The sequence below is a fragment of the Brachyhypopomus gauderio genome, chromosome 15 (genome assembly GCF_052324685.1).
Source record: "Brachyhypopomus gauderio isolate BG-103 chromosome 15, BGAUD_0.2, whole genome shotgun sequence".
NCBI classification, from domain to species: Eukaryota; Metazoa; Chordata; class Actinopteri; order Gymnotiformes; family Hypopomidae; genus Brachyhypopomus; species Brachyhypopomus gauderio.
The window spans coordinates 16021647-16093735 of NC_135225.1; the positions used below are offsets into that span (position 1 = coordinate 16021647).

Consider the following 72089-nt stretch of genomic DNA (forward strand, 5'->3'; position numbering starts at 1 on the left):
CTACAGATTAAGCCTTCTGTTTAATTTAGGCCCTATTTGTATATTGCCACAGTTCAAAGTTACATATAGTTATAAAAAGAGCTTAAATTCAGAGTTTGTTAGTTTTGTAAACTGAACACAATAGAGCAAATTTCACATCAGGTTTAATGCAGTTTGTTAATTAGTTTACTCATTTAGCAAAGTATCTGATTTTGGTGGAGTTTTCCAGTTATGCGTTTATTTTTGTCTGGGAGATTTGCAGCCGTAGGATTTCGTATATCGCTACCAATTCAAGACATAAAATGGCACTTCACATTTGATAAGTGTTGGAAAATAAAATGTGTGTATGTTTACAATAATTGTGATATCTGGTGGACCTGTGACTTCTGACAACTAAAATTTATTAATGACCCATTTTCAGAGTTTAACATGTCTTACACCAACTGCACTTCAAATATAGATTATAGTTTGATTGCTTTAAAATCCATGAAGGTAAAATGAGCAGTTACTATTGTTGGCTAATGATCAGTTATAATATCAGCCTAAGAAATTCAATACTGATGCATCCGTAGTTATTTTCAGATATATTTTTTAAAGAATTCACATTCCATCCTTGCTGGATCCTTGCTGGATGGAATGTTAAATTATAATTGTTTTTATTAAGTAAATATCATAGATCATGAGCATTGTTCCATGCTTTCATCCTGTGTGCCTTCAATGTTGTGAGATACTAGTCATTTATCTCAACCATTTATCTCTTTTGGACTCTGTCCATCTGCAGTAGTTTAGGCATATATTTATACATATATAGTTTATACACGTTGTGGACAGAGTTTAATGGAAAGGGGATCTTCACCTCACAGCGCCAGGAGAAGAGAAGAAGAAAGAGCTGAAAAAGAAAGGAGGGAGGTGGGCAGGTTTCTCTTACATGGGTCGCCGTGGTGCCCAGGGGCAGAGTTTAAGAGCATCATAGCTGTGGCAGCGTCAATATCAGACTCTGAAAGAGAAAGGAACACACATGGCATTGAGCAATCTGAGCTCTTTCTCACTCACTCTCATAATCTCATTCTCTCTCCCTCTCGATGTTTGTGTGTGTGTGTGTGTGTGTGTGTGTGTGTGTGTGTGTGTGTGTGTGTGTGTGTGTGTGTTCGGAGGGAGGGGGTGGAACAGGGGCTGGGGTTTCTCAGTTCCCATGCCACCCTTCAGGAAATCTGAATTATTCATTACCAGCCAGATAGGGGAGAGTGAGCTGCCTCCGTAGTCAAGGTTACAGAGAGGGGGGACAGACAGAAGGAGGTGTAAGACACTGTCATTTCAGTCTACATTGAATAGTCTTCATCAGCCTGCTCCATTTCTGCATGCGTGGGGCTCCCCAGACCCAGGCTTAAAGCAGACTCTGATTTGTTTAACAGAAAAACACTTGTATTCACAAAGGTGATTTCACAAGCATAGATTCAATGAAGTCCTAGTTGAAATCCAATTTATAAAGGACAATCCAGTCTGTTATTGTTAATTATTCCACAACGCAGCTTGGGAGTAGAGTGGGAATCCAGCACTGTGGGAGCCACTGTGGGTACGAACAGGAAGTACACAAGCTTTCAAAACTGACGGAAAAAGGTGGCGCGTTTTGTTCACATGGCTTTTTCCAGGTGGTACAGTGAGCCCAGAAGAAAGGGAAATCTCATCCTTATGAAGCAGTGTCCTAATGCCATAATGTTTCTAACAATGATTTTATTTGGTCTTGGCTGGCATATTATGGGTGTTGCCAAACAATATCTTGGCACTGATGTTTTGGGAATCAGTTTGCAACCAAAATATATCACCTGTATGCAAACCATCTTTTTTAGATATCTCAAATATATTTGTGCATAACTTGGCATTTTGACCAGGTTTTCACCGAAATAATCATTGCTGGCTAAAGTAATCACAGGGTACATTCTTAAAATGATTTCAGTCAAGTAGCATTTCCATGTTTTACTGAAATACTTTGGGCATTTATCTGATTATGACAATAAGACAATAAGAATGAATCAATATGCTTATTGATTTAATAAAATGGATAAAAACGGGACACATGAGACAGTAAAAGATAATACTAAGTGGTTACTCCTGTGTGGAAGAACCTTTGTTAGTCCTCCATCGTCACTTTGATTTCAGTCTGAAAATCAATGTGGCATAAGAGTTTCCTGAAAATATATAAGGGTGTCGGAGAATGAATAAAACGAGAAATGCCTCACCTTTGAGAGAGCAGTCCTGTAGAAAGAGATTACGGGAAGGTGAGAAGGCACTGCCAGAGAAACAGAGAAAGAGAGAGAGGGAATGAGAGGGGTGAGAGAGAGAGAGGGAGAGAGAGAGAGAGGGAGAGAGAGAGAAAGAGAGAGAGAGAGAGAGAGAGAGAGACAGTGAGGAACAGGGATAAGATCAGAGAGCAATTCACCGTCAGTGTGTGTGTGTGTGTGTGTGTGTGTGTGTGTGTGTGTGTGTGTGTGTGTGTGTGTGTGTGTGTGTGTGTGTGTGCGCGTGTATGCCCAGGAGTGTACATGTGCATCTCACCTAGGTGGGGAGTCAGGAGGTGTGCAGAAGCCATGGGGCACAGGGAAGTGCTGTTTCTTTAGGGCTTGGATCAGATTCGGCCTGTACTCAGGGTCCACACACCACAAAGAGCCTTTCCCATTTACCTGAAGCAGCCGCAAAGAAAGCAAATTTAAAAAACATCCTCCAGATCTTAGCAAACATCTTCACATTTAACTATCTGACAAAGGCCATTTGGGAGTGAAATTAGTTTGCTTTCAGTATAAAAGCGGATTTTTTAAATGGCAGTGAGCAAAGAGTGAGGAAACTAGTGTGAGAAAGAGCTTGAATGGATGAATGAACCGAGAAAGAGAAAATGTGTCAGGCTGAGGGATGATCTTACACCAGCACTAAAGGAGTCAGTGACTAGAAAGTGACAGTTCCGAGAGCCTGCACAAACCCTGTCCTTCACAGAGACAGAGACAGAGCTGGTTTCAAATGACATCACCAGGTTTCAATTGCCATGACAACATTTCCTCCTTCCTGTTTATGAGCTGGCTAGTAATCTGAGTCAAGGTTATCGTTCTCCTCCCACCTACTACACACTCTCATTCTGAGATCTAATGCTGAAGAACTGCCTTCATATAGACCACTGAGCATCGTAATCAGACTGCCTTCATATAGACCACTGAGCATCGTAATCAGACTGCCTTCATATAGACCACTGAGCATCGTAATCAGACTGCCTTCATATAGACCACTGAGCATCGTAATCAGACTGCTTTCATATAGGCCACTGCAGCTACCCATGTCACTATGTAGCACTTGTTTAATATCAGCAACACTGTGCAGCACCTATTTAGCATATGAAGTAACCTGAAAAAGCACCTACTTACTTACAATAAAACAGACTTGAAACAACGGTAAAATAAGATACATTATAAATATACCAGCAATAGAAAAACCTACTGACCTTTCTGCACTAACTCTCTAACACAAACAGCAGAGCACACACTGATACTCTGTCTGCATCTTTCTCTGCAGACTCTCCCTGGGAGGAGCTCTAACCTTGACTGGATTCAGACTCTCTCCTACCTGTCCTACGTCCCAGCAGTTACCATTTGCTTCATTTGCTACTATTATGCAAACAATCACTCAGTCATTAAATTAACCAATTTATACATTCTTTTTAGAGCTAGTATATAGGCCTAGTTAATACAAATAAAATAAACAACCAACAATTACACAAATAATTTAAATATCATAACACACAATTAGTTAATTGAAGCAAATTCAATCAGCTTTTGTAGATATGTTGGTGAGGGTGCAGGGTTAATTATTAGTATTTTGTTCAAGGTCATAATGTGCCATTATTATGTTTTTTCAAAACACAATTTTTGCCAAAATTGGTGAACCAGTGGTGAACACACAGAGCACTGCTACTCACTAGTGGTAAACAACTCAGAGTACTGCTACACCATAGAGTACTGCTCACCTGCGCATATTTACGAGGAAGGCTTTTGTCCCCAAGAGTCCACTTAATTTGTCCCTGTGCAACACCTTATTAAATACTGTTACCGTATTTTTTGTCCTGTATTTCTTTTAAGATATTGATAAATACTTAATCAATAGCTGAGAACTGAGAATCCATTACCTTTCTTTATGGGATTACCAGTTTTGGATGGGGACTAGACTGATTGAATAAGCCAGAAATAATGAAGAACACAGCAAGAATAAAGAACCCAGCCACAGTGACTAACCCAATAGTGAATAGCCAAGCCATACTGAGTAACACAATACTTTGGTGTTTTGCCAGCATGCTGGAATAGGAGGTATTTAGCCTAACTTGTCTCTGTGATAAGCCTCTGTCAAAAGCTGTAGATATGAAGATCAAATACATGTATGAAATTATGTATTTGGCAATGTGGATCAGGAAGAGAGAGGGAGAGAGAGAGGGAGAAGGAGTGAGAGAGAGAGAGAGAGAGAGAGAGAGAGAGAGAGAGAGAGAAAACAGGTCCTGAAAAGCACCTCAGCAGGGTCTCTGAGCTCACCTTCCCAAGGCTCTTTTCCACCTTACGGAAGCACTTGTTGAGAGACAGATTGTGGCGCACTGAGTTCTTCCAGCCAGTGGGGGCGCTGGAGAAATAAGGGAAGTGTTCCAAGATCCATCCGTAGATGTCCTTCACGGGAAGCGACTTGCTGGGCGACTGTTCGATAGCCATGTAGATGAGTAGGGAAAAGGAGAATGGCGGTTTGGCCTTCAAAGAGTCCCGCTCAGTGGCGCGAGAGGATGCGGAGGAGGCCGAGGAGCTGGGTAAACGCGCAGGCCTGCCCTCAATGTCGAAGAGTGGGCTGGGGCTAGCCTGGGCCTCAGGCCCGCCCAGTGTGAAGTTCTGCAGGAGATTCTCGTGGAGCCAGTTGAGGTTGGTGAGCTCCTCATCATCAGCGGACACACGATCCACGCTGGTGGCCAGGGGGCTGGACGCGCACTCAGCCTCAGGCAGAGCAGCTACCCTGCAAGGCGCCCGCGCACACACCTGATCCTCCAGCACACCTGGGGACTCTGCTTTCTTATCCGGTGACATACCGATGATTGGACCCATTAAACCAAGGAGGTCTGGGTAAGGGGAGGGGAAAAAACTGTGAGATACATATGACCGTTACATTAAACCAGAACCAGAAAGGTTATGTTTGAAGAGAAAATTATACCACATACTTAAATTATTTACTGAGCTATTGAAATGATTTAATCAGAGTGTGTGCCTCTCTACCCTCTCTGAACACCCTTGGAGAGGTTCTCCTTGATGAGGGCCCATGAGGAGCAGGCCTCAAGTGGCCAAGATGATGTTAGTGTCTCTCTTCTCCCCTCCCACCTCCTCTCACCCCCACACACAGTGATTCAGTCATCAATGGCAATGATAAACAGTCCAGGAAATTGGCCTTGTTGTGCTAGAAAACGCCAAAGGGACTCAAGAAGGAAAAACAGATCAGCCTTGAGAGGTATGTCTCCACCACCCAGACATCACCACAGACACGTGCGTGGCTGGGTTGCTTAGGCAACCTCTTAGCCAGGGCACATCTATAGCAATTACTTGCATCAGTGTGAAAGGTTCTGTCCATTGGAATTAAAGTGCTTCGGGAGCGTGGCTGTCTGTCCCTTCAGTTAAACTGAGGTCCAGCAATTTGGAATCACAGATTTTCATTCATCATTACAGAGAGCGAGTGTGTTTGGCAGTATTATCCCTGCAATACGAGTTTTTAACACTGTATTACTGATATGATTCAAATATGATTACTATTTTTGTCATTTCTGCCAACCGACATCGGATGACCTGCTGTTAAGTCCATCCACACAAATATTATGTCAAAGTGTGGTGGCATGACTCCAGATGTAGCATTAAGAGAAGAAATTAGGTCAGCAGCAGCAGCAATCAGCCAGTCCCTCCTATCTTCTCCAAGCTTAAATCTATACCCTTAACATCACCATGACAACCAGTATGTCGCTTCATTTAGGGGGAGGGGCATAGCAGTGGGGAACGTGAATGAGAGCAGAGTGCAGGAAAGGCCATCGAGGACAGCAATCTCCCTCATCATCATGCCCCCAGAACACAGAGCCCAGGATGGAGGGTACAGAATCTTGGGACGCTAGATGTCCCAGCATGCATTGGGCTGGAGAGGGATGCAGAGAGGACAAGTACACAGGAGAAGGTGGAGGCTTTGGTTCAAATCTGGGTCATACCATCTCCGTGTGTGTTAGAGCTGGGGGATATATTGCAAATATCGATAATTCGAAAATTAATATATTCGTTATATCGAGTATAACAAAGACACGCGGGTTTCTACCTGAGCACATTTAAAACATTGTACACACATCCTGTTCAATTATTTTTCTCGCGCGCGTCCCCAAGCTCGCACATACAAACAAACACACGCCACGTTGCCCTGCCATTTATGCGGCTGTAGCAGTTCTCAGCACGTTTATCAGTTTCACTCATTTCTACTAGGGGTGGGCGATACTCGGAATTTTGGTATCGATACCGATACCGATACTTCCAAAGCGTTGGGGGGGGGGGAGGGGGGGGGGGATACTTTTTACTTGAAATTATAATCCATTAATATAATAATTTATATTAAATTATATATATTTTTGCTGATGCTGGTCCGTGCCAGTGATTATGCCTCGTGCCAATGGTGGCACGCGTGCCATAGGTTGCCGACCCCTGCTGTAGACGGTCAACCAGTTTCATCTGTGGAAAATTCAATTAAAACAGGCGAATACATCACAATTAAGCCAACTACAGGAAAGTCTGATGTATGGAAGTCATATTCCATTGTAATTAATGGAGAGGGAAATCGGCTTGTTGTGATTGATATCAGAAAGTGTTGGTGTACGTCACCTGACGGCATGTGTTTGGACTGTGGTAAGAAATGGGACAGCGCGATCCATCGCTATATTACTGTTTTAATAAATACATAAGAAAATTTCAAGTACAAAATCTAATTATTTCAATTCATATTAGTATTGCGGGCGGGGGCGACAGAAATGTGTATGTGGCGGGCGGGTGCGGGATTAAAACAAGCGATTTTTTGGCTGGTGCGGGCGGGAGCGGGACTAAAACAAGCAGGTGCGGGCGGGAGCGGGATTAAAACAAGCGATTTTTTGGCGGGAGCGGGCGGGAGCGGGATTACAACAAGCAGGAGCGGGCAGGAGCGGGATTTAAAAAGCAGTCCTGCGCAGACCTCTAAACTGCAGCAAAAGAATCGATATTTTCGCCGTGGTATCGATCCGATACCGATCCTCACCTTTGTATCGATACTATCGATTTAAATATCGATCCGCCCACCCCTAATTTCTACCTCTTTAACTGAGTAGGTCAACAATGGACAAAAATGAAACCAGTGGCAAGCTTTAATTCCAGAAAAGAGCATGCACTGGTCGGTTGTATGGAAGTGGTTTGACTTTCGCAGGGATGATGCTGAACAGAGTAGCCTAAGGTTTTGTGCAAATTGTGCGTTAAAAACGTTGCAACTAAAGGTAGCAGCACAATAATTTATTTCATCATAAACTACACCATCCAGAGCAGTTTGCTGAGTCAGCGAAATATGAAGAGGAGCAAATTAAAGACGAGTAAAACCCACTCCTTTGTCAGAGGAAAGCAAATCACACTGGCAGGTTCTTTTTCAAAAGTTATGCCATATGAGAAGACAAGCAAATGGTGGCAAGAAATACCATGCTGTGCCAATCTATTTGGCTCGAGACATTGTGCCATTAAGCACAACGGAGAAAGAAGGATTCAGGTTACTTAAAATGATTGACCACATGTACGAACTTCCTGGTCGTAAATACTTCATGAAGCAGGCGCTGCCTAAATTCTACAATATCGTTCGAAATGAGATTTCACAAAAGTTATCAGAAACTAGGTACTTTGTGCCCGAGTAGAACATGTGAACCATGCATAAGTTTTACAATACATTTCGTTGAAGACTGGAAGCTAAAAGTTACTGCCTGCAAACCTACTTTCCAAATGACCACACAGCTGAAGTCATCGCACACAAGGACTACAAGATGCTCCAAAATCCTGGGGATTACATGAGCAAAAGCAAGTCTGTATCACAACGGACAACGCAAGAGACAAATGGACAAGGCTGCAGGGTTTTAGTCATCGCTTGCACTTAGCGATAGGTAAGTAATGTTAGTCTTTACAGTTTCAATGAGACTTAGCAACATTCTACAATACTGGAGAACATCTCCACGACTAAAGTAAACTTTGCCTTGACAACCTGCACTGAAAAAAATACTAATAATTCAACTGGTGAGATTGAATAATTAATCGTTTTTTTGTGCAAGTTGCCAAGGCAAAGTTTACTTAAACTGGTGAGATATCAATCATTTGATTTGAACTATAATTAAAACACATTATGGAACACAAGTTCCATAATGTGTGGAAGTTCCCCCTCTGAAAGGGTTTTTAGCACCAGCGATAATATTGTGACCTGTCACAAGGGCATCACTGAAACCAGACACTGTCGATATGCTTGTGTTCCTGTCCCAAAACTTGCACTAAAGGAGACAGGGAGACACACAGACACACACACACACACACACACACACACACACACAGAGTGTACACAGCTTTTCTTAAATTTAACTCGGTTTAAATAACAAACTTTTATTTGTTATTATTTATTTTATTTATGTGTTTTTTACTTGGATATGTCCTATATATGTTTTTATGTTTGGAGCTTGCTTTACAAGATGTACATAGTTACAACATGTCTGCAGAGTGTGCATCACATATTTCAGACATACAGATAATTACAGTTAGATAATGCAGCATGTTCTTTATGGTGGTACAAATAAACACTAATCCTTCAACATTATATTTTGTTATGGCTTTCATATCGTATCGTATATATATATATATAAATATATCGTATATATTTCTTTTAGGCATATCAAGATATGAGATTTTTGGCCATATCGCCCAGCCCTTGTGTGTGTGTAAGAGCAAGAAACATGTTAAAGTGGGTCCAGGTTCATTGGGAGGCTGCAGGTCAGTGGTCCACTGATTTCTCGTCACCTCCAGCAACAGGGCTGGAGAAGCAACAGCTGATTCCACTCACACAGAAGGCACAGATCCAAAGGGAGGAGGATGTCTAAAACATGAGCATCCAGGAGCCGTGGAGTAAAAGCTGGAGGAGACGATGAGTGGAGCGAGACAGCACGAGGTAGCACCATGGAAACAGTAGATATTAATAAATAAGTCATTCTGTCTATGATGAGTCTCAGGGAAGAGGAGCAATCACACGTCAGGCAGCAACAACAATGCTGCCCATTTGCGTTACAGCAAACCTTCCTCCACAACAGCAGAAACAAAATCCTCTTCGCTTGGGAGAGCATGTAGTGGTCAAGTGCAGCTCTGCACACAGTCTAACTGACATTGACAGTGACTGCACATCTTGCTACACTTGAACAGAAAGGCATCGAGCGCATGAGACGCTTACACCTCATCATTAACTGATGTGTAATGACTGAGGGCCACAATGTGCTCTGTTCAGAATACACAGGTAGTTGGATGTACTGCATTGCACAGGATAGTACTGCAGCTAATCAGAACTGCAGACATTTTCTGCTGTTGTCATAATGCAAGTATGCACTCAGCAATGCTTCTGTTAACCCATTAACATTCGCATGGCTCTACTCTTTAGCCTCTTGGTTAACCTTAAGCAGCAGAAATGCTCAACGTGACTTAGCGCAGCAGCTCTAATCACTCCCAGGTGCTGTGGCACAGGAGCGAAGGGGCACTCAGGCCTCAAAAGCACAATCCCACTACATCTGACGATCCGAGAGCTGGAGACAGGCTGCCCGGCGGGTGGAGTGCCTTTTACGTGATTAGCTCGCAGTCAGTTATCATCGTTGTTATGATTATTGTAATTAGCGTTGCACTTATCGAGAGGCATCAAAGCGGCAGCCGGGCAGAGGGACGCGGTGGTTAATGGGCCACTTGTGAGTGAGCAGGAGGGGAGGAGGGGGAGCTACTGGGAGACAGAGCCGGCAAAGACGGATCGGGCTGGCCACACAACACCCGCCGCCTCATCTGCAAGTTAAAAATCCCACTCGAGCTCCCGGGCCTTTCACGATCGCACAGAGCGAGAGAGGGAGAAGGGGTGGAGTGGAGAGGGAGGGAGGGAGAGAGAGAGGGGGAAAAGGAGATAAAGGCAGAAAGCAGGAGAGAGGAAGAGGAAAGGAGAAAGAGGTAGACAGGAGGGAAGTAGAGAGGAGTGCAGGAGAGAGAGGAAAGAGGGAGAGTGTGGGAAAGAGCAAGAGAGAAAGATAGAAAGGGAGAAGAGAGAAAGAGGGAGGACAAAGAGGAGAGAGGGTGCACAGGAACAGGAGCCAAGCATGGTTCCATTCCAGCGCCATTCATCACTAAAGGCACGACAGTGCAGGTGGTGATCCAAAGTGGCCTCTCCTGTAACCTACCCAATGTAGGCTGCACACCTAAAATGCTTTTGAGGGTCCAACATGACCAAAAGAAACATGACCTCATCCTCACCATGGCTTTCTGTTCATTTATTTATTTATACAAACATGACATCCCCCCCACCCCCCCGATGGCTTTCTGTTTATTTGTTCTAACCAAAGAGCAAACTTTTTTTTATAGTAGGCCTACTCAATGTCTCTTAAAACTGCTATTGTGAGGAGGTGAATGTGAGGAGATCAATAACTACAGGAAGTGCTGAGGCCAGCATTGGCACACTACACATCCTCACTCAACACAAAGACAAGGCAGATACACAGGCAGACTGTGGGCTCCAGCCAAAAACATTTAACATTAAGCTTTCAAAAACTGCCTTGTTATAAATTAGCATTGCATGTGCAACATTAATTCAGAATATCCTCACCACAAGTTGTATTGGCAGTTTGTAATTTCAGTCCAAATTTGAACTGAATTTTAATTGGCATCAGTTTTAATCAGGTGATTCAATCCAAAACAAAGATTTGAAATTAAAATGGAAATGTCCAGCCATACATAAAAAACAAGAGAGAGAGAGAGAGAGGAGATCACACACAAAGTGACCATGAAAAATTCCTTTCAAAATATTTCATATAAAGATAGTGCTCAGAAAAAAGCACTGAAACAGATCCCACTGTGCGAATTGTGGCAGTAAATAGAAATATAAAATATGAATACGAAACACTCATAAGTTTTTGACAACAAGGGGGAATGACCATTGTGTTATATGAGAGTAAAGAAAATATCCGTGTTTGAGACAGCGAGCCCAGCCGTTAATGGCTCCACCTCAAGTTGCCCCAGGTGTTTATACACGTCAAACCCTGTGTTTAGAACGTCAGCCCTCCCAAGGCTGTTATTGATAAACAAGAAACTGTTGCTAATAAACTTATGTGGCCACAAAGATATGAAATGTCTCTCATACACGTAAAGGTGTGTCACAAACTCAAAGGAAAACACATTCAGACTCAACAGCATTACTTTCTTTTAACACGCTTGACAAAAGTGATTCATTTGGAATATTCCGGTGTCTCACCACTGGGAAGCCAAAGTCTTTCAAAGAAGTAGGCTAATAACAGAGAGACAAAGACAGGCAACAGTGGGAAGCCTAAAAATAAAGCAGGCTCAAAATGTTGATAGAGTGTTCTTGTGGTCATTTTAAAAATGAAGCCATGAAGCACTGAGCCGTACCTCTGTGTGTGTGTCTGTCTGTCTGTCTGTCTGTTTGTTTGTGTGTGTATTTGTGACTGTGTTGGAGGTCAGGTGCACTGACCTCCAACACAGTCATCATGGAGGTCATCATGCTTATGTAAAACATCCTCAAGGGATACTTTCCAAAGCGTACATGAAGACGATTCCCCTCCCCCTGTAGTGTCATAGGCCTGCCTCAGTATCGCACTGGGCCCCTGGCCACTGGAATCCACCCAGATAACAGCTTCAAAGAAGTTCGCAAAGTACAGTGCTTGGTGGCCTGACTGACAGACTGGAGGGTGTCTGACCGGCTGCCCCACGTCACTGACACTCCCTGGAGACAAGCAGGCAAATCCCACAAACATAGATGCTTCCACATTTCAACTCAATTCAGACTCTCTGATAAATTCTGGTAAACTCATGGAACTATACACAGTACAAAGTGTAACATGCCAGTAAGGACTCTTAAGTCTGGCTTGTTCTCTTTTTCTGTGAAAGGAAAAAACTCCAACAAACTTACTTAAAAGTTACCTATACATGTTAGCTAGAAGCTCAAACATTGTTTTGCATTTTGTTCATCATCGACCATCGGCTGATATTTGTTTGATATATTTAGATCCATTTGATTTATATTTATTTTAGATATTTAATATTATTTATTATTAATATTTCATTTTTAATATTTAGATACTTTTGATATTTTATATATTTAGATACATTTGAAGTTTTTAATATATATTTAATATATTTAGACATATTTGATATTTCTTAGATGTATATATTTAATACATTTTAGATATATTTCTTTGACAAGCTATCATAGGAGGTTTCTAGATCTCACTTGAAGCAAGAAGACAGGAACACAACCAGCACAAAGCTGTGGGATGCCCTGTGAAAGGCCCTGGACATGGGGAAGCTGCCTCATGGGTCCTCAGCAAAACAGAATGCTTTCTATTGGCTAACGATCCATCCATAAACTGCCTTTGCACGGGTCATCACATGGCCCCAGCTTTTTGGCTCTTCAGCTGTTTTCTAAACACTACAGCCCCGTTCATGGTAAAACATAAACTACTCCCCTCTGCACACCATGCAAGGTGTCCTGGAGGGGTAGTGGGGGGGCTCAGCTGTTGCCATGACAAGCGAAAAAGGTGGCACAAACTCACACGAATAAATGAGGAAGTGGGGAAATCTGGCAACTGTTTCACAAGTAACTGTATTCTGACACAAACAGGAGGAACAGGAACACAGGGATGGAATGCTTTCTGAACACCGCAGAAGTCACTTAGGAACCTGGGGCAGCAACCACAGCTGCACGTGCAAGTGAGCAGGGGAGTGATAAGCATCTGCCACTCACCTTTACACCCCCCCCCCCCCCCCCCCCCCCCAGGACGGCTGGTGCTACAGAGTGCTGCAATAAATACCTTTTTGCAAAGTACAGCTCCTTGTTAAGCATGATACCTAGAATTATATAGCATGGTGCTTTGCAATTGTCGCCACATCTACCTTGAGCAAAGCCCTTCTAAAAGTTGCTCTGTAAGGTAGTCTTTACAGTCTTTTTAATTAAACAATCCCTGTTTATTCAGGAAGGAGTGACCCACACAAAGGGCCATTGTGGCCAGTGACACAAGGCACAGTCTGGACTCTCGCTCTCAATCAGGCCAACGGATTCAGCATCGCTGTCAATGGGGGAGCGGGTGCCAATGGCAGTGTGTCTTAACCCTCGACCTCCAACAGACGGGTGGGGCGGACACATAAGCAAATGCTGAAATCAGCAGGGATTCACCGTGCCACTGTCATGGTGTAGCAATCGTGCAACTCAGAAAGCCGGTGAGATGCGGGTATCTCAGCGTAACCCAAGCCAACAGAGGAGCAAGTTCAAATGCACAGACGTTTGCCTCCCATAAGAGGAAAGCTTTGATGCATTTGCAACCCAAATTCAGACCAGCAGCCTATATTGGATTACGGTGAGCTGATGTCACGTAACCAAGACAACTGAAGCCTTGTGGGCTCATGGGGATGTCCCTCCTCCTGGTCGGCTGCGCTGGGTGAAAAAATACATAATGGGAATGGGTGTGTGTGTGTGTGTGTGTGTGTGTGTGTGTGTGTGTGTGTGTGTGTGTGGTGGGTGGGTGTGTGTGTGGCAGGAGGCGATGAAAAACGTGTGCAGCTGCAGGAGCTGAAAACAGTCACCTACCAACAAAGGCCCGATCATATCAACAGCCATGCATGGAACCCATGTTGGAGACTTAGTAAAGGCTGGTAGCCCACATTAAAAGGACGGTAGCCTACATGCAAATAAGTCTCATGTTGAACTGAAGTAGACAGGAATCCTTGATTTAAATCAAGATATCAAGCAAAAGAATATGCAAATAACTGAGGTGCATTTTGGTGTTCAGATCATGATTTGAAAATAATTACAGTAGTGATAGCTGCCAAATCATCTAATCAAAATGTTATTATAAACGGCCCAGGTGAGGTTGCGTCTTGTCCCTGACCTACAAGGACTATGTCAGGTCCAAACATACAGTAGCGCACCGTGAAGAAGGTTCAGTGGTCTGATCTTCTACACTAAAGTTCAGGACTTCTTCCCTAGAGGCAAATTGCATTTATGTTGCCTTTGTAAGACAGGACATCCCCTTCACTTGCAACACCCATCCGGTGGAGTTCAATCAGACACATCTGCTCCATATGCTGACCAGCGAACACTGACAATATTCTTAAGACTCACAGAGAGGGAACGAGACACTAAGCAAAACACCTACAAAGGTGGACCTTCAGTGCTTATTGCACAAGGACTGGTGAAGCTCATTTTGTTCTAATAAAAGCTAACCATCATTATGATGATGATATAACACAAGAACTTCCCAGAATTCACCAGGCTTCCAGATGTGCATGACCCATATATAAATGTGTCCTACTCATGTTAAGGACCAAATGTGTGCTCAGAGATGTGGGGCAGGTCAAACACATTAAAGGAAGTTTCTCTGTGCCTGTTCTGCACCATAATGGTACCATAATGTACCATAATGCTCTGCCATGACATGAGTGATTTCACATAATCAGAATTTAAAGGACCGTCACGCATGCAAATGAAAACATTGAGCATCTTTAGCTTAATACAAAACCTCCTTTCCCGACTGTCTCCAAAAGTCCATGGCCTGCTTGCTCGGTCAACAGTACACAGACAACTGGAAACCCTCAACTGTCTGGCAATAACATAACAGGTTGACTCCTCTTTTATCTTTTCTTTGTCTTCATTTGCTGTTTATCTGGGCTTCAGTTGTCAGCAAACAACATCTGTTCAACAAAGCAGACTGATTGGCTCTCCACCCTCTCTGCAATGCAAATGCAGAACTGAAATAGGTTTATTTTAAGACACTTCAAATTCCACTCAACATCACTGAGACCCCAACATTTAACACAAACACCCACGATTCCATGTCATGAAAATTGTCAGCGTCTTAAACTCATGACTAGCTGCAGAACAAAGAGTGTGTAAAAGGTTTGGGCCTCAGCTCTCAATCAGTACCTCCAGCAACCCATGTATACCTTGTAATCATGTAACTTATTGCTGATGTCAAACAAACATTAACTTCTCATCTGAGTTTGTGAATAAGGGTCATTAGAAACCTTGATTGAATTTTTAAGAGGATCATGGAGACATTAACTGTTCAGTGGAACAGATTTAAAGCAAATGCAAAACAGTCATTTGTCAAAGGAAAAACAATTGAACACAATAGATAATGTCTGCTAATCCATGTATCATCACTAGCACCATATCCAGATTAAAACTATGACTATAATAAATTCAGGAATAGTGGTAACGTTTGTTCAATCAACAGGCAAGACTCTGGCTCAAAATGGCTAACAGATTGCAGTGTCAATAAGGTCAAGCTTTCAGTGAAATGAAGGAATCAGACAAAAGAATGAGAATAAAATGTAGGACACTCAGGACTTTTATTAAGGTTGGTCAACCCTAAAACTCATCAGCATAACAAAAACTAGATTGATTAAAATATCTGATGTCATGACCATGTTTACACAAATCAGATGTTTGTCAAGCGCTGACAGGAAGTGACGAATATGTGTTCGGAATTTTCTTGTTGTGTAGGTGAAATGAGTCATCTAACTGTAAGTTGTGGACGTCAGCAATGCCTGTAGATTTTGAGGAAGCAAGTTTGTAGTCGCTGTTGGCCTTACCCAAAAAGCGTGAACAAAAACTAACCAGCACGGTAAAGGATCTCTTCGCCCGAGCTACGTTACATCAAAGTTGCCCTAAATGTTCGCATCGAGTTCACACAACCAGATGTAGCGTTGTCACCCCTTTTCAGTTCAAGCACAGTTGGAAGTACCCTGCCCATAATAAAAAATATTCTTGCCTAGAATCCAAACTGAACCAAAGGTTTGTTCTGGACCTGTCTGGGTCTGGGATCTTGACACAGGCAGCAAGTTTAGAACGAACTGGAAAGCAGGGGACTTGACAGCGAAAAAATATTTTGAACGTTGGTACTAGAGGTTTTGCTTTGTTGTGGAATTTTGCGCTCCTTTACCAATAGTTGCAGAATATGTTTTCCCGCGAATTTAAAACAACACGTACAATACAGTCGGCGTTATGATAATCTATATAAAAAGCAAATAACTGAAGCAATGGCGCCACCAAAAAACGAAACCTACGCGACATCCAGCGACCCACTTTTATCGCATTTCGACCTTCTGTACCAGCGAGCTACACCAGTGGCCTCAGTCACAAAAGAAGTTTGTTCTCACCGAGTCGGTCTGCATACCACGGACAAGGCAAAGGAATCACCCTATTAACCCGGCTGCCTAATTTTACAGCATATTCATCCGACATTTAGAGAAATATAAACACTGAACACATGTCACTAGAATGCAAAGTAAAAAAAAACACAGGAACTAAGCTCAGTGTGCACGTACCCGCCCCGGGTTCCCATGCTGAACTGGACCTCTGTTGCCTTCGGTGTAAGCCGGCAACTTTTCTAGAGCTACACAACTAAGCACAGTTAACACATTTAAAATTATTTTACGATTTTCTTCCACTACTTACAGTCATGCAAGCTGGTCCCTGTTTCGCAGCGCGGCAGAGGTTCAGTTCACCCACTGTTCTCATGTAGACGCCTGCCTCAAACTGAGTCAGTCGGTAATCAGCAGCTGCTTCCTCCATCCGCGCTGCGCTCGGATCACGCCGCACAGCAACGCTACCAAACCCCTTTGCCGTTGCTAAGGCAACAGACCCACTTCAGCCAATCATAACCCCTCCCCTTCGATATCCCCTGGCAACTGCCGCAGCGCGATAGCGCCACTGCTACAAGCTTCTTCATGGCCACGCCATTCTAAGTCAGTCATGTGTTTTCTGTGTCCTGCCAAACCTGTATTAGAAATCGCTTAGGTTTATTTTTTTTGTACGTGCCTTGTACTTTTAAATGATTGATATATAGTTTATTCTGTGTCAATGTGTCAAACGGTCCAAAACATATAGTGGCTTTATTCAATAATACATATGACTTTATTTAAAAAGCCATCATGTCAGGTGAAGCGTGCCCCTTTTTCATTACAGCACATGTTGACTTCATTGTCCAACTGACACATTTCTGATATCACACTGTAGTGTTGTTCTAACACCTGGGTGCAACAACTGAAGTTTCACAAGAACTCTCACTGATATAATCCAGCACGCAACACTTTGGTCCAGTGGACAATCATCATGGAGTCAGAAGAACCATGAAAAACGACTTTTAGTAACACTTGTTTGCAATCTGTTTGCACAAACAGAAATTAGTAAATTAGTTCTATGACCGTTTAAATTATAGGGTAAGATGTGCATGCAAGATTAAATGTAAGTAGCCTACAATACCTGTTACTGAACCTGTACTTATGTGATTATACCAGAGCATTTTGAACTTCAGTCATTGTTACCATCTCTCCTGTTGAAATACGACTCTTATCTGGTTGTTCAACCGGACTAACAGGATTTTTTGAGAGACTTTCCTGAGAAGTTCCTTTGGGTTATTGTGTATGTTTTTTACTGGTGCTGCTTAATATGCTGTACCTGTCGAGCATTCTGAACTCTTCAGAGTAAAAATGTCTATGAGCAAGTCATATTTGTTTGTTTATTTTAAAGCAAAATAAGAGGGGCACCTTAGCAGATGTTTCGTTCAACTTTCCAGAACGTTTTTTTATGTGATTGCTTCCTTCAGATGAGCAAGCAGTGGTACTCAGGGAACACATTCCACCCATGCCTTTCATTATCTGTAGTCTTTCTTTTGAGAAGAATGCACCTGTAGCGTGCGTCAAAGTGTGAGTTTACTATGGCTTATATAACCTGGTCTACACTGCTTGTTTATTCCTCCATTTCAGTCTAGTTTCCACCAGCAGAGCTAGTAAAAGTCTTTGGCTTTGCCTGCGTATCTCCTCTGTCTGGTTGAGGTTTCAGTTCCAGCTGTCATGTACCTTTTGCAGTGTTTTTTGTAGAGTGTATTATTTTTAAGCAGGAAGAACGACTGTATTCTCCACCAATCACCATGTGATGTATCATATTATCATGATGTGCAAACAGTAAAATCGTACTATGTGGTCAATAATTTGGAAGGATACAGTGACCTTACATGCAGAGAATGTGCTAACGTATGCTCTTCTAAAGTGATTACGGAATTTACTATTTTACAAAAACAAATTGTGATGATTTGTAAAATGATTTAAAAAATTAGCAATTTGGCAGTCTAGCATCTGCAGGCAAAATGTAGTCCACATCAAAGGGGATCTTTCCGTTAAGGCTGAAAAATGATGCACAGCCATTGACTGGACTCACAGGTGTGTTATGATTTATCATTAGTGTCATAGAATCCTTGAATGCTTGGCACACATTCATTTATGTCATGTTCATTCAGCCCTGGCATCATTCCTGTGCACTCAGTGCTATTCATAGCACCCAGCAGTGGTGCATGGTGCTCCCCCTCAACCAGCCCAGCACTGTTCCCCAGAGCCATGAAGTTGCAGTGCCAGCAGTTGAGAGAGGAGGACAAGAGATACAGCAATCACCTTGGCAACAGAGCTGATTGAAGATGCCTTCGATAGACAGAGCTATTTGTCTCCAAGCCGAGCCCTCAGCTAATCTGATTTAGGAACAAAAAGACAGTGGAAGAAGACTAGGACCTGACGATCACTGGTAAACTAAGCTCAAAACATTAATTTATTTAGGAAATTGTGTGGATTTCCTAGAAGGAGGAAACTCACAGAGGAGTGTGTAAAATGGTTGAGGAGATGCTGTCCCATGTTTCATCATAAGGCTGAATGGCCTACTAAATGGTCTTTCACGGCTCGTCAGTCTCTGTTGGCTCCAGAAACCATGTTTTCTTCAGTTGTATTTACTATTACACATTACATCACCACTGTTGATACTGATGTTAGCTCAGGACATTTCACATCATAGTTAGTAATATACAGAATCAGCTGATGATGTACACACACACAGGAAGAAGGAAATAAAGTAGCATTTTTAAATAAACAAAAACACAAGCCTTTTAAAAGACATATAGTGGCTTATGGAGCTTAGCCACTATAAGCCCTAGAAAAAAGAAGGGAGAATCTTCTTGTATTGAAGCACAGATTTTTGGTATGTGTCCTTGTGTGTGTGTGTGTGTGTGTGTGTGTGTGTGTGTGTGTGTGTGTGTGTGTGTGTGTGTGTGTGTGCGTGTGCATGCTCAGATGTCAGAATCAATGTTTCTTTGTCATTCTCTAAAAGGGACATTGGATAAGAAATGTATTTACTTGAAAATTAAACAAGCGATTCATGTGTAACAGTAAAAACTAATAGTGATAGTGACTATGTATGCCCCAATGCAGGGCAGGAGGAAAACCGTTTAGATGAAGGTAGTTTATAGCAAGAAATAGATTAGAATAGATCTCTCTGAATGGAGGTTTGGAATGGCCAGTATGTTGAGAGAGCGGACAGTGTGTGTGTGTGTGTGTGTGTGTGTGTGTGTGTGTGTGTGTGTGTGTGTGTGTGTGTGTGTGTGTGTGTGTGTGTGTGTGTGTGTGTGTGTGTGTGTGTGTGTGGTGTTGTGATCGAATGTCGTGCTGCTTTAATAGTCCATAAATCTGAGTAGGCTAGCTGCTGCTGACACTACCCCACTGAGAGCCTCTCATGCAGAAAATGAATCAGGCCATTTTGAACCAAGCACTCACACCCTACATTGGCATACACACACACACACACACACACACACACACACACACACACACACACACACACACACACACACACAGTCAGTTATCTGACCAGCTACATAAGTGATTATGCTTGGTACTTTTGATTCCTACTATGTAAAAATTGTGTACAGAATGAAAATTCATTATTTGTTGTAATTATTTCGTAGCATTATGGCACAATGCACCTAAAGTAAAATGCCTTAACTTGACACACCTTTGTACCTTTTATATCCTGCTCTGAGGACATCATACTTCAGCCTGTTATCTCTCTTTACACAAACACGCACACACGCATGCGCATACACTCACACAGACATTTACACAAACATGCTCGTAGACTCATTACTTTACTGTTAGCCACAAGCTGTGACTCCTATATCAGGCTGTAAGAGACTTATTGAGTTAAGGTGGCTATTTAATGTACTGCAGTCTGCAAACCCCTCCCTGCAGTCCTCCATATCACATTAAAGCAGGACTCAAGAGTGTAATTCTATCATCTCACGCACAGTCCTGACTAGCAAATACTCGTTTTTGTAAAATAAATAAACAAAACACACACACACCAATGGCTTCTGCTATGGCAGTTAAGGGTGGTTAGATCCATAAGCCTAATAAACTTTAAATATGCCTAGTCCTTTTCCAAATTTAGATTACAAGTGGCATCAGAATCTTCATGTCTAATCAGCAGTCTGTAGTCCAACTCCACACCTTCCGTAAAGTTGAGGTTCAAATAAAAAAGTGAAAAAAGCCAAAGCAGAAGCACCAGCAGCTCCTGACAGTTTGGGAGCATTTCCATAGATAAAAGCACTGAGCCAGTCAGACCGGGTAAACAAGAACTATTTGCATTCACCCAAGGGCAAGTTCTGCTACACCGTGACACTCCTATTGGTCAAGTTCTGCTACACCGTGACACTCCTATTGGCCATCTGTTTGTTTGCCAGAAAGTGACAAAAGACCATTTCCTATGTTGTGTGTAAAACTATGAATTAGAACTTCACTATGCACAGTGTTATTAATGTTCAGAATAATGCATAAGCCTTACATTTATTTCCCTCTTGCTTTCATTTTCTTTCATTTCATTGCTTTTACACTCACGCTGATATGTATTAAGTAATAAAAACATGCATCACACTGGTAGATGTTTCCTTTAATATCCTGGCACAGCATCACAGCCAAAGAATACAGTGTTCAGAGCGAGACCATTTCAGCTCTGGCACCAGGAGTCTTGTAGCTCCTCCAGATGTGCAGTGTGGATGGATCAACCCAGGTGTCCTTGTCCCTGCAGAGAGAGCCTTATTAAACACTGTGGCACTGGAGTGTGTTTGCTTACAGAAGCCCGATGCTTGACAGCCCTTTATGAAAGCCAGGTTTTTATGAATAATGTCAACAGGTCCCGCTTGTCTGTTATCTGGAAGTTGATAAAGCCATCCTCTGACAACAGAGGCAATAAAACTGTCCGTGAGCTGAGGTCAGGGAGCTTGAAGAGAACTGGCAAGCAATTAGCCAGCAGTAATGTACTGATTTGAACTATTTATACAGATTAAATACTGTACATCTGTGACCTGCCATTGCTTTTATGACTGTATAGCTGTATATACTTGAGTAGATAAAGTATTTGCATCCCTTAGCAGATGCTAATTATCTGCAAGTGTAAATCAAACACTGTGATTAAACACAGACAAGTGTGACAGCAGACACTTCAGCCAAACATACTGAAGGTTTGCAATTGCTTTATACGGCTTGAATTGACATTTTACTCAAAGTGGTTAGATATTACATTAAAGAGCTGTCCTTTTCATGCTTGACAGCGTTGGGAGATAATGTCAAGCTTTCTGGAACAGAGAAACAGAAAATGGCGTTAAATTCTAAAGGACAGAACCTGTTGCATTTGTAGCCATGGTAAGAGAGGACAGGAACATGAGCGTTTCTGTACTTTATCCTTCGGACCTCACTTTCCTCTCTGTAGCTAAGAGCCCTGCTTAAACTGGGCGGGAGGGTGTGCAGGGGAGCACAGCTCTGATAACAGTCTATTCAACCGCCATAAACTAGATGCACATGTGGACGAGGAGAGGCTGCAGGGGCTGCCATTAAGGAAGGATGACAATAGGCATAGCAGGACCTCCAGCAGAGTGAGAGGCCTCAGTCTGATCAGGCTTTTACTCAGACCTCAGGCAGCCATGGCTGAACACATCTAGAGTCAGATCCATTTACATACATTACACATGTTTTCATGTGAAGATAAAGTGTCTAGTTCATGTGACAAACTTGTTTGTGGAGTTGTGGGCAAGTGCCTGACTTCAGCTACTTCTCTGAGGCTTAGCAATGCTATGTAGTACTAAATAATATTAATATTGTAATATTGCCAATACATATTCTCTTCTGGGAATTGTATATGAACCAGATTCACTAGAGAATGTAATAAGTTACATTTTCAATTCAGGGTTCATCTCTTTTTTAACATATATTTTTTTAATTGCTCACTTACAACTGTTTATATATGAAATCAGAAATGTGTGTGTTTTTATTCATCTGTATATTTCTGCAAAGGAGTGTGCGTTTAAAGACATTATCTTCTACTCTGTCTGGATCACTTGAACAAGAGCCCAGTTTGCCTCACAATGGCGTGTCCAAACAGTCCAATCACCCACTATATTTGCAACAGCAGGCCAACCACCCAATGTCCAGTCATTTTATTAGCCCTGTAAATGTAGTTCTTCTTCAGTAAACAACCACATACAGGCCAATGAACCACCTTTGGGAGTCAATTAAGGAGAAATAGATTGTGTGAATTGAGAGAACTAGGCATATACAGCTATTCTAAGCCAAACAGAAACAGACAAATATATGCAAGGTAACTCCATCTACTCTGATTTCTTTTCATTTCAGTGTTTCAGAAATGTAGTAGATTTGGCACAGTTAGTCCTTAATGAAAGAAAGATGGGAGTGTTGTATGACTAGCAGTGCTTGGTGGCACTAACACAGATCACTTTGTAGCACTCCCCTGCCACCCTGTGCACCCCCAGCTTAGGCATAAATGCACTTTTGTCTTGTGGGACAATTGTGATGTTGTGTCTGGCACTGTCATCTGCCACCAGTGCACCCGACGTGGGCCATGACACATGGGAGACCTAAGACTATTGTTCCAGTCAGGCAGCTCACAGCATAAACATGGAGAGTATGCCACATATGCACAGTGTGTGTGTGTGTGTGTGTGTGTGTGTGTGTGTGTGTGTGTGTTTGTGTGTGTGTGTGATTCTCCATTTAGAACATTCTGATGTGGGAATTTCATAGTTCATGAGAGGAAAACGTACACAGGTTTGGTTTACAAGTGAAAATGCATGTGTGTGTGTGTGTGTGTGTGTGTGTGTGTGTGTTGACTGTAGCTTGGGCTTGCATAATGATGATGGACAACAGGACAGAACTGAACATAAAGTGAGTGTGCAGATGTACAGTAAATATGCATATATCTGTGTGTGTGTGTGTGATTTGTGCATTCGCCTTGGAAGAGAGTCTGACCTCTTGCCTGAGGGCTCAGTAGACTCTATATAAGGAGAGCTGGGGTGTGTGTGTGTGTGTGTGTGTGTGTGTGTGTGTGTGTGTGTGTGTGTGTGTGTGTGTGAACAGCGCGTGCTGCCTCTCTCACCGCCTCAGTGAGCAGTAGCTAATGAAGCGAGCAGTGTGTCTGCAAGGCAGACTGGACCCTGTGTTCCTACGCAACCAAGAGCCATGGGGTGGTGGTGAGGCAGTGAAATCAGGCTACTACTCTCTCACCCTCTACACCAATGCATGCACACACACACACACACACACACACACACACACACACACACACACACACACACACACACACACACACACACCTCCTGCCTCTACCCAACCACTCTGCCTTGTTTTATCTCTTTACTCTATTGTTCTTGGCCTGATTTTTTCCAGTAATGTGTCTCCTTCTCTTTATTTCAGAGAACATTTATTTTTTCCTTCATTCCGTTTGCCCATTCATTCTTACTGTCAATGCCACATTAAGCTCTCACCTGCTTGACTTTTCTACTGCTTTCCCCCTTACTAACTGTTATAATGATAAACTGCTGTTTCCAGTGTGCCCGGAAAACATGAATCTGAAGTAGTAACTTGTAGTCTTCATGTAAAGGCTTTAATTTATGTTTCTTTGTTTTAGATTTCTAGTATTCAGCCTAATCCATTATGTGGCCCTACATAAGTCCCCAAAGACTTAGTGCTCTGTGCTGTTTCCTTTACATTCTCCTGCACACTCGAAGCTCTTCAAGGGTAACATATGCGTTCCTCATTCCCAAATGGTCTGGCTCTCAGTGACGCTGTGTGGATAGGACTGTGACATGTCCCAGATCTGTTCTGCTGGCTGCCAGGATGAAAACATTTACATGAAAAACAACGGTACTGAACAGCATATTATTATCATATTACAGTAATATGGTGTGAAATCTGTTTAATTTAAACTTAATCAATTATTAGCAAATTGATTTCCTATTTGATACAAGGTTACTGCCTAAAATTAAAACAAAAAGTGCATTAATGAAAAGGCGAGTGCCATGAACAGACATATGCTGAGTCCGGAGCAGTCATGAAAACACACAGCGTGCAGTAGTCGAGCCGCACGGCAAGCACGCGAAAGTCAACATGTGCTGTTCTATTCTTAGTGCATGGCCAGGGCCCGGACGGCCGGCCTGCTCCTCCTCTCCTCCCAGGCAGGGTGTGGGGAAGGTAAGTGTCGGCCGGTGACGGCTCCTGCAGCGCTGGATCACGCCACGCCCAGCCGCGGGGGCTGCCGGGGCCCGTTGGCCATCTGTCCCCCCTGAGCAGCAGAGCGTGGCATGGGCCTTGAGCTGAGCGGCAAAGGGGCATTCGGAACGGTGCACGGTGCACAGGCGTGGGGAATGGGTGGGGGTGGGGGTGTAGGGCAGGGCAGGCACAGGATGGGGGGGCATATGTAGGGCAGAGGAGGGGAGGGCATATGCAGGGTGGAGGCCGTTTTTGTGTGGCTGTGGAGCTGTTTTGTCGTTCTCCTAGCAACGGCCTCCTGCTTCCATGGTTGTCGAGGGTAGCGGGGGTCCTTATGGTGGGTCGGTATGGCCCCTCACACTCTCTTGCTGTCCTATTTATCGTGATGAGCCATCTGCCTTTTCTCTGATGTGTGAGTTTTTGTGTGTGTGTGTGTGTGTGTGTGTGTGTGTGCGTGTGTGTGAGAGGGCAGTCCAGTTGGAGGAACATGAAGCTGTATGGTGGCTGTATTCTAGGAATGATCTGGGAGAAAGTCTTGCTGGAGATGGATAGTGGAGATGGCGAGGGGGGTGAGGGCTTGGACACTTGAGAATCATTCAGCAAGGTAAAAGCATGTGGCTCTGTGTACACATATGTATGTCATGTGTCTAAAAATGTCTAAATCTCATTAAATCTGTCAGTCATATTTGACAATACTTGCGATTTCATACACCCCTATGCAGATTTAATTTAGAAAATAGTTATAATGTAGGCACAAATTAGCTCAAACATGTACTCAATAGTATAAGAGAAAAATTAAAAAATACAGCACAATGTGGCTTTCTCCTGATAATATCTGTTATTCCATCACTAGAACTGATATTAAGCCTTTTGCCTTTACTGCTTATAGATTAAGACATCAATAATAAATCTCACTTATTTGTTTATCTATTGTTGTTAATAGCAACTATTTTGGTTATGAATAGGCTGTTTGTAACTCTTTTATATATTGAAAACTTGCACAAATGTCTAAACAGCTGAGCACTATACAATATTATGAATGCATCACCAGCCTGCAGGCACTCCGGCTCAACCATCCCAATAGTTGCCCTTGGATACCGGATTCATCAGCAACTTGCTTCACATGTTGAGATGCTTGCTGTGGCTGGAAACCAATCTTATTAGACTTAGTGCAGATATCTCAGACACAGAAACAGTTATCTATGCTGCAAAATGCAGAGGCAAATACAGTTTTAAGAGTCTGTTCACACAAGGGACTCTGATAGCTTAATTTTTTGGATGACAATATCACTGGGTCACGCACTTCCACAGCAGTAGACTCAGCCTTGGGGTGGGAAACTAGTTAAAACCTAATCTCTTCAGTCATGCAGTAAAACTGCGTTCCCTGAGAAGGGATAGGACAATAGGCTCATCATACCTATGGAGAGACATCCACACAGCAGTTGAGCCTTCCAGACATAGTGAGATGAATTTCTGTGCTAGCCAGCATGTTTTGCCTTAAGACACACATTACATTAACAGTATTGGAATACTGAATGTCATTGGAATACTAAGAAGGAAAGCATTTTGGCAGAGAGAAGAGCTGCTAATGGTGTCAGTGCTAGTTTATGTAGACTACACTGGGCAGATATCATCACCAGGACATGTGAGTGTTTTACATGATATTGTTGTCATGGTAGCGGCCTAGATCACATCATGACGACAGTGATGTGGGGAGGAAGGAGGTGAATTCTATAATAATGAATACATGTGGCGATGTGGAGGGAAGATGAAAAATCTCACTGATGAAGAAAAAATCCATAGTACTAGCACTGTTACACAATATATATTATATAATAACACACACACACGTGTGTGTGTGTGTGTGTACCAGTTTAAATACTCCTTTGCCTTCAACTACACTCCTCATGCTGGAGATTCTGGTCTACATTGACGTAATAGCACCACATCGTGATGTGAATCATGGTCCACCGCATCCCAAAGGTGATCTATTGGATTGAGATCTGGTGACTGTCAGTGGCGGAGCTAGACTGTTTTTCAAGGGGTGACCAAAGGGTGACCAAGGCTTTATCAGAGGGGTCCATATACAAATGATGAACGAATGATCTCACTGTCATGTTCAAGGAACCAGTATGAGATATTTCAAGCTTTGTGTCTTTGTGTGTTATCCCACTGGAAGCAGCTATAAGAAGATGGGTAGATTGTGGTCATAAAGATGCACATAGTCAGCAACAGGAGTGGCAGCTGGTGTGGTTTCTGCTCTGCTACAACCTTGTTGTAATCAATGGTTAGCATCAGTAACCGTGCCATGTTCAAAGTAATTTACAGTCACCTTTCCTAACCAAGTAGCCAGTGAGTATGTACACACACACACACACACACACACACACACACACAAATGATTTTAAAAGTTTATTTATATTTAACCTAACCAGCTACTCTCCTTAATTCCACATTTGCATATCACTAGAATTAAGAACAGCTATCTTGATGTGACTTCATATGTTTAAATATCTTCAAGGTTTAGGGTGACTTGTAAGAAAAATGTGTCAGGTTCAGAGGATGTCGTTGAAGATCTGATATGTACATGTGTACTTATTTTATGCAGTTTCATATACAGTAGCTGAATAATATATAATGAGCATTTAGCACAGAGAAGAGAGAGAGAGAGAGAGAGAGAGAGAGAGAGAGAGAGAACTACCATCATAATAAACATACAAAGGTGAAGACAAGTAACATCAGTTAAAAGGATTTATGTAGAGCTCCACAGTTTCAGTTCCTCTGTGCTGCCAGCCAAGAGGACCATGCAGTTGTTATTCAGCAGTTCAACTGAATGCCACATCCTGCTTCACATACAAGTGCACACGCATACACACACACACACACACACACACACACACACACACACACACACACACACACACACACACACATATGCATGTACACACGTACGCATGTACACACACACCCACACAGACAGTTTCCTGCCATTGCCAGCCCCATCTGGGGTTGACTGATAGTCCTGCTGAATGCGGCACACCCAGTATGTTCTATCTTACACCTTCCATATATATATATATATATATATATATATATATATATGCCAGTAATTACATTACGCATCGATTAGTTTAGGTACGCTTTGTCTGTCAAGTATCTGACATATAACTTTAGATTTTTTGGTTTTAATGTAAGTCAAAGACTAATAGGCAACATATCATTCACACTTAAATTTCTGTACTTATCAAGAATTGTAAATAGCTGCTTTAGAGTTTCACACTTTTCCATTGTTTCCAGACCTGTGCACAAATCTCAAGTAATCAATGATTATTAATAACATTTTATTACTACACTTTTATTAATACTACACTCCTTTTTGTGCTTGTAATACAGGTGGTGAAATATGTATGTCCTTATTATACAGGCGGTGAGCGCTCACTCTGGTGAGACAGCACACCCTTGTGGATGAAGCAGGTGGTGCATGAAAACACAGGTGAGGAACAGGTGGTACATAACAAAGCTTCATAGTGGTTGAGATTATGTCTTTACTGTGTCTTTACTATACCATATTATTTACTTTATAAAACTGAAGGTACTGCATTAAAACATTATTGCTATATTTCTAATGTCCAATGGTGAAAAATTGTGTCTACTGGTGAAAAAAATAAATTTTGGGGAAAAACATATAGTAATTAAAAACTGGATCTATGGTCCTCCAACCTTCAGCTTCAAGTTTGTGTCGAAAACTATTTGTATTTTTATCTATGTTTCTAAAATATTACCAGACATTGTCCTACTGTTAATTTAACCCATATTTGAGACCCACTTGGACATTATAACATTTACAGTAGCTGAAAAAATCTTTTTGAGATTAATAATCATGAAGAGAAACACTATAAAGCTAATTTAAACAGCCAATATTGGTAATGTTTCAAACAAGACATCAATTAACCAAACAGGTTTATTAATAAATCTCTGACATATAATCCCTTTCATGTAATACCTTACATTTAATGGCTTTACTAATTCACTTCATTGTTCTTCTGAAAAAGCAGAATATTTATATGGCGTAATTTCCATGCATTTACATTTACATTTTATGGCATTTGGCAGACGCCCTTATCCAGCGACTTACATTTTTATACAAGTGAGCAACTGAGGGTTAAGGACCTTGCTCAGGGGCACCTCAGTCATGGCCTCAGGTCTGGGAATCAAACCCACGACCCTCCAGTCACAAGACCAGTTCCCTAACCACCAGGCCATGACCGCCCCCATGCCAAAACTAGGGGGCGCAAAAACACATTTCGCGAGCGTAAATATTCAATTCAATATTCTGTCACGAGTACAGAAAGCCGATTTCTGTGCACCTTTGTGGTAGTGGTCTTTTTTCACGCTTGAGTGTTTTTTCCTTCTCGATTTTAGGACGGTGCTCGCGCGACAAGCACATTTGCTTCAGCTCTTCTATTGCGCGAGTTCTGACAAGGGGTGTTTTTGGCACTTTGGGGGCGGACTCATGGGAGTTTTTCAGTGAATGCTATTGGCTAATTATTTTCTTATTGACATTACACAAGACTTTTCAGAATATGGTGGAACACGAGGTCCATAGACAGACAAGATAGCTACCTATCCAGGTTAAAAGTAAAATCTGGGTTGATATAAATATAACTTAATAGAATAACTTAACACTTTCTAATGTGCATGAATTCATGGATTCCCATAATATTTCTATAGTCATTACACTCTTAGAAAAAAGGCTGCTATATATAAAACACAAACACACACTAGCTCCCCGTCACTAGGCGTAGACAAGGCAGGGACCTGCTCTCTGCAGTCCTGGAGCTGAAACATAAAAACAAACAAGTTAGATAGAAACCACGCCCCGGTCGGTCACAGGGCCCTCACGCCCAAACCGGCATTCGGCCTGCCTTCGGCCTGCCTTCTGCTAGGGGTCACCCCAGCCTCCTGGGGAGTCAGCCCCTCCCGGGGCCTCTCATCGCAAGGTGGACTCCACCACCCAACCCAGGAGTGCTAGAGACCGAGGCTCTGGGCATTCCCATCAACGCTGGGAGAACCGACCCAGAGCCCTCCTGGTCACCCCAAGAAGGAGGGGGGGGGGGGATTTCCATCTTCAGTCGGGAGACCCCACAAGGTCCAGGAGTGCCGCAGTCCACTGCCAGGAGCAACCTGCAACACATCACACACACATGCACACCTACATACACACAACACAAAGGCGCACTTACCCTGACCCTTAGAACCCCTGTACACAGGGGGGAGGAGACCTCTTCTTAGCATGAGGAGACACCCCGATATCAAAACGCCACAGGCATCCTCTGCCTACTTAATGGGGCACAGGGGCACCTAGCTGCTCAGGGGTCCCTCCAAAAGGTCAGGGACTCTTCGCGGAATTACGCCCTCCGACCCACATTCCATGGCTCGGGACCCCCCCCCCCCCCCCCAAAAAAAATGTATTTAGGGGGCGGAATCAAAAAATGAATTTACACAATAACACAACACAAAACATATACGCGCACTTACCCTGACCTTCTTGGCACCCCGCAACCGGGGGGAGGGGTCTCCATCTCAACAGGAGGGGACACCAAACAACTCACCTCATTCAGCAGGGGAGGGGCCCCTACCGGCTCCAGAGAAGACCCTCGAATCCCTGGTTAGGGCCTCCATGGGAGCTGCACGCTCCGTACCATTCACTGTAGCACAGGACCTCTACTGGACCCCCTCCCAACACACATTTAGGGAGGGAGGTGCATGAGATTAATTACACACAACAAATCACGCAACACGCTAGGACAAACAAACACAAAAAGACAAAATACAAACAACAAACTGAGAGGATACACACACGTGCTCTAAGTAGATCATGGCGCACCTACTCCTACACCTCTCTCTCACCATTTTCAAAAACGGGATCCGCAGATGCACGGAGAGAAAGCTAAAAACAAGCGGCAACCACAAGAGCGAGGTGAAAAAGCAGAGAAGCTCTCGCGTGTCTCAATCATTGTGCATGCAGCACACTCCGGTCCACCTGTCCACACACAAACACAAACAAAACCAGTGAAACATTCACACACAGGCAAACTCTCATACTAGCTCAAGTCTGCGTCGACACATGAACAACACATAAACACACACATAAACACACTAACGAATGACGGACAAGCATAACAAGAGGCACTTGCAGTTTGACTGGGAGAGAGCAGCGTTCAGTGGTCACAGGCTCTAGTCACTGCCGTGTTAATTAGGGTTCGCAATACAAACAAACACTTAAACACGGCGGGACGAGCGGAGACCGACCCAGCACACTCTCACACAAAACACAGGAGTGTAAAAAAACCTAAATAAGCATTTCCAGTTAAATTCTGTTAATAATCTAGAATGTGATGTTGAAGTTATCCACCTACAAAAGATAGCTCAATCTTCATCTGGAATTGATGTATTACTTTCTTTTTCCCATTTTATATATGTTATAGAGTATCCCATAGTTATTTGAATATTCCTATATATGTTTGAGATAATCCTCCTGGTGTCCTTCGGTTTGTAGACGTCCATAAAAGCCCAGACTAAATTACCCTTTGGTATATATATCATTTTTAATTTTTTGTTATAATAATCTGTAATCTGTAGGTATCTATAGAAGTCTTGCTTATCTAAGTCATATTGTTTAGTCAGAATCATGTATGATAAGAATTTCCCTTCTTTGACCATTGTCAAAGGGCAGTTGTTCCCTTATTAACCCAGGTTTTGAATCTTGTGTATAGCTTGGAAGGTTTAAAATGTGGGTCATACCCTGTTTTCACCTGTTCAGTTAACTGTAATTTCTTGACCTCATTGTACCACACTGTTAGGGCTAGATTAGTCCATCCATTTAGGCAATCAGCAACAGCACCACCAAAATTTACTTTTGGGGCAGTCTGCCGATTTTATACTGTAAAGCAAAATGCATTTTTGTTATTGGTTCAGAGATCATTTTTAAAATAGCTGTTGCTTGCATTGCGCTTGGGGGGGGGCAAAGACTCAGCCCCCCTTATCTGAGTGAACACACTGCATACTATAATCCATCTCACCTTTTGCGCTCCCAAAATGCAGGATTTCTCTTAGTTCCAAAAATTAGTAAGACTACAGCCAACTTAAGACTCACCTATTTAATCAATACATATTATTTAATATTAGTTAATATATATTTAATAATTAGTTAATATATATTTAATATAATATATATTTAATAATTAGTTAATATTCTACTTGTGAAGTTGTGGGGCTCGGTGGCCCCCAAACATTGAGACTTTTTTCTTTCTTTCTTTCTAGTACTTTAACTATATTCTCTAGTCTATTTATTATTATTTATTATTAGAGCTATGTTTGTCAACAGTCTGTGCACGTGTTACATGTCATACATGTGTTGCTCTCACCAAGACAAATTCCTAGTATGTTTAACATACCTGGCGAAATAAAGAGATTCTGATTCTGGTAATCTGAAATGTTGACGCTGTCATCCAGCTGTCATGGCATCACTCTAGTTGTGACAATGACTTGGCTGGAAAACAATGTCTCAGTGAGCCCTCATGGCTGTGGTCACCTCTGAACACCTCCCTTTAGTTATGCTGCTATAGATTAGCCTGCCAGAGCCACATGGTAATCACTGGCACGTGAGCTATGTATGTTTAAATCAATGGTTGGTTGTTTAAATTGATGTCCACATACTCAACCTGTATTGTATATCTTTTTTGCATGCTTCTACCTAAGAAGATTCCATACAAGCACCTAGGAGTCTGGTTTGCCAGTGGATGTGCTGATGCCAGGGTTGGATATGCCATTGCTGCAAAAGGAAGCGCTGATGCTAACTCCTACCTGAGGCTCACCATCTGCACTGAAGGGACTGTGACTACTTGGCCTGGGAACTAGAACCACAACTATAACTATAGAACTACATTTGGACCACGAACACGGACTTCTGCTAGCGGGTCCCCCAATGGAGGATGGTTTCCCTTTTGATTCTTGGTCCTCCCGAGGTTTCTTCCTAATCCCCACCACCATCATAGGGAGTTTTTCCTTGCCACTGTCACCTTTGGCTTGCTCATTAGGCATCTGGACCCATACGATTGTAAAGCTGCTTTGTGACAACATGTGTTGTAAAAAGTGCTGTAAAAAGTGTGCCTTTATTGCACACTGCATACTACTGCATAGTACCGGTACTACCGGAAACGGCATACTACTACATGGACCAGTATTCAGTATACACAGTATGCAGTATATAGTATGTAGTGGAATGTAGCTCAATGGAACCTGCTCAATGGAAACTGGTTAAGGACTACAAAGCAACTTGAAGAATCACTTTACGTCATCTGTACTTCATATAAAAACTCTAAAAAATAATAAATCACTTACATATTGTTTATAATAAACATATTTCATATTTCAAATTTTGGTGGTAAAAATGACGTTCCTTTAAGGGTCAAAACATTTTCAAATGATTAAGGCATTCTTTATTAAGGCTAGAAGGTAACTCAAAGAATGTTGTGTAGATTAAATTCTTTATAAGAGTAAACCATTACTTGTGATGAACTCTCATATTTGCAGTAATATGTTAACAAGAAGACACTCTCACTGAGTGGTTTAGCTTATGAAGAGCTAAACGTAGTGGCCAATTACGTCTATGAGCAAGCACAGCTTCAGAGAGATCAGAATAAACTGTGTTGCTTAGTAAAGTTTTGGAATACAACCCTTTCTGAAAAGTAACAAGTAGGCCTATCTGAAATTGTGTACAAATTACCAAATATGTTAGGAGTATTTAGCATTTACACATATTTGACCAGCAGACGTCGCCAGCGCGCAGTGCTTTAAGCAATTCGATACAAATGGCTCATTTTCCAGTGTCTGGTTCAGTGGCTCTATGCTAGTTCAGCTTGGCTTTTTCCTTCTTTTTGTTTTTGCATCTTTTGTACAGTGAAATAAAACGTTTAGCATTTTACTCACTGCCTCACGCTGTACCAATCAACTTGGGACTACATTGCATCTGGGAGAACATTTTAAAAATACCATAGTTATAACTACAATGGGATTATGATAGGAATTATGATAAGACTGAAAACGATTAATAGAGGGGTTACTCTGCCAACACTACATATCGTAACTTTACCAATAGTACCAACCCGTTACCATGAATAATTGCGGTAGTGCGGTCAGTGTTACCTTTTGCAAGAAGTATTGGCTAAAATTACCTTAAAGCGATACAGACATGCACAGATTGTATCTACACTTACACATTTAAAACTGTTATATCTGTTATACTGTTAAACCTGTTGATGACGTGATTTTAGACACTGCAAGTGATTGATCCAAAGTGAACGCCTCTCGTCTCCTGGTGTTGTCGCTATAGCCTCATTTCCTGTCTAGATCGTCCTTCAGATTCCTAGGGCTGCTGCAGCATATCTCAGTTTGCTCACTCCACGTGTGCTCCCTTGGGGAAATCAGATGGTGATAAGCTGATTTTTGTTGCCTGACCTAACCTTTGAACTCAATGTAGGCTAATTCTTTTATGCACAGCTCACTTACAAGAAGTGTGTCAATTAACATCGACTGTCCCACCAAGGCCTGCTGAACATTCGCCTGCCAGGGGGTAAATGCTCATTTTTTCGTCAATGTATGTGGTCATTATAGGACAGAAACAGACCTCATCCCGGGGGGGGGGGGGGGGGGGTGGTTCACTACGTTGTACCAAATTAACCCCCTACATTCGTGCACCTCTCCAAGGAAAATATGTGAACACGACTAAACGCGAAAAAAAGGAATTCTCATTTGTAGGCACGGGAAGAAACTATAAACCAAGTTATGCGATTGGTGGAAACCTCACATGTGATTTCGCTTCAGAACGTTTGTTCCTGTGAGTAAATGGCTCCTCCTGCAGAAGAGAATCGAAAACGGAGGCTGAACTGGAGTGCCTGGGCTGAAAAAGGCAAAACACTACAAATTACCATTTTCCGGCCAAGAGACTGAGTGGTTAATAGTGCAATGTTCTTTGGGTTTCAATTTTACTTTCGAGATTGAACTCTGTCTTAAAGATAAGAAAGTGCTCTAACGTTGTGCTGAATAATAAACACCCCAAATGAACTCCGTCAGAGCGACCAACCGAAGACCCAGGCGAGTGTCGAGGCCGCGCCCGGCACAGCCGGAAAGAAACAACCAAGAAAGAGGCAAGTATCCATGTTTTATTTGAAGTTCGACTGAACATTGTAACTCAATGAAATCCTAACAGACGCGTGACTCCTTGACTCGCCATAAATTTCTTTATGCGATGACGGAGATCTTAAAGATGACAAGACAACCGTTTGTTGTATTCCTTGGCCTCTAGGAAACGCCGAGGCTCCTCTGCGTTCGGGATAGCCCAGGCCGCGCTTTGTTTGTCTTGGTTTGCTTTAATCATGAATGATCTACACAGACGTGCTACTGTGTTTTTTGCACATAGCTTTATTTAAATTAAACTTGTTTTTCGTTTGCACTAGGTTTGGTGATGAATAAAGGTCCACATTATGAAACATTTTGAAACGGTGCCAGTCACTTGCTTTCTTACGCTTGTTTATGGCTATCTGGCAGGCTAACTGCTGTATTAGCTGAGCCCAGCAGCTGTGACTGCAGCCAGACAGGATTTAGCTAGCCTCGTTAAGATAATTGGTTAGCTACTACACCTAAGTTGCAAATAAGCCGAGACATGTAATCTCTTTGGCATTTCATACCCTTTTCCGAACTCAATAGCTGCCGAGGTTTGGTAACTTGCAAAATATTCTAATGTATCCCTTGTCAGCTCGCTACGGTATGCCGTTAGCTTGACAGCTAGCTAACGTTAGACTAATGTGTTCTTGGACTTGTAGATAGGTAGTTTTGGGTCATTTCTAACTAACAGTGACGTTGTCGGTGTATCGATAATTTAGCGTGAATTGTTTTGCAAACCGACTAACGCAAACGTTGAGAAATATTCCAGGCGAACCAATTATCCAACATGTCATGCTATGATGTGAAGTAAAAAAAAAACGACTGCGCACTGTTGTTTGGAGATGGTCGTATGTGGTATCTGGTTTTCCTAGACGTTTGGTGAAATTGTTGTCATTGATTTGTTTTAACAACATAATCGTAAAACATCTCTCCATACACGTCGTATATCCATGCTGGAAGGATAAACATTCTCAATTGGGGCCTTTGCGTTTGTCAAGTGATGATCCTAATAAGGTCTTCTTAAACGCACTTAGTTACCGGTCTGTCTACGTCCTCCAACCATTATTATTATTTTTTATTTATTTGTTTATGCGCCCGTAACCCTAAAATAGGCCAAATTGTCATTGGTATAAGATTGTGGTTTCAGGGTTTAAACATGCATTACAATTTACGTCTGTCACGCATTTGCAAGTGTTGTGCAGAAAACCAGTTCTGCTAGCGTAAAGCTCAGATTCACCGTTAATCTTCAGTTATAGACTCGATTTCCAGACAGTTCCGCCCAGGGCCACATCGACACCTACTTCATATATGATGAAATAGGCAGTGCCATTCAGCATAGTTTTGGGAGGGTTTTTTCCTGATTTATAGCTATCCTCAAACAAACTGTCAACATGTCTGCATGAATGAGATCCACTGAATGAGATCATTTTAGGAGATACTACATTTGTTATTATATTGTCTTAAAGGTTTTCAATGCATATTTTTTTTTCTTTTATGGAGCATTGTCATCGTTAAAAAAAAACTTTTAACACCAGTCAGTAGTAAGGATTTACTACGGAAGGATTTGACTTCAGTTTATTTTTGGATGAGTTTGCTAGTAAAGTTTTCACACAGAAAACTGTATCCTCTTATATGCCTTATGCTTGAATGTGATGTCATACTGTTAAGAAATGAGAGACCCGGTTAAAAGATTGCCATGCTAATTTCAACATCTGTTCATGGCTTGGCCTTTGTCTACTGCCATGGTGAAGTATGAAGGCCTTTATTGCTATAGAGCTTCATCAGTCGGGGAAGACAACAATGAGACAGTAGACAATCAGTATGACTGATCCAAGGTTCTAATGGGCAATGCTCAGAAATAATGGTGTTCATTGAACCCTTTGTGATTAAAGGCAACCTTGGGATTGGTTTTGTCACACATGCCTTGAAGACAAGCGGCATGATGGCGTATCTAATCCAGTATCTTGTTAAATCTATTTTAACCACATACCTACCGTACATCTCCTTTAAAAGGAGCATGTCTTAAGATTTTTTAAAGCGCTTGATGAGCAGTATGAATCCAACAATGACAGCAGGACCAGATCAGAGTAACGGAATACCTCATATCACTTCTTTGGATGCAAAATACTCATTAGTGGTTAAAGCTGATCCATGGCATTGGTTGAACACATCATTGCTTTGGAGCTGTGGTAATTCATACACTTTTCCAAAATACCAAGCTATAGTTTGTAGGTAATATTCATTAGAATAGCAAGCAAGTTATAGTAGCTTGTGAGAAATACTTGTAGAGTATTGTACATTCGCTTTCTGTATGAAATAGAAAAGGCAAATGTCATCGAGTGTTTGTCATACGGTCTTTAAATTTTTGGGCTATAGGAGGTTCCTCTGTTTTTCTTTCCATCTGTCAATGCATTTAGTTAGATGTGAGCAGTGTTGTATATAACAATATAAATTTACTCCTAAATATTTGCACCATCAGTTTATTATGCATTACACTGTCATTACACTGTGTTACAAAATTTCCCAGTCTTGGTTTTCCGTCTTTTTTTATTATCCTTTTTTACCCATTAGGCCTACAGTGTAAATAGGAATACCCCCTCTGGTGTTCCTTATCTTAGGGATTACTTAAAGTGGTGAATTAGGCTTTGGTGTTTCCTTTATCTCAAAATTGTAGCTTAGTGTTTCCCTTTATTAAGATAGGCGAGAATTCCTGATGTAGGCTGCATCTAGCTGTTCAGCCTCCTGAAATATGTAAGACAAATACTTGAGAAGTCTTTATAGGAATGTTTTTGCCTATAATTTGTCTAAGTAATTGATTAGTGAACAATGGCGCTTCAGAGGTATAGCCTAGTTTACCTAAGTGATGTGGTTACTAATGGTTTTTTAATGCACCCTAAATGTAAATGCACCAAGGAGTGTTCCAAGAGTGAAAATGTGGAAATTTATGAAGCCTTTGACAAACAGGTTATTTGCCTTGACTTGAACTTTCAATTTTTTTTGTTTTGTATGAGTCACATATGCAAGATTACACTGGAACCTGTAAATAGAACAATGTCATTTGACTTTACAAAAATCTAAGAAATTAGGTTTGTTGTAAGTTGTAAAAGTGTTATTAACACAGAAACGAAGGTGGTTTGAGCCGCATTAATCCTGCATAGTGGGGTCCTGTGTTTAGAGTGCACGTAGAGATGTGTATTGCAGTAGTTGGTCAGGCACCCTGTGTTTGTAGTGGTTACTGCACAGAGTAGCCCTGGAGAGTCCCCTGTGCTACCAGAGCAACGGTGCAGTGGTAGTTGGGTCTCTCACTGTGGTTAGTTTGATCCCAGTCGCTGAGGATAGAATGACTCCACACTTTTGAAAGTAGTAAGTTGGTACTTTATTAATTCCTCTTACAGGAAGGTCTGACGGAACAGTTTGGTTATAGTAAAATACATTAAAATGGCAATGCAGTCTGGTGGATGTTCCTTGTGGGGGGTGTTGCTGTGTTTTTGTGGCTTTCTCTGGGAATTGGCCATTTCAGCAAAATCCAGCTTGTAGCATTTGTTTTACTTTTACAAAATAATTAATGTTCTTTCAGTGAAAGAAAGTTGACAACTAAAGGTATTCGTTTTGCAACATAATTTTTTTGACATTTGTTTGAAATGGATGTCAAAAAGTAAGGTGAAAGTGTGAGTGTGGAAATGTTATCAGAAAAGATGTGAATCTTAAAGAAATCTGCATCTGAGGAAAATAAATCTACAGAATGTTGTCATATTTGAGTGTGTTGTGTCTTGAGTTTCAATTCGATATGTCTTCATGTACTAGCCTCATATTGACAGTACCTGTGATAATTAGCTGTAATGTAAAATTAGGCAAAATGCTGAGATTTGTGCAAAAACAATGTAGCAGGCATGAGTCTGTGGGGTAGTCAGAGGTAAGAATGAGAGCACACTTGCTGAGTCTACTCATAAAATGGCATTCCTGGTTTTTCCTTTGATTTGTATTCTATATCTATCTGTATGACGTGATGATTATCATGGCAATAACCTTTTCCATTGCTGTTTATGGCTTAACAAAATCAAAGATCGGAATACAATTGAAAATATAATTAAGATTGAAAAAATTTTGAAATTACTCGTTGGAAGTAATGAAGATTAAAACAATGCAATGAAATGTCAACCTAATTGGTCAGTCTAAAAGTGTTTTAAAACTCTATATGATTATTGCAGTGTGAAATAAAAGTCCAAATGCTGTTTTGCATGTTTGTGGTCTTTCATGATGAAATGCATCAAGTGCTTTCTGTTCAGACTCAAATTGCCTGTTCCCTAGAAATCCTGCAGCTCTTCAAGGTACAGATTAGAATAAATAGAACATGTCTGTTTTCCCTTCTGATGTAAAGTTGTTAGTTTGACCATACTAGTATTGTTTTAATATACCTGCTGCACACATAGCTGCAGGGCTACTATCAGTGTATTTCAAAGGTGTTTTTGTTAGGGATATATTTTATGGAGGGAATGTTGCCTTTATTTTCTTACGTTGCACAAATGTGACTTATCCCGCTAGCCTGTCTGTGGCACAGCCTGCAGTACAGTGAAAATAATAAATAGTATGAACTACAGTTTGCATGGCTGGGTTCCAGATGCAGTACTGCAGACCTTTTATGCTCTGCATGTTAACTGGAGTCAGCTGAAGCAATTTCTAATTGACCTTAACCACTACATGCATAAGCAACAATATTTGCATGCTTTAGGGCATTTCAGGCCTGTCTGTCACCGGGGGTCCAGTCTGAAGTTTAGGGTGGAGTTAGCTCTGTGGCATGTTTTGGGGCTGCCTTGGCAGGATGGCTCTGGTGTCTGGTTGTCATCAAAGGGATGGGACGAAGCAAATTAAACAGGAGTCCAAGAGCATGGTCTAGCAATGTGGCTCCCCCTCGGCCTTCCATCCATAGGCCTGTAGATCCCATGTGGCATGTCACCTGCTCCATTCAGCACAGCTGCTGAGGGGATCAAGGGCAAGTCAGCTGCTGCTGGTGCCTCCAACTGTTTGGGCAGTGTGGTCACTATGAGGCTGCATGTGAAACACCCGTAGTGGTCATTTCCATTCGCTGTAAAAATGCAGACGTTTGCTGCGTCTTATAAAATTTGAGTGTAATGAATAGTTTATGAAGTTTTCTTGTTTTCTAATAGATGAGGAGGTGGCTGCAGACATGGTCGCTGAAGAATCTGGTCCAGGAGCTCAAAACAGTCCATACCAACTTCGAAGAAAATCCCTTTTACCCAAGAGAACTGCGTGTCCAGCTAAAACTAATATGGAGGTAAGTTTTGATTAGACAGATGCATAGGAGGTAGTGTGTTTGAATGGTGAAAGTTGCTTTGGCCTTTAGTGTTCTTTATCCACACTTCATAGTTTGAATTGTTATTGGGTGTAAAATGCACTACTAAATATTTGACAATTTTTTTTTCTGACAAATTTTTTTCAAATTTTTATTGACACCAGTTTGGCTAATCTGTTCTGATTCTGTGAAATATTCATAAGACAATTAGAAAGCATGACCTCAGCCTACCTACTTTAAAAATGTAACTTTTCTTTAGGCTAATCTTCTAGTATGCATCATAGGATATCATAAAATTGTTTTTTTATCTTGCTTGCATGATAGGGTGCTTCCACATCTACAACGGAAAACTTTGGTCATCGAGCCAAACGTGCTAGGGTGTCGGGAAAATCATCAGATCTACCAGGTAAAGGAGTGCAATCTATATTGCATTATCCTTCAGATTGTCAGTGTGAACTGACAGTCAGGCACAGAGAGAACTACCCCATCATAATCATGACCCACAGTGAGAACGACCCCATCATGACCCACAGTGAGAACGACCCCATCATGACCCACAGTGAGAACGACCCCATCATGACCCACAGTGAGAACGACCCCATCATGACCCACAGTGAGAACGACTAGGCCTGTGTTGAAAAAATCGATTTTCCGATTCAGAATCGATTCGCATATGATGATCTGATTATCGATTCGTACGTCCAAAGATCGATTTTTTTAGTGAACGTTTACCCCCGCCTCGTCACTGAATTCACGCAGGCGTGCTCGGTCTAACTAACTGTAAAACGACTTGGCATCGGACAGTGCCGGTAACGACGATAGTCAAATCGGAAATCTAAAAACAGGACAGTTTATCCAGTGTCAGTGACTATTTACAGTTAGTCTGTGTCACTGACCATTTACCCAGTGTTTTTACAGTTTAAAGTTTAAAATGTTCTTGTAACGTTGGGTGCAAGGCGATGGACGAGACAGAATCCTTTGCACTTTCCAAATCATTACGTTTATTACATTTACCAAAGCGCAGACAGCGCACATAAAACACGTTTACATAGAACATGTGTGACTCAAACAACGACGAGCACAGGACGCTGCGCGAGCGCAAATTAAATAGACAAACCACATCAACCCCACGTGATTACGAGACGAGCCACAGGTGAGGACTATCACAAGACGCACCCGCACCCACGGAGATACACCGACGTAGACGATTGGACGCAGACGACGTTAACACGCCCAAAACGGAGGGGTCGGGGACTGTAACGTGAGAGTTCTGTTCTTATATTCTCACTTTAAAGAAAAATACACGTTTACATTTTATACTTTCAGTTTATTAAGTGTGAGCACTTTTAAAATAAAAATGCATTCGGTAGCAACAGCTTTTGGGTGAATTCTTAATTATTTCAATCATAATAATAATGCACTGGTTAGTGTCCCAGTAGGAGCCCACTGATGCAGATATAGACACCTCAAAGATGTCCTCTGTTTATTGTCCTGGATTACCTTTCTTGAAGGTAGATTTATGATGACCCTTTTCACCAGTCTTCCAGCCATCAGTAACTACCAACTACCAGTAACTATTTGCTGATTAATATCGATATAATACTAGTTTTAACATGTTGCTTCTGTACACAGTCAGGAAACAGCTCAAATACATTTTTAATAACACTAAACCCCGAATTGGATCGAATCGGATCGAATCGATTAAATCGGATTAAATCGAAAAAAATCGATTCCTAATCTTCAGAATCGGATCGATTCTTGGAATTTGAATCAATACCCAGCCCTAAGAACGACCCCATCATATCCTGACCCACAGTGAGAACGACCCCATCATATCCTGACCCACAGTGAGAACGACCCCATCATATCATGACCCACAGTGAGAACGACCCCATCATATCATGACCCACAGTGAGAACGACCCCATCATATCCTGACCCACAGTGAGAACGACCCCATCATATCCTGACCCACAGTGAGAACGACCCCATCATATCATGACCCACAGTGAGAACGACCCCATCATATCATGACCCACAGTGAGAACGACCCCATCATGACCCACAGTGAGAACGACCCCATCATGACCCACAGTGAGAACGACCCCATCATGACCTTTCTGTCTCACTGTTTCAGCTGCTCCAGCAGAGCAATACCTGCAGGTGAAGCTCCCAGATGAGGTGGTACTGAAGATCTTCTCCTATCTGCTGGAGCAGGATCTATGTCGGGCTGCCTGTGTGTGCAAACGGTTCAGCGAACTGGCCAATGACCCCATCCTATGGTACGGAGATGGAGACATGTTGCGATGTTGAATAGTGCACCACTGTCATTACTACTAAACTTGCATAATGACTTTTTGCCGAGTGGTTTGTGGCAAAATAATTCTATAAACATCTTAAATGTTTGTGTGATAGGAAGAGACTTTATATGGAGGTTTTTGAGTACACCCGTCCTATGATGCATCCAGAGTCTGGGAAGTTCTATCAGATTAACCCAGAGGAGTATGAGCAGCCAAATCCATGGAAGGAGAGCTTTCAGCAGCTGGTAACGTGGTCTCTTTTCACACAGTCACGTGGGTTTTCTCAACCTTGTATATCTGTGTGCCACTCCATTCACAATTCCAATTTCCTTAAATGTCAAAAATCACCATTGTAACTTATTTATTATATAAATATTGTTTTATAAGCTGTTCAATTTCTATAATATGATCCTGTGTTCTTTTTCAACTCTGATTGGAATTTTGAGTGTGCACGTCTACGGTTAAATTCAAGGAAGGAAATTGACTAAATTGTGACTTTTTTTTATCTTTCAGTACAAGGGAGCACATGTGAAGCCAGGCTTTGCTGAGCATTTCTACAGTAACCCATCCAGATACAAAGGGAGAGAGAACATGCTGGTAAGCTCCAAGTGTCCATTAGTGTTCGCTTTGAGTCATTTGACTCTGACCAATGTTTATAATTTTGATGTTTTGGCTGTGTGGTCTTAATATGTTAATCTCTCCTCAGTATTATGATACCATTGAGGATGCATTAGGAGGGGTCCAGGAGGCTCACTTTGATGGACTGATATTTGTCCATTCAGGGATTTACACAGATGAGTGGATCTATATAGAGTCACCAATCACAATGATTGGTGCAGGTATGCTTGCATTGATGTATGCTTAAGTTCAGTGAATTGTTTTTGCGTCTGATATTTTTCCTTTTCTAATCTAAAAACCTGTTTTACCTTCACGACAGCACCAGGGAAAGTAGCGGACAAAGTAATCATCGAGAACACTAGAGATTCAACATTTGTGTTCATGGAAGGGTCAGAAGATGCTTATGTTGGCTATATGACAATAAAGGTACGAGTTCCTTCATTTGAAGTGTGTGGAAGGTGTTACGACCAATGTTGGTCGTTGTTCGTGTCTGACACTCCGGGTCCAGATGTGTCTCTCCTCCCACCACGTCTCTCTCTTCTTGGTTGATGCGGATGGGCTATTTTCTGCCCAAGACCCATAGTTCTGCCTTTAAAAGATCTGCAGACGAATACACAGATGGTCATTGAAGCAGTGAAGTTGGCCATCTGTGTGTTTATTAATTTTTTGTTTTCTTTTTCTTCTTGAAGTTCAACCCTGATGATAAGTCAGCCCAGCATCATAACGCACACCACTGCTTGGAGATCACAGTCAACTGCAGCCCCATCATCGACCACTGCATCATTCGCAGCACGTGCACAGGTCAACAGATCTTTGAAAGTTTGTTCTACCTTTGGTTTGTGCCATACTGAGTGTTGTGGTTGGTCTTAATGCTTTTCGTTCATTCTGCAGTGGGTTCAGCGGTGTGTGTGAGTGGCCAGGGTGCATGTCCTACCATCAAACACTGTAACATCAGTGACTGTGAGAATGTAGGCCTCTACATCACAGACCATGCACAGGTAACATGACCTATGTAAATGTGCTGTTAAACACTGTACCCTTTCAATTGCTGTTTTTTTTCCCCCCCGTTAGATTTTATTAGGGTCACTGGTGCAACACTTGTGTTGACTTAATTCTATTGAAATTATGTAATTCCTATTCCTACTTCTTGTGGACTGCTGTGCTTACAAATATTTGACACATATTTAAGGCACTATGGCCATGGATGGATCATGCTGAGCATCCATGATCTATAGATCCAATGTGTTGACCATCATCAGTAATGTGTTCGTATTTGCAGGGTATTTATGAAGACAATGAAATATCCAATAATGCTCTAGCTGGGATCTGGGTGAAGAATCATGGAAACCCCATAATCAGACGCAATCACATCCACCATGGCAGAGATGTGGGAGTCTTCACCTTTGACCATGGCATGGTAACTACAACCTAGATTGGTCTGGTGCTGTATGCCTGTCATTTTGAAATTACTGGCTCATTGTAAGAAATTAAGAGGCAGTTTCCGAGATCCACTCAAACTGAAGTCTAAGTCTACAGCTAAAAACATTTCCAGTGGTCATTCCTCTTTGGCATTACAATTTTAGTCCCAGATAGGCTAGATCCATGTTCACGAATGTGGACGGAACGTTCATTGTACACAAAATAGACCATAATGTAGAGCTCAGTATACACCATTCATTCATTTATTAAAATATGTCTTTGATCCATCAACCCATACAGTTTACAACCCATACAATCTTGCGGAGTGACTTGGTGTATACTTTGCTTCCCCCTACAGGGCTACTTTGAAAGCTGCAACATCCATCGAAATCGAATAGCAGGCTTTGAGGTGAAGGCGTATGCTAATCCAACGGTTGTGCGCTGTGAGATCCACCATGGCCAGACAGGGGGCATCTATGTGCATGAAAAGGGCAGAGGACAATTTATTGAGAACAAGATCTATGCAAACAACTTTGCTGGCGTGTGGATTACCTCAAACAGTGACCCCACAATTAGGTAAACGTGACAACCTTAAAACATTTGTTTTCTGTTTACCCTCACACAGCTTCCACACTTGGTTTGGGTACTTTTTTTTACTGATGCTAAAGCAATACGTTTAAAATTATGCTTTTAATGTTCCAGCTATTAGCTAATGGTTGGCGGGTGCTGCCATCAGAGGACAGGAGAAAGTGTGAGATTAATTACCAAAGGCAATGTGACATGCCTTAATGTTTCTGTTGTCTGTAGCATCCATTTCAGAGCACCAGAGGCCAGTCAATCCAGTCGACAGCTTAGGCATTTCAAGTTTCACCAGAAAATCAAATTTGCATGATTGCCCAAATCTGGGATTAATGGGAAAACAGCCAAGACATGTTTACTTCTTTCATTTGAATGCTGCTAACTGTTGTCATTGCTGGCAACCATTGGAATTTAACCGAAACTCAAACAGCCTTCATAAACACATACCCACAAACTTCTATCCAACTGCTCAAACCTTATCCAGGTCTTATAAAAGGTCTCACACACTATTTGATATATTCTAGGATGCCGTATTACTGTGAATTATGAAGGTATACAAAAGCATAATTGGCTATTGTTTTTGATGTTGACTTCAAGTGTTTTGCAACTTTTGTTATAAACTAAAATCTGGGCTCCAATCAACTGAATCTTGGATGAAATGTGGATGAAAAGGCATGTAAACTATATTTTGTATGTAGCCCTAATATGAGTTACAAACCTGTAAATGTGCCATATTTGTCAGTTGTGATTTAAACCCCAATTGAGATTTATCCTCTGCATTTACCCATCTGTGCAGTTAGAACGAACACACACACTAGTGATTACTAGGGGGCTGTGATGCACACGTGCCCAGAGAGGTGGGCAGCCCTAGCCCAGCGCCCAGGGAGCAGTTGGGGTTAGGTTCCTCAGTCATGGCCTCAGGCCGGAGAATTGAGCCCACGACGCTCCAGTCACAAGACCAGTTACCTACCACCAGACCATGACTGTCCCCTTATCTACATTGCTATTTGGCCTGTTACAAACCGATCGTGTAGGAACAGGTGCCATATTGGTAGTAGAATCGGGTACCCAGCTCTAAACATGTTTCTTGCAAGGGCAACAAACAGCAACATAAATTTGTACCCTGAGGCCACCTGCTGTGAACTTGCTTATTTCTAATGCAACAAGGTGAAATGTTGATTTTTTAAAATATATGACACCTTACTATCAGGTGTCAGTGCTACAGCCCTTTGGATAGTAGGATTGTACTTTTGGCCAATAAGATTATTTGAGAACTTCAATAGAAATTACTAAAGCTATTATTTAAGGCACATGTTGATCATTCTTGTCCAATGGATACACAATGACCCCTGATGTTCAATTACAGGGGTAATGCGATTTTCAATGGCAACCAAGGTGGTGTTTACATTTTTGGTGATGGCCGAGGTCTCATTGAAGGAAACGATATCTATGGCAACGCCTTGGCAGGCATTCAGATCCGCACCAACAGCTGTCCCATCGTCCGGCACAACAAGATCCATGATGGACAGCATGGCGGCATTTATGTGGTGCGTAAACAGGGTTAAACGGAACACAAGCCAACAACTCTTAACAACTTGGGTCACAAAAGCTATGGAGAGAACTTTTTCCATTTCATCATTATATATGATTCCCAGATAACCTTAAATGTATGATGTCTTTATCTCAAATCTGCATGTGTGTGTGCTGTAGCATGAAAAGGGTCAGGGTGTGATCGAAGAGAACGAGGTTTACAGCAACACACTGGCAGGAGTGTGGGTGACCACGGGGAGCACGCCAGTACTGCGCAGAAACAGAATACATAGCGGCAAACAAGTACGACTCTCCAACGTTAATTACACCATTCGTGTTTTACTACAAAAAAAAATACTACTGGCTGAATTAAGGTTTGAAAATGTAGCATTCATGTATTAAATAGTATTTTGGGAACATTACACCTCTGCATTTAAACTTGCTTCACAAGTGGTGTTCCTTTTAAATTCTTTCAACAGTCAAATCCTTCAGGGCTGAATATAGCTAATAACAGCAGATAAGGATAAGTTTTTATACCTTTTATCGTAAACATACCTGAACTACTATAGCAAAGGTCTGAGATTCGGTATGGAACATCTTGGGTCTATTTTTGGGTTGATTTTTGTGAAGTTGTGAATTTAATATTTCACAGCTGTCTGATACTTGTAGAACCTTCATTATACAATTACATTTTGTGTTGTAAAAAGTTCTATATAAATACATTTGACTTTATAGGAATAAAAATAGTATTGAGAATCCAGATTTATTAGTTTTTTTTTTTCTCCCACATTTTGACCACAGGTTGGGGTTTATTTTTATGATAATGGACATGGAGTGCTGGAGGATAATGACATCTACAACCACATGTACTCTGGAGTTCAGATCAGGTCAGTTCTCACAGACAGTGTGACTTCACCACAATAGATAAGTATATATAAGTGTATATATCAGTACAATAAGATCTGGACAGCAGTCTTCATCACTGTTTCTGAAAAATGTGATTGTCGGCATTGGATGGTCTACTAGACTGTCTTATATTTAAATAATACTTGTTTGCAGAACGGGAAGCAACCCAAAAATCAGGCGAAACAAGATCTGGGGTGGGCAAAACGGTGGCATCCTTGTCTACAACTCTGGTATGGTATCTTAATCCTTGTCAATTGCGATTCTGTAGCAAATGGCAGATGTTTGGTATCTGTTTTAGTATGGGCAGGGTAAATTGGTTACAAGTTTATATCCAAATGCTTTCTCAGGTTTGGGCTTCATAGAAGACAATGAGATCTTTGACAACGCCATGGCAGGGGTGTGGATCAAGACAGATAGCAACCCAACGCTCCGTAGGAATAAGATTCATGATGGGAGGGATGGAGGGATCTGCATATTCAATGGAGGAAGAGGTTAGCATCTTACAGCTCAATGTGACGTACTGTTGTTCCCTTTTGCCATCACATACATTAAAAAAATGTTACGGCATCTTGGGTAGGAATGAGCTGTGTAAGATTTTAATTTTGTCATGCACAACTTCAGTGAACATGTAAACTGCAAGCCTTTTATATGATACATTTTATGCCATCTTGCAAAGCGCAAGATGCTTAATCTTTTAAACATTCTTTTCAAGTCATCACAGAAGATGTAGCTGTCAATCACATCCCTATACACAGAAGCAGCATTGTGAAGACGCCACATTAATTTTGAGCATGAGCTTGTTCAAATTAGCCACTCTTGTTCAGCAGTGTTTGGATTTCGTGGGTGTCTTTGCTTTAGGACTACTGGAAGAGAATGACATCTTCAGGAATGCCCAGGCAGGGGTTCTCATCAGTACCAACAGCCATCCCGTGCTGCGAAAGAACAGGATATTTGATGGCTTTGCTGCAGGTGTGTGAGAGAAATTGTGATCTCACTTGCATTATTTTACCATCACATATAGAGGGAACCTGGTCTGAGACAAATGTCAGAAATGTGCAGTTTAATTGATTGCTTACATGCATCTCTGGAATAGGTATTGAGATCACAAACCATGCAACTGCAACTTTAGAAGGCAATCAGATCTTTAACAACCGCTTTGGTGGGTTGTTTCTTGCATCTGGTGTCAACGTAACAATGAAAGGTAAGAGGAATAAGATGAGTGAACCTGACATGTATGTGAGGTGTCTGATGTTCTAAATAGTTCATTAATCTTCTCCACAGATAATAAAATAATGAATAATCAAGATGCAATCGAAAAAGCTGTGAGCAGAGGTCAGTGCCTGTACAAGATTTCCAGTTACACCAGCTATCCAATGCACGATTTTTACAGGCAAGTCTATAAGCACATTCTTCAAATTTGTAAACGTATTTCCAATTATTGAACAAGGGAGAAAAAAAAACGAATTTAATTGTTCTCTGTTCTCCATGTGCAGATGTCACACCTGTAACACGACGGACCGCAATGCAATTTGTGTAAACTGCATCAAGAAATGTCACCAAGGACATGATGTGGAATTTATTAGACATGATAGGTCAGTCTTGTCTATCTAGTTTGTGTAAAAATATTCTAAGTATTGTTAATGGTAGTCTTTTGGATTCTGCGTTACAAGCTACTCGAATGTGCAAAATGGCAGGTGGTAGACTGTTCCATAAGTTTGCTGTTGCATAAGCTGTCGTTTCCTCTGCAGGTTTTTCTGCGACTGTGGTGCTGGGACATTGTCAAACCCATGCACGCTAGCCGGCGAGCCAACGCATGACACAGACACTCTGTATGACTCTGCCCCTCCTATAGAGTCCAACACACTGCAGCACAACTGAGATGGAGCACAGGTTGTCAAGAGACTCCACACCCTCAGTCCTGTGCTGGCTACTCTAGAAATAATTAAATTTCAACAAAAGCAGAACACTTTAAGAAGAAAAAAAGAAAAAGGGAAAAAAAAAAGGAAATTCAACACAGAAGACAGCTTTTACAATGCAAGCTATGAGAAGACTTTTGTACAAAAAAAAAACATTCTGCTGTGGATAAACATTCTGCTGTGGATATAGTGCTTCCCCGCTTTATTTTCGTGCAACGGAAGGATGGTGACTTGGGATCAGTGTGAATGGTATGCCCACTGCCCTCTATAGGAAAGGATGGTGCAGTACTCTACAGAACCTGAATGAACAGAAACTTTGAGCCATATGAGAGAAAGGCAAAGATGGCTGCTTCAGACATGGAAGAGGCACATAGGCTCTCACTATTTCCCTAACGCCTGTCTCCAGGAAACCATTGCCATGCTATTGTGTGTGTGTGTATGGGGGATTTAAAAAAGCATCCAGCACTTCAGCATTTTTTTTAAACACATATTGATATTTGATTTTAATGCTTTCTCATGTTTCTCATAGTTTTGTATTTTCAAGCAAAAAATCTTAAATGTACTTGAATGTGTTTTTATTTTATTAAATTTTATTTTTGGGGGTTGTTATACCTTTAGACTTACTGTAATTGTACTCATGTTGCAGGATGTATGTTCTTTCTGTGAAAGAGATTTATCAGGAAAAGAGAAAATCAAGAACACTATTCTCCAGCAATGTGTTATTTTATAGAGGGGGGGTGGGGTTGATCTTCAAGAGTGAGTGCTTTCACGAGACTGACCTTTGTACATTCTGTAGTTCTTGGTTTCCTGAAATTTTAGACACCCCTCTCCCTCCCTCCCTTTTTAACGACTGTAAGATCCACCTCTTGTTGGTCCTTGCCGAGATTGCCATTCCTCAGATTTCACAACCCAATAACTGCTGAAGAAATTATTAAATTTGCAGTCTCATGACACCACTGCCCCCTCAACCCCCCTCCACTGTCCTGGGTCAAATGGAAGGAGTGACTGAAAACAATGTTGCTGGAGGAAAATGTAAAGCAGCTTCTTGCTCTATTGAAGCTCAAACTATATATGGCCTTTTCCCCCTTTGGCTTTCATCCAACTGTATTAGGTGACTGTGGGTCCTTAGACAGCCTGAATTGTATGCATGTTCCATGACATCTAGACTTAATATATTGTGGAGTACTCAATAACCATTATGTAGATGTTAGTAATTAATCAAAGGTTTAATTTCCTAGTCAAAGAGGAAGTGTTCATTTTTAAAAAATAAACTTTATTAGATCATGTCATTAGTAGTGAAAGTTTTCTAGTTGAACAAGAACTGATGATGGGAGTGTAAATTATTTTTTGTTACAGGTTGACAATCATCTGCACCACTCTTGTGAACTGTTTACTGTTAGCTGTGGGATCTTCAGCAAATGAACACAGCTTCCTAGAGAGGAAAGAGACAGATCATGAAAATGTTGCTATTGTTCAAGATACTCAAGCTTCTTGAGTATTAAAAAGAAATTACACAAGATATGCAAGTCAGTTTCTCACTTGAAGGTTCTGAGAGCAACCGTGTTTCTCTCAAACTCCTGGGCTTTGCGATGGCCTGACTGGATAACTTCTTCTGGGATATTGGCCAGGCGAGCAGCATTGAAGCCATAACTTTTGGGACAAGCTCCACTGATGAACTTGTAGAGAAAAGTGATTGTCTCCTGGCTGGGGTCCTCATGCTCATTCTCTACCATGCAGGCCTGAGTGATTAAGTGACATAATGCAACCTGTTATTCATGTTTCAATATAAATTCAGTCTTCAACTCGTTTTAGCTAAAGGGCCATCAGATTATGAACTGACTTGTCTTAATGAGTATTAACTGTTTCAGTTCACAGTGCATATAAACATGATTACAATATGAAAAATTTACATACCATATGGCCAAGTTTGACAGAAGGGTCCTGGGCATAGTCCTCCACCAGTGAGTGGTAGTGTGTGGAAAACAGGGTTCGGCAGCAGGTCTTTTCTGACAGCTCCTTCACCACTGCACTCGCTATGGCAGTACCGTCATAGGTGGCCGTACCCCTGCCTATAGCCAATAACATGAAGTGGGGCTTAAGTTTGACTTTTTTTTGGGGGGGGGGGGGGGGGGATGAATGTTAAAACAATACAAGTGAATGTTACCCAGTTCATCAAGGAGGATGAGTGAATGTCTGGTTGCATGCAGAAGGATGCTAGCAGTTTCACTGAGCTCCACAAAAAAGGTACTCTCCCCTAAAACAACAAAAATCGTACATAAGCACCCAGCCCTAAGCACATCCAGTCCAGAAAGTGCACAGACATAAAATGAAGTTTGGTATATGGTACATCTTTGTTAAAGGAAGTGCAAAAGTGAGGAAAAACATATTTGCAGCTGTAACACAGAAATCATAAAAATAAAAAAAAATTGATTTCCTGATTTTTTTTTTTTAGATTATGTATTTCACAGTGGACATACACCTTAGATGAAAATTTCAGACCCCTCCATGATTTCTAAGTGGGAGAACTTGCAGGGTGTTCAAATTTTTTCCTCACTGTAAATAAGCACCATTGTTTCCAAGCAGGGAGAAGACTCACCAGACATAATGCGGTCTGAGGCACCAAGACGAGTGAACACTCGGTCCACAGGAGTGAGACGCAGGCTTTCAGCAGGTACATAGCAACCCAGCTGAGCCAAGATCACCACCAGACCACACTACAGCCAATAAACACGTGTCACGTAAAAGGCACCTCTCCATGAGAAACAATACAACACAAGGATCAAGAATGGCAGAAGTATAGCTCTTCCTTTTCAAGTAATGGAAACACCAGCTGATTATGGAACTTCACATTGAAAGCTATGAATGTTGCATTTACATTACGATGAGCCAAAAGCCACATCCTTCCTGTACAGCTGCTGTAAGCATTGTGAGAAATGTTTCCCCTGCAAGTTTGTACTGCTTTTTCTATAGTCTCTTTGGAGTCGTTAAAATAGTTATACAGACAAGCAAGCATTCAGTTGATTTTTGGATTGTGTGTAATACATGTAAATAAATCTGTACCCACCTGTCTCATTAGGGTGGACTTTCCTCCCATGTTCGGCCCAGTGACGAGCACACACGGGGCCAATACTTTCTTGTCTTCGTTTTCCTCTTCCTCATTGCCAGGACAACCAATAACCATGTCATTGGGGATGAAATCATCACCAAAGAATGTCTTTGAGACGCAGGGGTGCCGGGATGCCCTGAGATCCAGGAAAGGGGTAAACTGGGAGCCATTACCGGGGAGAACAATCTCTGGTCTTGCCATTGGCCCATCACCACTCTGGCTATACCGGGACAAGCTTAACAATACATCTAAAACACAGAGTTGGATAAATTACTTGTTGCCATTTAAACTGGTACACAGTAAACTAGACTTAAAAGCTTGAGAAAATTGTAATTATAAACTTATTTTATACTATATTTTATACTGAAGATACCTTAAATGTGTTTCCTTTTATCAAAATCTGCTTTTATGCAAGATTCTATTTTTAGTTTGCTGTTAAATACAAAATAAGTGCTCTATGTATAGACATTTGCTATCCATTCTAACCAATTTTAATTTTATTTTTCTAATTTTAATGATATCATTGTATTAATGTCATCAATGTGTATTTCTTACCAAGCACAGCCATACACTCCATGGCTGTCTGCCAGTCTCTATAATTTTTATCAAAGTTGTAAAAGAGCCTCCTCATGCAATCTTTCAATGCTGCATCCCTCTTTTCTTCCCAACTCTGCAACTCTGAGAACAAGCGCTCAATCTCCTTTGTAGAGTATCTTTTCCAACCCTTCTTTGTGGATCTGACCTCATACTCCTCTGGGATATTCCTCTCAGAAACACTGTCTGGAACCTCCATCTGATAGCGGTTCCGTCCTGTGCCCCAAAAGGCCAGATTCTTACAGCCAAGCCTCTTCTTCTGCCGCTCCAGGTAGTCCTGCAGGCTTCGCTCACAATCTTTTATTTCACTCAGGGCCTGATCGTACTCTGGGTCAAAACCAGCCTTTGGTGTTATCACCCCTGTGGTCCGAGCTTTCTGATGATCAAAAGCAGTGTCCCAACGATTAAGCTCTGGTGTAAGGTCTGGAAACTGTCCTTCCTCACTTTTCGTTTTCAGTACCACCACCTGCTTTAGGAGTATAGATCTAAATTCTTCTGAGACAGGCTCCATGAGAAAAATGATTTCTTGAATGGCTTTGAACCCCTCTAGTGCTGATAGGAAGTCTGCAATCTTGCGCTTGCTATAGACAACCTCCTCATACAGAATGGCCCTGCTGTCTGGGTGATTCTGTCCCTTGAGAGTTCCCATGCTATGAATTTTGCTGAGTAGCCTTTCCAGGTCTGGAAGTTTCTTCAGAAGTTCTGTAGCCTCAGTAGCTTGTGCTGGAGCACCCATTAGGTCTACCAGGGCATCCAGTCGGTCCTCTATGGAGGCAGGGTTGCAGAGGGGAGCACATAGCCATTGTTTTAGCAGCCTCTTACCAAAGGGAGTACAGCATGTGTCCAAGCGCTCAAGTAGAGTACCTTCTGAACCTCCAGTAGAACCATTCTGGAGTATCTCCAGGTTAGCAAGGGTCACTCCATCTAAGACCATGCGTTGGCGAGTCTGGGTGAAGAAACTCGATGGGCCCCCAGCTTCCTCCATCTCCACATCTACTGGAACATACTCTTCAAAGTTGGCCATAGAAAGAAGCTCCTGATCCACCAGACATTTCTTAAGATAGCACACACAACCACCCAATGCAGAGAGGGCGAGTTCATATCCCTCTTTAGGAGTGAGACCTAGTGAGTCGCTCTCAGAGATCATTGCTTTTACAGCACTGGGAATGGCTGTTCCTCCTGCGTCAACACCATCATCATTGATGTCTCTGAAATAATCATTTTCTGCCAAAGCCTTTAAGGTCTTCTGGGCATCCCAGAATTGTGAGCCAGCATTGAGGCCTTCTTGCATGGCTGAGGACAGTCCCCCCTTGAAGATTTTCCTTGTCTCAGCAGATAGGTTCCCCTTCTCAAACAACACCTGGGCTGGAGGATAATGTGCCAGCAGAGTACGTAAACGGGAACAGTGTCTGTCGTCATGGAACTGGCCTATATGAAAACGACCCACGGAGGTATCAATGAAGCAAACCCCATAGATGTGTCCATGGCCTGTACTCCCCTCCTCATTTTTCTCTTTAACACTTAACAGGTACCTACTCTGGGACTCTGAAGGAGCACCGTCGAGTACACTGTACGTCTGCGTGCCCCGTGTGATTATTCTGCAGACCTCTCGCCGAACGACTCGGTCATATTTTGTGGGACGCAACATAGTCTTGCATCGTGCTTCCATCATTTCAGGTGTCTCGGTCTGTTCCACACGAGCCACCTTGTAACCTTTTTGCACAAGCACATCAGAAAAACGGCCAAAACCTATCTCTGGAAAACCAGAATGTGCCCAAGTGCCTTTCATGAAGGTGATCCCCAACTCATTAACCCCGATTACAGCATCCATGTGGTAGAGTTCATAGAATTTTCCCACCTTATAGAAAATAACAGTATCAAACATATCTGATTTGAGCTGCCACCAGCGACGCATACCAGGTGTAACCCTGTTAAGGAAGTCCTCGGGCACATGGAGAGTGGTGGGATCGTAGTCCTCATCTGACTGACGCCTCCTCTGAGCATCCTTTCTCTTGCCATCATGCAACCATTCCAGTTTTTCATGGTCCCACACATTAGGCCCTTCCACACCTCCTGCACCACTGCTCTGACTTTCAAAGCTGTCTGGAGCAGAGAAAGCAGACAGACGTGACTTTGTTTTGGCTGTAAGTGAGGGAATGTTTGCAGAAGATCTTTTTGGGGCCTCTGAAGGTAAAGATTTACTCTTTATTTTAGAAGACTTCTCTGACACACGTTTACGCTTTAATGGTTTCACGGGACTGTCCGGCTCCAAATCAGACATGCTCTCTTCCTCCTTTTCATCCACTCCACTGCTGACCCCATCATCATCTTCCTCATCACTGCTACATCCTTCCTTATCTGGCTTGAACTCTTCATCAGAGCTTTCACTATCAGAGGCAACAACAATGCGCCGACGTTTGGGTTTTTGACCATTCTCTGTTGCAGTGCGGGACGAACTCCTGCTGATCTTCACATTCTCAACCTCTTCTTCAGACATATCATCTGTTGACTTTTCAACCTACGATGCATTGTTTCACACACAAATTAACCAGCATACACCAAAGATTAACTGCAGTAATTACAGAAAAAAAGAAACTGGTCTTCATTAATGCCAAAGGCTACAGTTATGGGTGTTTGCAATTGTACAATCATCTGTTAGGAAATTATATCAATACTGAAGTTAATTTTCAACAGAAAAAAAAGTAAAACATTGTGAAAATCTATTGCATATCAAGATACAGAAAGTTAATAATCCATAGCTCAAGTATTTGTAAATCTGCACTTGTATTGCCAGTAGGGGTGTGACGATACCCTCAGCTCACGAGACGAGACACGATACTGGGTTCACGAGAATGAGACGAGATAAGATTTTAAGAACACTAAAATGACAAATTATATGACTGGATAACAGACTTTTATTTAAAGGAGTTACACATGCATTTTGAAATGTTTTATTATAACTCAACATGCATTATGTAAGCATTGAACTTTTAATAAACTTCTTCCTCTACAAATTGAAATTAAAATAATTTCATAAAAGTTAAAATAAATAAATAAAATTCAATATTTCTCCTTTTTTCAAGCGCAAACAATATTGCAGTGAGTCCCCGCTTAACGACGGGGTTAGAGACTGAAAAGTCTGTCGTAAAGGAGTTTTCATTGTGAAGCGTGACCCTAGATTTAGATACGCTTTTATCGTAAATACAGTATAGAAATAACTAACAATGTTCTCGTGTGTACAGCATGAGAAAGAGCGATCGTGTTGCCAAGATGGGCTGCAGTAGAGGCTGCGCTGCCTCAGCTTATCGTACACAACACTCCACTACACTGTGCTGCCACTGCTCCTCTGCGCACCGTGCGAAACAAAATACAGTGCAAATGGTGCAAACAGAGCCTGACTAAGTATGTCACTGAATTTGCTGCAACTACACTGCCATGTTCATTTTTAAGAATATTAGCATGTCCACACTGCTCCCGATATCCTGTGCTGTCTTGCCAAAGCGCCTTTCTGTCCCTGCTACCTCTGTTCAAGTGAGATATGTCGATTTGAGTACTGAGCTGTGGTGGTGCTGTAAATGTCTCTGCATCGTGCCCGTATTAACCACGGTGTACGGAATTATTTTCATACAATGTTTGCATATGGTCCGTGTCTTATCAGTCACTCTCTTGCCATTTATTATTTCCGACCGGGTACCCAAAATGCTGCCAAACAAACGATTTGAAAGTGGCGGGGGCATCTTCAATAGTAATACCTGTATTTTCCTAAATACTTCTGGCTGCTTGCTGGATCACAAATCTCGCAAGACAGATTTTTACGCACCGAGAAATCTCGCTGAGTTACGCCTCATGAGATCTCGTGACATGAGATCTCGTCACACCCCTAATTGCCAGTATGCTATACTTCATCTCAGTATAATAAAGGGCTCAGAGTAGTGCTGGGCGGTATACCGGTTCGCACCGGAAACCGGTGTTTATTTTTGTTATGATAAGAATTTTTTAAAGTAGCCTAAATGTGTCCGGAACACAGCTTAGTCGTTAATTGTTTCTCAAGGGACGCTTTTTATTGCTGCGCAACTAAGCACACAAGCAACAGAGCGCAAATCTAGCTTGCTGAAAACATTTTGATTTTTGTAACTTTGCATGTTCCACTCTTCAGTTATGTTTGCAGGGTTCATACACCATAACAAGGTGGAATTCAAGCACTTGTGTACTACACTTTCAAGGTCCATTTTCAATATTTTCCAAAACCTTCAGCTTAATTAAGTTACATATTTATACAAATACACATATGATCAAAATGATTCGAAATAATTAGCTTTTTATCACATTAAAAGAGATGGTACCGTCTCCCTAGTATTCGACCAGTTAATATTTAAACAAATAAATATGTTATTTAATTAAAGGTAAGATATTTGGGACTTTTCAGTACAATACAACCATTCACAAACAGCCCTGTCTACGTTATGTCTAAATATCTCTTATTTGTTATTAACAAATTGGTGTGAAATTTATAATATTACGTGTAGCTGGTTCACATACGTTGTATAAACCTACAGTTTTGATGTCTGATAAATGTTTTAAATAAAAGGTTTTGCATTTTTCTGCAATGGTCATGCTATACGATTCATTCACTACTTTAGTGCTACCATTTGAAAACTGATCATGTGGGGCCATGCAAATCTGCATTACATGTAATAGCCTACTTAGGTGGAGACATTTTTCTAACAGTGGAATAGGGTACTCTTAACCATTACTCTACTGCAGTAATTCTTTTCACAATCAACGCAGTTAACATCATGCATGGGGGGCCAAACCCATCAAATACCGTGAAACCTATATAATTTCGAAAAATACTGCGATATAGAATTTTGGTCCCGCCGAGGACTAGCTCAGAGCCATGGGATTATCATTCTGTGTTCAGATACATAGCCTTCATATCTGAAGAAAATGCAGGAAAATGTGCAATGGTGTTAAAATGCATTACTAATCAATGTTCAGTCAAGTGTTGAGCTGTACAGAAATCCTGGATATAAGAAAAAGTTCTTTATCATTGATCCATATGGTAAGATCACCGATACAGCTAGTTGTAGTTACTTTCAGAAAGGTTTTCAAAGAAATTCCAACAAGCTATGTGGAACTATTCTAAAGAGTTTTGGCATAATTTCACACGTTCCTTATTGATCTTTAATATGAAAAACATTAAGCACTCATGCCAAGTTAAACTACGTTAAAACTATGAGAGCACAGCCCACCCATAAACACCAATGGTTACACTACAAACTACCATATATCTATTAATGGACCTGTAACAACTACCCAAAAAAGAACAATAAAGATTGCAAAAATACTCTGAGCAACACTGCTATAAATAGCCATTTCATCCATATCATTTTTATATTTACCTCCATTTCTTCCCCATCCTCCTCTTCCTCATCAGAGGCGTTCTTGCAAACTGGTATCTTCAGTCTCTGTTCAGAACTGTCCTTCAGCGCACAGTCAGCTAGCTCCATTGCTCTGCGAATTACAGGTTTGCCACTGAAGAACACACCGCCCATTTTGGCATCAGTGCTGTCTGAACCTGTGAAATGTATCCAAAAATGATGTAATGTCACATTCTAAAACTGTACACAAGATTCTGAATTTCTGTCATGTCTGTAACTTGAATAATCTTGCTCACCTTTAAATTCTCGAATGTACTTTGTTCTAACCCAGCCTCTTGTTGGTGGCTCATCAAAGAAATGAACATGCACTCTCTCATCTTGGCCTTTTCCCCTCATCTGTTGTCCTGACAGAGGCTGAGGCACTATCATACATGGCCACCAAGGATGCCCTTCTAGTTTTGCCCATACGAGATGACCAGCTTTGAAAGGAAACGAAGAGCTGAAAAAAATATCAACATGAAAACAAAGATTATTTTCTCTTTAAACAATCTTCCTACTGTCTACACAAGCCATATTATTAATTAATAGTACTTCAGATATGACTATAATCATTAAGTATTATAAACTATATAGATTGCATGCCTACAGTTGCACTGAGTGATAACTAGGATACGAATTCTCTATACATCCGACATGTAGTTTTTTGAGGGAGTATGTAACAACGGTACGGGGTCCCTGGGATCGTACCTATTTAACTTACTGACGATTATAGCGGCGGAGGCAGCAATGTTTGTGAGCTAGCTAAGCTAAAATCGATTAGCTAAAGGTATGGAAGCCTATTTAGTACACACACACACAGCATGGGCACTGTAGGGCTGAACACGTAGTTTAGATAGTCTGACATTTTCACCACTTGGAGTACCTGTACGGCTGAAACGAGTCAGACACAAAGGTATGGTGATGCTAAGCATCCATCCCCTAACATGATCCCAGATCCTGTCTCTCCCGCCAAGAAAACAAGAACAAAATGGCGAGAGCTTGGGGAGGCACAGGTCAAAATGTGCATTTTAAGCCACCAGGCTGCATTTTACTTAAGCGTATTGATACTGATATTGATATTTTACTTAAATATGGACAAGGGACCAGACTACAACATACGCGTTCAATAAAGCAAGGAACAGCAGCCACAAAGTTGAGGCTATCTGACACCACAAAACCAGATATTTGGCTAGTTTAGTTCCTTCATTAGTGAACAGCAAGCCAGGTAGTTAACGAGGTTAACCTTCTTCATGCATTAACTATAAGCAACATTCAGTGTTTCCCAATTTTATTTACTGTACCTTTTGGTATTGCCATCCTTATCCAAAATCTTATTTGATTTTGGTGAAGACTTCTTAGTGTTTTGAGCTGCATGCTTTGCTGCTTCCTTGGGGGACGTACTGGACTTGCAAACTGAAGACGGCAAATCTGCTTCTGCTGGAGATGGATTAGATTTGATTCTGGCAACGGATGGTGGCGACTTGGTAAAAAAATTAAAAATAGAACTTTGTTTCGCCATGACTGTTAGCAAAAACCCAACTGTTTATTCAAATATCGCAAGTCACCATTCCTTACAACCACGCAGCGAGTACAAGTCTTCGCGGGAACTCAGCAGGGTTGAAAGAGCGTGTGGCGGGAGTCGTACGTCATTACGTCGTTACGTCATTGAACTGTAATCCAGTAGACGCCCGTGCACCTCGGAGGCTCTCGTGCGTTTCTCTAAGGGCAAAACTTGCAAAATCTTAAACAATTATTTAAAATAGTAACACTTTTTTATTGAAAGAATTTAAAACACACTATAATAATAATAATAATAAATAATAAAAAATGCTGACGTATGCAAACAAACCCACGTTCTTAAATGTGCTATTTGTAGACATGAATTACATGAACATGCATTGCTGCTTTATGCCGACGTTTACTTTTAGCTATGCTAAATGTTTTTCTAAATGTTTTTCATACAGAGTTCTGGATCAGCCCAGAATCGTTCTCTTCTGTCTCTCTCCTCAGAATCCTGGCAGATTCGCATAAGCTTTGGTCTCCTCTTCACACACACACACACACACACACACACACACACACACACACACACACACACACACACACACTATAGCCATTGTACAACAAGGCTAATGTATGAGCATAATTGGGGAACAAATATCACAAATATATTTTACAAAGAAGTTAGCAAACAAAAACGAAATTTAAATAATATAACAAAAATTTCCACGATGAATCATCATATCAGCAGTGAATAACTGCTTTAAATAACTGATTTAACTCTGAACAAATATTTAGTTGCTGCGTAACATTGCGCACCCATTACAATGGAGACAATGAGAAAAAAAAAAAATATATATATATATATATATATATATATATATATATATATATATATATATATATATATATATATATATATATATATATATATATATATGCCAAAAATGTTCCGGATTCGTCATCAGCTCTATGGTACAAATCCATTTACACCAGGAGGGTGCAGTGTTGCTACATAAAACGTTCAAAACCAAATAACAAGTGCTGAGTATGTGAACCAATCGACAGTTGGGTTCTTAAATAGCCAATTAAATTATCGCTGTGGACACGATATAGATTAGATAAAATAGTCTACAATGTATAGGTCTACTGGTATGTAAAATATGTAATACATTCAAATATATCATTAAGCCCAAAGTTCAACATGTTTGTTATTTTTTTCCTTGGTGTCTGTACATGGTTCTTTTTGAAATTTGTTTTTGTGCATTTCTGATGCAGCATGATGGCATCCTGATTTCTGAATCAGGATTCTATAATCCATAAAGGTTGGTAATTGTTCATTTTTAAATTTCACAACCTGAAAAAAAATGAATTTGTAACAAATTTTATTAGCAGTATCAAATTTGAGCCCGTTTATTATTTATGTTTATTAATTTTGTAAAATGTTCTTTCAGAGGAATCACCATGTCTTTTATGGGCTTTTACTTTCAAGAAGCGCACCAGGGGTGTATTCCAGAAAGCTGGCTAAACAAACCTTATACTTTTTTGGGTGGATTGACCTAAATATCCAGAATTATGCTTCCAGGAAAGCTGATTTGAGTCTTTGCATCTGAGACTAATTAATACTGAAAATCTGATCCCTAATAATCAAGCCCTTCGTAAGTGCATAAAACATTCTACATGGAGACTATCTATCTATCTATCTATCTATCTATCTATCTATCTATCTATCTATCTATCTATCTATCTATCTATCTATCTATCTATCTATCTATCTATCTATCTATCTATCTATCTATCAGGTACACCTGTCTTAAGTGCTCATTAACACAAATGTCGAATCTGCCAATCACATGACAGCAACTCAATGCACTTAGGCATGAAGATATGGCCAAGATGATCTGCTGCAGTTCAAACCGAGCATCAGAATGTGGAAGAAAGGTGATTTAAGTGACTTTGAATGTGGCATGTTTGTTGGTGCCAGATGGGCAGGTCTGAGTATTTCAGAAACTGCTGATCTACTGGGATTCTCATGCACAATCATATCTAGGGTTTACAGAGAATGGTCCGAAAAAAAAAGAAAATATCCAGTGAGCGGCAGTTCTGTGGGCACAAATGCCTGGTCAGAGGAGAATGGCCAGAGTGTTTGAGCTGATAGAATGGCAACAGTAACTCATATAACCAGTCGTTACAACCGAGGCATGCAGAAGAGCATCAATGAACGCACACAGTGGCGGACTTAGCAATTTGGGGGCTCAAGGCGAATTCAAAGTTTTTTTATTTTTGTATAGCGCTTTTCACAACACATGTTGTCACCAGAATTTAGCTAGGGGGCCCATCAACATTAATATGCGAGAAATAAGTCAGCTAATCAGGGGGCCCCTATACAGTGGACTGCAGTGGGAGGGGCCCAAGGCGGTTGCCTGGCCACGCCTCTATGCAAAGACCGCCTCTGAACGCACAACATGTCGAACCTTGAGGAAGATGGGCTACAGCAGCAGAAGACCACACCAGGTGCCACAGCCTACCTGAGTATTGTTGCTGACCATGTCCATCCCTTTATAACCACAGTGTACGCATCTTCTGATGGCTACTTCCAGCAGAATAATGTGCCATGTCATGCACGAATCATCTCAGACTGGTTTCTTGAACACAACAATATACACTGTACTCGAATGGCCTCCACAGTCACCAGATCTCAATCCAATACAGCACCTTTGGGATGTGGGAGAACGGGAAATTTGCATTATGGATGTGCAGCAGACAAATCTGCAGTAACTGCATGATGCTATCATGTCAATTTGGACCAGACTCTTCGAGGAATGTTACCAATACCTTGTTGAATCTATGCCACAAAGGATTAAGGCAGTTCTGAAGGCAAAAGGGGGTCCAACCTGGTACTAGCAAGATGTACCAATCTGTTCAGTTAGGAAGCAAAACTGATTGTGAATCAATTTCAGCCGCTGTTGTGCAAATGTAAAAGTCAACAGGTAGAAATGAGAGACAATTAGGAAAACATTGCCTATAAAGGAGTGCTTCTGCAGGTGGTGACCACAGACCTTTTCTCTGTTCTCATTCTTTCTGGCTGATGTTTTGGTTACTTTGGCATTTTGACAGTTCTCTCACAACCCACAGAAGTTGCTCAGGTAGTGCAGCTCATCCACGATGGCATATCAATGCGAGCTGTGGCAAGAAGGATTGCTGTGTCTGTCAGCAGTGTCCAGAGCGTGGACACTAATATCCATGTTTCTGCTCAAACTGACTCCATGAGGGTGGTATGAGGGCCCAATATCCACAAGTGGGGTTTGTGCTAACAACCCAACACCGTGCATGGCGACATTTGCTAGCGAACACCAAGATTGGCAGATTCGCCATTGGTGCCCTGTGCTCTTCACGGAGAGCAGGGTCACACTGAGTACATGATAATAATAATAATAATAATAATAATAATAATAATAATAATAATTATTATTATTATTATTATTATTATCTTTATTTGTATAGCACCTTTCATACATACATGCAACTCAAATTGCTTTACAGAATAAATAAAAAAAAACATTAAAAGGAAGCAAAGATAAGAAGACAAAAATTAAAGATAAAAGGAAACAAACAATAAAATAATGTAATTAAGTGACAAATTATAAAATAATAGACAACATAATGTAATGAAGTACATAAGATGGCAAAACTTAAAATAATTAGAACAGACATAAAATGTAACTAAATAAAATAATGTAGTAAAGTAAAGTAAATAAGATTACAATAAGATGGACAACTATTAAAATAATTAGAACAGAGTTAGAGTTTCTTAACTAAAAGCAGATCTAAAAAGGAAGGTTTTGAGACTCTTCTTGAAGCTATGCAGGGATGAAATGCCTCTGAGCTTCTCAGGAAGAGAGTTCCAGAGCTTTGGGCCATAGTAGCTAAAAACACCCTCACCAATCTTTAATCTGCTTTTAGGAATCACCAGTAGATTACTGTTTGAAGACCTGAGAGACCTGACTGGAACATATCTAATCATCATTTCACTGAAGTAAAGAGGAGCAAGACCATGAAGACATTTAAAAACCTAGAATCTTAAAATCTATTCTAAAACTGACAGGTAACCAGTGCAGTGAGTGGAGTGCAGGTGTAATATGACCTCTCTTTCTCCTGCGGGTCAGGACCCTTGCAGCAGCGTTCTGTACTCACTATAGGTGAGAATTAGAGCTCTTTAGAAGAACAGATAGAACAGTGTTAAAATAATCTAGCCTTGATGTGATAAATGCATGGACAAGTCTTTCACTGTCAACAGGAGAGAGCATATCTCGGACCTTAGCGATGTTTCAAAGGTGAAAATAAGCTGTCTTGCATGTAGTTATGATGTGTGATTTGAAGCTGAGCTCATTATCAAAAGTGACGCTGTGATGAGGTCAGAAGAACCTGGCTCATCCCCATTATGCAAAGACTCCATGATCAGATTAATTAATGTCACCACATGTATGAATTATGTATGTGCACTGGAGAATGTATACTTACCTGTGTTGGAAATGCAAGGGAGTGCAGGCGCCTCTCAGTGCTTCTTTTATGCAGGCCATTATAGCATAGAAGGGGGGGGGGGCAGCTGAAGCATCCTGGGGAAAGAGTACACAGAGGTATATAATACGAAGTGGATATCCATGTAAATATTTGTCAGAAGGTACCTGTGTTGTGTATGTGTTATTATTTGTCATATATATGTGTTTATGGTAAAACCATTAGTGCATACCCCTATAAGCGCACCCCACTCTGTAATTGGTATGGTCCAATTAGGCAGAGGGTGGGGTTATGGTTATATAGGGACAGAGGATTGTTTAGTTGGAGGTGGTTGGTTGGGTTTTTGCTGGTAGAACGTGTGCGTTTGGCTGCTGTAAGTCAATGACAAAGAGGTTGCTAGGACGTGTTAGTGTACGGTCTAAATCTCTGTTGGTAACCCCAAGATTTTAAACTTTCGTTTGTTTTCTTTTTGTTACAAGTTTTTCTTTTCCTTTTTTCTACGTGTGTAATGAATAAACTTACCCTACGGGCTTTAAAATATACTCTACGAGCTTGTCCAATCTCTGTGCGACACGGACTCAGCACTCCGCTTAGGATTATTATGACCAAGGTGTGGTATTTGAGTACAAGGGACCATTGTGAGACCATATGCTGGTGCAGTGGACCCTGGGTTCCTTCTGATGCATGACAATGCAGGCCTCATGTGGCTGAAGTGTGTCAGCAGTTCCTGCATGATGACGGCATTGATGCTATGGACTGGCCTGCCCGTTTTCCAGACCTGAATCCAATTGAGCACATATGGACCACCAATGCCACATTGCACCACAGACTGTCCAGGAGTTCACTGACACTATCTATTGGACTGAGATCTGGTGACTGTGGAGGATATTTGAGTACAGTGAACTCATTGTCTTGTTCAAGAAACCAATCTGAGATGATTCACACTTTATGACATGGCATGTTATCCTGCTGGAAGTAGCCTTCAGAAGATGGATACACTGTGGTCATAAAGGGATGGACATGGTCAGCAACAATACTCAGGTAGGCTGTGGCATTGACACGATGCTCAATTGGTATTAATGGGCCCAATGTGTGCCAGGAAAATATGCCCCACACCATTGCACCACCACCACCAGCCTGAACTGCTGATACAATGCAGGATAGATCTATGCTTTCATGTTGTTGATGCTGCTCAGTTAAGATATTCTCTCTTTTTTGGACCATTCTCTGTAAACACTAGAGATGGTTGTGCATGAAAATCCCAGTAGATCAGCAGTTTCTGAAATAGTCAAACCAGCCCATCTTGCCCCAACATCCATGCCACATTCAAAGTCACAACTTTGTTCCCCATTCTGATGCTCGGTTTGAACTGCAGCAGATCATCTTGGCCATGTCTACATGTCTAAATGCATTGAGTTGCTGCCATGTGATTGGCTGATTCTACATTTACGTTAATGAGCAGTTGGACAGGTGTACCTAATAAAGTGGCCGGTGAGTGTATATATCAGTGGGGAACCGTCAGGGCCCTCTACGCCCTCTCAGAGGGCCTAAAATATTCTTAAAACATAAAAATATATAATATAATTTATCCAATTTTATTTTATCTACTTACAGTTTGACAATCGACATCTAAACAATTACAAAAATATAAGCAAATTATTCACCCGTGTCTATTCAATCTGTGTTGAAAGGTGAGGGGTTAAGTTAAGTGGAAGCCTGTAAGCCTATGTCTCCCCCTATCAGGACTGTGATGCCCATTGTTAGTTTACAGAGGGCCTGGCAGTTATAATTCAGCGCAATACCAGTTTCAAATGACAGTAAAATTGACCAATCGTATCTTCCCTCTTAGTGGGCGGGCTTAACTGAATGATAGTTTCCGCCCGCTGTGGCGACGCTAGCTGTCGTTAGCGTACCACCGCTAGCTAGTTTCGATTCATTCCTTTGATGCCCTCGTGCACGTTGTTTACATATTCCGCTTCCGAGGAACACGGAGCTGTGAATCTTATTTTGTTGGAACTTATTAAGAACCTAATTTGGCTTAAGAAGTTATCTAGTACATACGTTATAGTGTAGGGGAGGGTAGTGTTGCCACCTGTCCCGATTTTCCCGGGACTGTCCCGGTTTTCACATGCCTGTTCCGGTTTTACCGGGCTGTCCCGGTTTGTCATGGTTTTTCTTCTTTTTAATATTCGGTCCCGGCAAAAAACCTAGGTTAGTTCAAACCACGATTCAGAAGACTGTGTCTGCACACTTTAAATCTGATTTTTTTTCTCGCTGTGTCCATTTTAAACCCCTCCGGTAACATTTTACGTTCGCCACCCCCGTCAACAGATTACACTTGCCACCCTGTGTCAGTATGACAGTGTCCTTGTTTTTTGTCAGACCTAGGTGGCAACCCTAGGGGTGGGCATAGTTTAATTTTTTTAATCTAGATTAATCTCACTGAAATCTTGAAATTAATCTAGATTAATCAGTAACTCAGCCACAAAGTGGTAGGCCACGTGAACTGACAGAGCGGGGTCAGCGGATGCTGAAGTGCATAGTGCGAAGGGGTCACCAACTTTCTGCAGAGTCAAATCAGTACAGACATCCAAACTTTGTGGCCTTCAGATTAGTTCTAGAACAGTGTGCAGAGAGCTTCATGGAATGGGTTTCAGTGATCGAGTAGCTGAATCCAAGCCATACGTCATCAAGTGCATTGCAAAGTGTTGGATGTAGTGGTGTAAAGCACGCCGCCATTGGAATCTAGAGCAGTGGAGGCGCACTCTCTGGAGTGATGAATTGTGCTTCATTTGGCAATCTGATGGATGTGTCTGGGTTTGGTGGTTGCCAGGAGAACGGTACTTGTCTGATTGCATTGTGCCAAGTTTAAAGTTTGGTGCAGGGGGGATTATGGTATGGGGTTGTTTTTCAGGAGGTGGGCTTGGCCCCTTAGTTCCAGTGAAAGGAACTCTGAATGCTTCAGAATACTAAGATATTTTGGACAATTCCACGCTCCCAAATTTGTGGGAACAGTTTGGAGCTGGCCTCTTCCTCTTCCAACATGACTGTGCACAAAGCAAGGTCCATAAAAACATGGATGGCAGAGTCTGGTGTAGATGAACTTGACTGGCCTGCATAGAGTCCTATATATATATGTATATATATATGTATATACACTTTCATACTTTTACGTGACTATGATGATTTTCTTACTGTGCACTCTTACTTCAAAGACCCATTTGCTCATTACAAACCATGAGAATTTAGAAATGCATGGCAGATAATGTGCAAGGGTTATTGTCAGTGTTCAGATAGAGCTGTGTGGATTCTACATGCAAAAACACAATACTTAAAGAAAGAGTTCTCATATTTGAAATTTGAATCATGGCTCTTCCTGCTGACACTGATATTGCCCTAGTATTCTATAATACAGACAGTGCACGAATAACAACGAAACATATAACGTGCAGACTCAAACAAAGACGAGCACGGGACACTGCGCGAACGCACATTAAATAGACAAACCACATAAGTCCCGAGTGATGACGAGACGAGCCACAGGTGAGACGGATAAACACATTAGGACGTAACTGCACCCACAGAGATCCACAGACGCAGACGACTGGACGTAGACAATGTAAACACACGCCCAAAAGGGAGGGGTCAGGGGCCCTAACGTGACACTGAGGAGTTGGGAAGCAAGGACATTGCTTGTCTCTTGGCAAACATTTGGCCTAACACAACTCAAATGAAATTTGTTTCAACTGATTGTCTCTAGAGTGGCAATCTTGGAAGGTAATCTGAGGATAAAGCAGATCTAAAATAGATTTTATAGATTATATAGATAATGTAAAATCTCTATGACAAGCATATCTGCAAATTGTAGAATGAGTTAGTTCATTAAAAGAGAATTAGATTAGGCTACACTGACATAAAAAGGTAGTCTCAAAGGTAATCAATTTAATTTTTTTGCCTAGAATAACCATAGTAATCCAACAACAGTAGTAACAATAGAAAGGTCTATCCAATTTTTTCATAGAGCTAGCCAATTCACTTTCATATTGCTAGAAATCATACAAAACCTACCATTCTGACATAATCAGCGAATAAGATATATTGTATGTGAGGCTGGGAATTTGGACTTGTTTAGGCTGACAAAAACCCACATGATTATGCAACAAATGTTTGTGCATCTTTCTTTATATCATCTACACAAACATTTGTTGCATGATCATGTGGGTTTTTGTCAGTCTAATCATATATATAATTTATGGTGTCACAGCATGTACCAGACATGCAAATCTAGAGATATGAGAAAAGCATTACATAGTAGTGTCCTTTGTAACTTTTTAAAAAACCTTTTTTGGTTTGTGGAAAATCTGTTATTACTGTAGTATCGCTACTGGATATTTGCTTTTGAGAAATTGAGGAGCAGAGATTCCAACTAGGCTGTTTTACCTCCAACACTCTCACATACACTGGGCTGTACACACACATACACTACCATAATCACTGTAGAAGACAGCCTCAACCGTTATTCTAATACTCTGAACTACTACACTCCTCCCTTCTAAATTATAACCCGTTCTAGACCAACTATTAGATAGTAGTAACACATTTTCCAAACTTAAATGTACTCTTATACTGTACATTTACATACTAGAACTTTATGAACATAGCAGTAACAGTATAACCTTATTTACTTTAGAACTTTTCACTCCACAACTTTTACAGATTTAGTCTTGTTGGTGCTCTATGTTGTCTTTCAGGATAGCAATGCTCAGTCTGAACTTCCTGGGATGGATTAGCAGAAACATCTGCTGGTTCAGCGCTTTCTGCTTGACCTTCAGATGTGATTGCGTAGTCAAGGAACTCGCTGTCCTCCTCTCTGCTTGGACAGGGTGCTTTGGATGTGCGCAGGCCATCCACATGCACTTTGACTTTGCGATGTCCAACTTGTACATCATAATTCAGAGATCCTTTGCGTTTTAGAATTGTTCCTGGAACCCAACAGCGAGAAGCCTGTCGAGGTCAACCAAAGGTATCCCCAACTCTTTCACAAGGGAGACTTTAATGAAACTGGCAGCTGCCCCTGAATCAACAGGCGTGGAGGTGCGCCTGTCTCTCCTGTTGAGGAGAATGCCCTAACTGCACAGGTTGTGGATCAGTGTTAGCTACATGCAAGTCAGAGGCATGCATGACTTCAACCATAGGCGTCATGTCACGATGCTGTAACCTTTTAGCACATCTACGTTCCCGACACCGGTTATCAAGGCGCATGGTTCAGTAGGGAAGGGTGAGGGTTGCTGTTCAATTGCTAAAGTACATTGCAATAAGAAACCCCTACATCCATCAGGATCCCCCGAGTAGCGAGCTGGGGGCGGTATCAACAGTTCGGAGTGAGCCGCAGCAGCGGGTGCTTTGACTGGGTTTATAGAATGTAATGTTGCAGCCACCTTATTTAAATGCTCCATGATCTGTCGGAGCACTTGATCATGGTTGTCTAGCATTAGCCCTTGGTTGGTGACTGCAGCTTTCAGTGTAGCTGTTACACGTGAAATGGCTGGGTCCATGTTTCGGGCTGATTCGTTCTGTAACGTGGGGTGTACACCAGACACACACCGCGTCAGAAAACATAGGGAGAGGCAGACCCAAGTGCCGTATAAACCAGGCAGGAAATAAAGCCAGTAAACCCAAACTGTGTGCACACGAAAACATGCACAAAAGCAAACATAAAAACGAAACTTAAAGGACGCGGAAAACTCAACGCGCAAAAAATAAACAAAACTGTGAACACACAAAAGAGAAAATATCAAAAACAGAAAGAATGCGGAATAACTTCAATGTGTGAAAAATGGAACTAAGGACGCCAGGGGAAGACTGGCAGCAGGTGAATGCCACAACAAAACAAAACCCTTCCCAAAATAAAAGAGTAACCGATAGGAAGAGATAGCTGGAGGATAACTTGAGATGGACCAGTAAGAGGCACAGGAGATAGACTCGAATAAGTATAGGTAAGTGAGAGAAATTAAGGTGGCGAGACACCTTACAACGAAATGCAACACCAGAGAAAACAGAGAAGGACTGACAACGTACTGGCATAACCAAAACAAATCAGCAATGATCCGTTTCCACAAGCTTCCTTAAGAAGCCATGGCAACAGGTGAAATGGATCATTGCTGATTGCGCCAATTCAGTCTAGGACTGACTTGGGTGCCTCTTGTGGAGGTAGAAGGCGTGGCATCCGAGCCAGCCCTGACAATTATACTGAATTGTTTCCTTTTCCTTCCGTACAGGTATTTGTGGAATTTCTTGATGCTGGTAATTGTGCTCATTGCTTCCTTTTCAATTTGAGCATAATTCTGCTCAGGTGATGAGATAGTCCTTGATGTGAAAGCGATGGGTTGTTCTTCCCCAGAGGGTAACACACATGAAATTACTGCTCCGACCCCATAAGGACTAGGACTTTTTTGCACAAGGGGGGAAACTTCCAGTGGGAGAACGCTGTGCGCACATGAGCTGCCGCTTCCCGCTGATCTCTATTTTGTTTCTTGCAAATTCTCTCTTCCAATCTCTGTGGATTTATATCTCCTGCTTCTATTATACAACTCCTGCTGACTTTTACCACCTGCTGATACATTGACTTCTTTCCCCCTGCTCTGCTGCTAGAGTTAGAGGTTTGTTTACACTCGCTGCTGGCTCCTTCCTCTGGCTACGCCGCTACTAACACTCATGCTATTGAGCTGCTACGAGCCCTCTCTCCTATTCCCAGCTTCTCTGCTTGGTCTGTGCCAAAGGTTTAGCTCTTGCACTTGCTACTTTATGTTGCTTGAGCATGTTTAGCCGCCTCTCTGGTGTCTGGGTTGTGGTGTTTGGCTAACATAGCTCTGGGTTGTGGTGTTTGGCTAACGTAGCTCTAGCCGTAGCATTGCATTGCTGGGCGTTGAGTCTGGTAGCTTCTAGCTATGTATCCTGCCGGAGTCTTGTTTTTTATCATCTGCCTGTTGGGATCTGTGGATGTCATCTCAGCTTTTACTGCTGCCGATGGAAGTGCCTCCGGTCTCAGGATTGTGTACACTTCGGATGATCTATGTTCTCTCCGCACTCACCGTCGTCTCGACCCGTCCACATACAATGATTGCTGCACTATTGGTATCGCTCACCGTACCCTCTATATCCACCGGGCACGTAAACCTCGACCAGTGCTGTTCCTATCGTCTAAAACTAGTATCCCAGCTGTCTGGACAAATTGCCGTGGATATCGGAAGTGCAAAGCCAAAGCCAGCCGTGGAGTCAACGCTGGTGCTCTGTGCCCTGTCCCGCAAGCAATGATCTTGTTCTCATCTCTGCCCTCTGTTTCTCCTGGCCTCTTCAACTTCGCCTTATTTAACTGTCACTCACTCACAGACAAAGCTCCACTTCTCAATGACTTTATTGGTCAGAAGCACCTAGACATCCTCTGTCTGACTGAAACTTGGCACACAGGGAGA

At 41.7% G+C, this 72089-nt stretch overlaps 3 protein-coding genes and 2 long non-coding RNA genes across 6 annotated transcripts in view; 3 read left to right on the plus strand and 2 right to left on the minus strand.

Annotated features, from left to right (window-relative positions):
* Positions 1-16921, minus strand: part of foxn2a (forkhead box N2a) — a 20791-nt gene extending 3870 nt beyond the window's left edge. Inside the window, exons 1-5 of one of the 2 annotated variants that reach the window (XM_076974069.1) lie at positions 16762-16921; positions 4542-5107; positions 2533-2657; positions 2217-2266; positions 908-976 (exon numbers count right to left, since the gene is read on the minus strand). In XM_076974069.1, the coding sequence (XP_076830184.1) occupies positions 908-976; positions 2217-2266; positions 2533-2657; positions 4542-5093 (796 nt within the window). In that variant the 5' untranslated portion in view covers positions 5094-5107; positions 16762-16921. The other variant, XM_076974070.1, reaches the window with a different exon arrangement.
* Positions 16922-24937: 8016 nt separating this feature from the next.
* Positions 24938-33663, plus strand: LOC143477091 (uncharacterized). The gene is made up of 3 exons (XR_013121465.1): positions 24938-25281; positions 28071-28170; positions 32442-33663. It is a non-coding gene; the product is annotated as an uncharacterized LOC143477091 (long non-coding RNA).
* Positions 33664-34407: 744 nt separating this feature from the next.
* On the plus strand, positions 34408-50768 carry fbxo11a (F-box protein 11a). Its single transcript, XM_076975487.1, has 22 exons — positions 34408-34885; positions 40067-40194; positions 40537-40618; positions 42349-42493; positions 42627-42756; positions 43025-43108; positions 43218-43350; positions 43449-43555; positions 43819-43930; positions 44021-44127; positions 44409-44546; positions 44907-45124; positions 46494-46674; positions 46838-46960; positions 47459-47544; positions 47717-47793; positions 47911-48054; positions 48422-48532; positions 48657-48764; positions 48845-48953; positions 49057-49155; positions 49312-50768. The coding sequence occupies exons 1-22, from the start codon at positions 34798-34800 to the stop codon at positions 49439-49441; spliced, it is 2640 nt and encodes an 879-aa protein (XP_076831602.1). The 5' UTR covers positions 34408-34797; the 3' UTR covers positions 49442-50768.
* On the minus strand, positions 49699-60239 carry msh6 (mutS homolog 6 (E. coli)). The gene is made up of 10 exons (XM_076975486.1): positions 59901-60239; positions 58857-59059; positions 58582-58757; positions 53141-55697; positions 52544-52833; positions 52076-52193; positions 51644-51733; positions 51394-51548; positions 51019-51218; positions 49699-50911 (listed from the first exon to the last, which is right to left on the minus strand). The coding sequence occupies exons 1-10, from the start codon at positions 60116-60118 to the stop codon at positions 50830-50832; spliced, it is 4089 nt and encodes a 1362-aa protein (XP_076831601.1). The 5' UTR covers positions 60119-60239; the 3' UTR covers positions 49699-50829.
* On the plus strand, positions 51605-53683 carry LOC143477031 (uncharacterized). The gene is made up of 2 exons (XR_013121445.1): positions 51605-51723; positions 52060-53683. It is a non-coding gene; the product is annotated as an uncharacterized LOC143477031 (long non-coding RNA).
* Positions 60240-72089: the final 11850 nt, after the last annotated feature.

Bases quoted from the DNA above. Each gene is read 5' to 3' on its own strand.
- msh6 (XM_076975486.1), bottom strand. From the start codon at position 60,118: ATGGCGAAACAAAGTTCTATTTTTAATTTTTTTACCAAGTCGCCACCA. The intron at 51,734-52,075 runs GTGAGTCTTCTC...TTGTTGTTTTAG, and splicing joins CTCAGACCGCATTATGTCTG to GGGAGAGTACCTTTTTTGTG. The intron at 51,549-51,643 runs GTAACATTCACT...TATTGGCTATAG, and splicing joins CATCCTCCTTGATGAACTGG to GCAGGGGTACGGCCACCTAT.
- fbxo11a (XM_076975487.1), top strand. From the start codon at position 34,798: ATGAACTCCGTCAGAGCGACCAACCGAAGACCCAGGCGAGTGTCGAGG. The intron at 46,675-46,837 runs GTGCGTAAACAG...TGTGTGCTGTAG, and splicing joins AGCATGGCGGCATTTATGTG to CATGAAAAGGGTCAGGGTGT. The intron at 48,765-48,844 runs GTAAGAGGAATA...TCTTCTCCACAG, and splicing joins TGTCAACGTAACAATGAAAG to ATAATAAAATAATGAATAAT.